The sequence below is a fragment of the Neopsephotus bourkii genome, unplaced genomic scaffold, assembly GCF_033783945.1.
Source record: "Neopsephotus bourkii isolate Nb327-2 ecotype Australia unplaced genomic scaffold, CSIRO-AGI_Nbou_v1 NB_1474, whole genome shotgun sequence".
In the NCBI taxonomy this organism is placed as follows: Eukaryota; Metazoa; Chordata; class Aves; order Psittaciformes; family Psittacidae; genus Neopsephotus; species Neopsephotus bourkii.
In genome coordinates this window covers 476,703-546,854 of record NW_026901950.1, presented here as the reverse complement: position 1 = coordinate 546,854, position 70,152 = coordinate 476,703, and the positions used below count along the sequence as shown (strand labels likewise).

The 70,152-nt window shown below is 44.6% G+C and overlaps 4 protein-coding genes and 2 non-coding genes across 9 annotated transcripts in view; 2 read left to right on the top strand and 4 right to left on the bottom strand.

Annotated features, from left to right (window-relative positions):
- Positions 1–8,341, bottom strand: part of LOC133220771 (uncharacterized) — an 11,972-nt gene extending 3,631 nt beyond the window's left edge. Inside the window, exon 1 of the mRNA XM_061369109.1 lies at positions 8,105–8,341. Within this exon, the coding sequence (XP_061225093.1) occupies positions 8,105–8,171 (67 nt within the window). The 5' untranslated portion in view covers positions 8,172–8,341. The remainder of the gene's footprint in view (positions 1–8,104) is intronic.
- A 9,398-nt stretch (positions 8,342–17,739) lies between these two features.
- TRNAL-CAG (transfer RNA leucine (anticodon CAG)) lies at positions 17,740–17,822 on the top strand. Its single transcript has one exon. It is a non-coding gene; the product is annotated as a tRNA-Leu (tRNA).
- Positions 17,823–17,961: 139 nt separating this feature from the next.
- Positions 17,962–18,044, bottom strand: TRNAL-CAG (transfer RNA leucine (anticodon CAG)). The gene has a single exon. It is a non-coding gene; the product is annotated as a tRNA-Leu (tRNA).
- Positions 18,045–18,859: 815 nt separating this feature from the next.
- On the top strand, positions 18,860–23,213 carry PLLP (plasmolipin). Its single transcript, XM_061369107.1, has 4 exons — positions 18,860–19,020; positions 21,807–21,980; positions 22,420–22,539; positions 22,618–23,213. Exons 1-4 carry the CDS (start codon positions 18,913–18,915, stop codon positions 22,729–22,731), a joined length of 516 nt encoding a protein of 171 aa, XP_061225091.1. The 5' UTR covers positions 18,860–18,912; the 3' UTR covers positions 22,732–23,213.
- Positions 23,214–23,843: 630 nt separating this feature from the next.
- On the bottom strand, positions 23,844–35,311 carry ARL2BP (ADP ribosylation factor like GTPase 2 binding protein). Its single transcript, XM_061369108.1, has 7 exons — positions 35,216–35,311; positions 34,455–34,568; positions 31,834–31,895; positions 27,942–28,048; positions 27,193–27,278; positions 25,911–26,007; positions 23,844–24,809 (listed from the first exon to the last, which is right to left on the bottom strand). The coding sequence occupies exons 2-7, from the start codon at positions 34,490–34,492 to the stop codon at positions 24,729–24,731; spliced, it is 471 nt and encodes a 156-aa protein (XP_061225092.1). The 5' UTR covers positions 34,493–34,568; positions 35,216–35,311; the 3' UTR covers positions 23,844–24,728.
- A 1,627-nt stretch (positions 35,312–36,938) lies between these two features.
- Positions 36,939–65,079, bottom strand: RSPRY1 (ring finger and SPRY domain containing 1). 4 transcript variants are annotated; one of them, XM_061369103.1, is made up of 16 exons: positions 64,465–64,639; positions 62,859–62,983; positions 61,883–62,372; positions 58,094–58,146; positions 56,183–56,295; positions 53,328–53,454; positions 51,292–51,350; positions 50,878–50,944; positions 50,070–50,201; positions 48,713–48,828; positions 47,442–47,585; positions 44,573–44,684; positions 43,488–43,590; positions 41,242–41,394; positions 39,497–39,601; positions 36,939–38,479 (listed from the first exon to the last, which is right to left on the bottom strand). In XM_061369103.1, exons 3-16 carry the CDS (start codon positions 62,227–62,229, stop codon positions 38,383–38,385), a joined length of 1,728 nt encoding a protein of 575 aa, XP_061225087.1. In that variant the 5' UTR covers positions 62,230–62,372; positions 62,859–62,983; positions 64,465–64,639; the 3' UTR covers positions 36,939–38,382. The 4 variants fall into 4 exon arrangements, with proteins under 4 accessions (XP_061225087.1, XP_061225088.1, XP_061225089.1 ...); XM_061369104.1 differs by lacking the exon at positions 62,859–62,983; XM_061369105.1 differs by lacking the exons at positions 36,939–38,479; positions 39,497–39,601 and adding an exon at positions 43,316–43,410 and having other exon boundaries at positions 41,259–41,394; positions 64,465–64,651.
- Positions 65,080–70,152: the final 5,073 nt, after the last annotated feature.

The window sequence follows — 70,152 nt, the reverse complement described above, 5'->3', positions numbered from 1 at the left end:
AATGTTGTCTCAGTTTCCCAAATGGATTTGGTGAATTTGATGCAGTTCATTTGGGAATGATCCAGCCACCAGGACCAAGAATGAACATCACAACGGGAACAACCTCAGCTCTTTTGATCTATTTACTGAGGTAACCCATTGCAAAGAAATCACAAGCAAATCCCTCATGGCCCTTTTACAGAAGCACATTTCAATCTCTGTAATGCTAAAGCAAAGCGATCTGTTCACACAATAATGTGTTTTCTGGCACTGTAGGGTCAAGAATACCTGTTCAGGGGAGACCAGTTTCCCAATTAACTCTCTATAGCCAGAGGACACACTGCTGGTGTCCCCCACTTTCAGAAGCACTGTTCAACAAAACAGGCACAGCAACAAGAGAGCCAGAGCCATCCCTGTGGATGGAGGTGCATGGCAGGGAGTGGCTAGGGACTGCTTCCAAAGGCCCTTCTCCTCTGATAACCATTAACTGATTTTCCAGTTATGGGCACCGATGCAAATGGTCTGCAATTAGCTGAATTCCTGGTGTGTTTTTCCCTAAGATGAGGAGCTTGGAAAGCCCCTTCCAAGGACAAAGCAGTGTTAGAGGGAGCATGGAGCCAACCCTAGTTGTCCCCCTCCTCCTGGGGCACACAACCCTGCTTCTCAGTCTTTGCCAAAGGGACCTCAGGGACACCTGAGAGATTTTCCATCCAGAGCCACTGCTGCTCAGAGGCACCACTCATGAGAGCCACTGGTACTTGCTTTTCAGCATGGTTTCTCAAGAGATCCCAGCCAGAAAGCACCACCAGCCTTTCTTTATTCTGAGCCCATCTGATTCCATCACTTCAGAGGAGATGGACACTTGGCCACAGGGCAGCAGAGCTAGGCAGTGCCAAAGCAGGCAGCGGATTCCAAAGGCAGGGTAAGCTGCCTGATGTCCCAGTGCCCAGTTTACTCACACCAGACCTGGAGAGCCTGAACAGAGGTATGAGGAAAGGAAGAAGATCCTTCCCCAGCTGCCTTTGCTGTCTGTCTTCCTCTGGACTGGTGGCAGCAGGGCACAGATCCTAAGGGCTTTTTGCCACTTTCCCTTCTCTTGGTGAGAACAGATCATCCCTATTGATTCAGAGAAAACTTCAGGAACTCGCCAACAAAGTTTTAAGTTGACAAGCAGGTATTCTTTATTGCAGCGCCAGAAAACATGGGGAATAGCTCCTCCAAGTGTGTCTCATCTTAGCATCAACCAGGCTGTGATTATATTGTCCTTAGACATACGTATTCATTAGATTACATACATTACATCATACTTCTTAGACAATGCCTCCTGTATGCATACAAAAATGTGGTAGTGGGCTTTCGGACCCCAGTGGTTATTTCCTCATCACTTTGTTTTAGGATCGTTGTCATATCAGTAATCACCAGGTGGTTCTGGCAAAGCTTATCTTAGTAATTTTTGTTTTCTCTATAGTTGCTAACAAAGCCCAACATTCTTGAGGTTACTTATTTACAACCCTATTCTTCAATCAACCCCAATTTTCAATCCCCCATATTTCTTGTTCTATTGCAAATTCTTTTGCAACTGAGTTATTTCATTTTTATTTAAACTTTCCTGAAGTATTTCCCTGTTTCTATTTGACGCTTAATTTTGTTTCTCTTCCATTCATCATAGTTCATCATGGTTTGTTTGCAACACCAAAACGAGCATTGGACCGTTATGCATGTAATTACAACCATTCCAATTATTACAAATATAGTAAAAAAACCCATTTGTCTCAACCAGGAGAGATTGGGTACCCATGATGTTAATTTTTCCCAAATTTCCTCAAGTCCCCATGAGGTGTTGTCCTGAGCCACCTTATGAAATATTTTAACTTGTTTCCACATTTCCTTTAGATCAGTAGTAACTCTTCCACTTTGATCTATATAGGAACAATCTATTCGAATTTGTCTTAAAGGGGATAGGGAGGCTAATTAAAGGAATACCCAGTCTCTCCCCTGATTTAGGTAGCTGAGTACAGATCCAACAATCACTCGTTTAAGACATTAGCAACATTTTGTATCAATCTCAGATACAGATTTTGATTCCATGCTTCTACACCAATTATTATACAAGTCCAGATTATGATCGATGTAATCTCATATGTGTGGGTAACATGCCATACTTTTCTCTGTTCTGATGTGTTTCTGGTTCTTGAATAATGTTGGTTGTTCCTTTATCTTCACTGCTGTAAAGGTGATCAATGTTATCTGGTATGGTCCGCTCCATTTCTCCTGTAGAGAATCTTCTGAAAAATTCTTAACATGAACTCAGTCTCTGGATCTAAAAGGGTGAGTTGGATAACCCAAACCTCTCACTCTTGTCCCCAGTGTTCTCTTATTTCTTCTGTTTTCCCAGATTGATCAGAAACTCTAGGAGATAACCTTCTCCCACTTCCAGAAGACTTTCTCCTTCAAACTGGGACTGATATGGTCTTCCATATAAAATTTTACATGGTCTAGCCTCTTCTTTCGACTGAGGTTTAGCTCAAATTCTTAATAGAGCCAGTGATAAACCTTGGTACCAATATTAATTATTTTCCTGACATATTTTACCAGGCTGTTGTTTGATCAAATGAACCATCTTTTCTACTTGCCCACTGGCCTGAGGCCTGTATGGAACATGTAGTTGCCAATCAATTTCTAATTTTTTGAAAATTTCTTGTAACGATTTTGCTCTAAGGTGCGAGCCTTGGTCGGAAGAAATTGCCTCTGGTACTCCAAAACGAGGTATTATATCGTTTAATAATGTTTTAATTACCTGTCTTGCATTATTTATTCCACAAGGGAATGCTTCTGGCCACCCTGAAAAAGTATCGGTTAATACCAACAAATATCAATAACCTCATTTTCTAGGTAATTCAGAAAAATCTATTTGGCACTGTTGTCCCAGATAATTCACTTTTCCAGTTGTCCCTACCTGATTCCTGTTTTCAGTCTTAGGGTTATTTTTTCAGACATAGTTGACATTGTTTTGTCACTTACTGCACTATGGTACAGTTATGATCTGTTTGTTTAAATGTTTATACAAGGCATTACTTCCCTAGTGTATTTTGTTATGTTCTTCTTATATCAACTTCAATATCAATTATAGGGGATCACTACTTGCCCATCAGGTACTTTTATCCAACCTTTTTAATTTTCCTGTCCTTCCAAGTCTTCAGTTAGTTTCATATCTTCTTCAGAGTACCTAGGTTTATTTTGCTCAATTACCAGTTTACAGTCAGGGATTAAGGAGATCACCTCAACTCTTTCTGCTGCCCATTTAGCCTCACGACCAACCAAATTATTTCCAGTCTCTTGATCCAGAGTTACGTCTTTGCTGTCCTTTACAGTGTACGATAGCAACTTCATTGGGTAATTGTACAGCTTCTAACAATCATAGAATTTCTGCTGCATGTTTAATTTGTCTTCCATGGGTATTTAAAAAGTCCTTGTTCTTTCCAAATTGCTCCATGTGCATGAGCTACACCAAAGGCATATTTGGAATCAGTCCATATGTTTATCTGCTTGTCCTTTGCCAACTCCAAGGTTCTAGTCAAGGCTATTACTTCTGCCTTTTGTGCTGAGGTGTTAGAGGGTAAAGGTTTAGCATCTATTACCTTTGAAGTTGTAGTTATGGCATAGTTTACCATCTTTAACAAAGCTGCTGTCATCGGTGAACCAGGAATCTGCACCCTCCAAAGGTTCCTCCTTCAGATCTGGTCAGCTCAAATATACTGTCTCTATAGTGGCCAAGCAATCATGAGTCAACGGTTTGGTAGGGATTTCCTGAAGGAAAGATGCTGGATTCACAGCATTATTGATCACACTTCAAGAAACATGATGGCAATAGCCAATGTGTACATTTTTGTACTGCATGTGATACTAACACGGTGATCTTTTGTCCCAGTGTAAATTTTCAGGCCTCTTGGATGTTTTAAGATAACTGCTGCCACTGCTGTCAAGCATCCAGGGCAGTCTTTACTTGGTCCATCCAGTTGTTTTGAAAAATAGGCCACTGCTATTGCAAGATCCCAATTTTTGAGCCAAAACCCCCAAGGCTATTCGCTGTTTCTCATAGAAATATAGCCAAAAGTGTTTAGTTATGTCCAGGAGCCCCAGAGCTGGAGCTCGCATGAGTTCTGTCTTTAAACTTTGAAACACTTCTTCAGCTCGATCTGTCCATTTTAGAAAGACTGGATTTTCTTTTAGCAGCTCATACAAGGGTCTTACCAGAACACCATAATCATGGATCCAGAGTTGACACCATCCAGTCATTCCCAGAAACATCTGGATATCTTTAACTGTGGATGGTCACGGTGTTTGGCAGATTGCTTCCTTCTTAGCTGCTCCAGGTTCTGGCTGTCCTTCTGTTATTTTGCATCCTAAATAAGATACTTGAGTTCGAATTAGTTGAGCCTTCAGTTTAGATACCTGGTATCAATTTAGCCCCAGAAAGTTTAACAATTCTACAGTCCATTGAACACATTCTGTCTCAGTTTTGGTAGCAATTAACAGGTCGTCCACATACTGTAGTAAAGTTCCTGTCTGCGTGGGTGCTTCCCAGAACTCTAATTCTAGTGCCAGCTGATTTCCAAAAATGGTCGGATTGTTTTTAAATCCCTGAGGTAACACCCTCCGAGTGAGCTGTGTCCTTCTTCCTGTTTCAGGGTTTTCCTATTCAAAAGCAAATAAATTTTTACTTTCTTTGGCCAGGGCTAGACAGAAAAATGCATCCTTCAATTCCAGAACGGTAAACCACTCCTGATTAGTATTCAATTTAGTCAATAAGGTATACAGATTAGCTACTGCTGAATGAATGTCCTCCACAATTTTGTTGATTGCTCTGAGATCTTGAAATAATCTGTAACTTTTCCCATCGGATTTCTTTAATGGCAAGATAGGAGTATTATATTCTAATTCACATTCAATTAATAATCCATATTTTTTTTTATTATTTCTTTGTTTCCCTTTTGATCCTTCAATTTTAAGGGAAATTGTTCTATTTTAATTGGGCAGCCCCCCCTTTTATTTCTACTTTTAACAGGCAAAGCATTTTTTTTGCCTTACCTGGAATTTCAGATGCCCATACTCCCAGATATACCTGGATTAAGGATTTATTCTATTTCAGGGAGGTCTTCCTGTTTGCTTTTCTGTTGAATTAAAGATAAACTCAAAACTGCAATTAATTGATCATTTTTTACTTTTAATACCATTTTGCCTTCTGTAAATGTTGCTTCTCACCCTAATAAAGATTTTTGGGGGATTTGGCATGTATAAAAATTTATGCATTCCTATTTGTTTTCCCAATTTGTACTCTAAAGGTTTCAGGAAGAATGCTTTTCTTTGTTTTTGTTTCCTTTTTTTTTTCCTTGGTGGCCAGTAGCTCCCACATCTGTAACAAATTCTTTTCCTCTGATTTAATGTCAAATAAGTTGCTCCTGTATCCACTTAAAAATTCCACTTTATTTCCTCTAATTCCTCATTTTAATTTAATCAGTGGATCTGCTAGGGTAGATTCCCCAGGTCCCTGTCAGTGTAGTTCCAATTCGGTCACCGGAGCCACCCCATGGCACTCCCCCCAGGGCAGTCTCATTTCCAACATCCAAACTCCTTACACTATGCACACTGATCCCATCCCACAAGAGAATTCAGTTTCTCTCCTCTGCCTGTCATTCCTCCTCTACCTCTGCCTTGTCCTCTCACATTAATCCCTCCACCAGTTTCTACTTGTCCCAAAGCAGCCACTGTAGCCGTGCCTATAGCACGATTCAGCCCTTTCTTCTCTACATGTTTCCAATTCTGATACACTCTCCACACTTCTTTAACATTCTCAAGTCCTTCTGCTCTGTTGCCAGCGACAGCAACCTCTTCCTCCTTATCAATAACATATAGGGCATACGCCGAGAGTGCTCCTCTCAGAGGTACCTGTGCTACATAATCCCCCAACCTATCTTCCTGACTACTCTGTTTGGTTTTGTTGTGGATTTGTTTTGTTTTTGGTTTTGGTTTTGGTTTTTTTTAACTTTAAACATCATTCCCCCAATATCCCAGGCCGAACAACATCTCTCCAGCTTAGCTTTCTGTTTTTCCCTGCCCTTTTCCAAAGCCAAAATTAGGGATCTGGCAGAGCTATATTAATTTCACATTCTGCCTGCCGCTCCAGGTGGTTTCTTAAAGTTAAAAACATATCTGCATACATTACTTCATCCCATTTTTCTTTGCCACCTCAAAAACAACATTAATTGTAACAATGCATTATAATTCAGAGTTCCATTTTTAGGCCATTTCTCCTGATCTCCCAGAGTATACAACGGCCAGCGTTGGTTATGATATTTCACCAACGTTTTCTTATTTACTGAGCCCCCAGGAAACCCTCCCAGTTCTTTCCAGTGTGCCAAAATGCACCCTAAAGGACTCTTGCAAGATCTCTCCACAATGCCGATTTGTCATTATTAACCTTGCATTCACACACACACACACACACACACACACACACACACACACACACACTCCACACAGTTACAACACTTGAGACAGAGACAAAAACTGTATCAAAGGAGCAACAATTAATAACACAGTTATAACAGTCTGTCACCAATACCAAAATCACAAGACCAAAATCATAACTATAACAAGCCACAGCATAAGTCAAACACCAGTAAAAATCCAAAACCTTTTCTACAAGACACCCACTGCGTCTTGCAGGACCCAAACCACAAGATGCCCCCTGCTTCTTGTGACTGTATACCAAGCGAACGCTAGCAGCCAGGTGTATGCCTTTACCCATGAGGTTTCCTATCTTGATTTACAGAAGGCTTCCAAACCTTGCGTACGCTTACCAAAGCAGTTTACCAAACAGATGCCCCGTGCATCTTGCAGACTATATAAAAGAAAAGAATAACTTTTATGAGCTGGTCCTTGTCTGCTCCCGCAGTGATGTGAATGAGTCGAGGGGTCCCCCTGGGAAAAACTCCCGAGGTCCCTAGGGAGCCCTGTCCTGCAGCCGAGCAGGGAGGGTCCTATCTGGGGTGCCAAATGATACAGAGAAAACTCCAGGAACTCGCCAACAAAGTTTAAGTTGACAAGCAGGTATTCTTTATTGTGGCACCGGGAGACACGGGCGATAGCTCCTCCAAGTGTGTCTCTACCAGGCATCAACCAGGCTGTGTTTATATTGTCCTTAAACGTACGTATTCATTAGATTACATACATTACATCATACTTCTTAGACAATGCCTCCTGTATGCATACAAGAATGTGGTAGTGGGCTTTTAGACCCCCGGTGGTTATTTCTTCATCACTTTGTTTTAGGATCATTGTTATATCAGTAACCACCAGGTGGTTCTGGCAAAGCTCATCTTAGTAATTTTGTTTTCTCTATAGTTGCTAACAAAGCCTAACATTCTTGAGGTTACTTATTTACAACCTTATTTTTCAATCAACCCCATTCTTCAATCCACCCTGTTCTTCAATCAACCCCAGTCTTCAATATGTCCTGGGCAAAGTCCAACTTTGCCTGTGCTGCTGAGAAGCTTTCTGACAGCCTGGCAGCAATGCACCCTGCTTAATTGCTACCTGGGGCAGAAATTACTGATCTGTGCCACAGATCTTAAACCAAGACCAGCCTAGGGAGTGGTGTGCCCACCTCTTCCCCATCCTCCAGCCCACCCCAGAGCAGAGTGCCCTGTGCCTTGCAGTGATGGGAGCACAGCATCCTGTGCAGACAGACATCCAGCCCTGGACAGGCTGTGGTCTATCCCTTGGGGACATGGAAAAAGGGGAAAAGAAGTGCATTATACTTCTTTTCTAATGAGGATGATCAGAAAGTCCCTCTGACACTCTTCCCACCTACCCTCAGAGGTGCTAGAAGCCATCTCAGGCTGCTTGGAGGTCACTGCTGCCAGGGTAACTGCTGTAGGCTCCCTCTGCCCCTTTTCAAACCCAGCCTGATCCTGTCATGAGATCTCCCACAGCCCATGAAGGTCTCCTGATGCCCATTGCCCGATCCAGCGCTGCTTCTCCTCCCCCCGAGCACTTCACCTCCCCTTTAGTGAATGTGGCTGCTCCACTGGGGAGCCCGCAGGGACGCAGAGCCGCCACTCACCTCCAGCCCGGGCCACCAGGCACAGGACCCTCAGCACAAACAGGACCTGGAGAGAAACAACCTTCATGTTCCCGTGGTCTGCAGCAGGAAGGGCATGCAGGGAAGGATTACTAGCAGTATTTCCTGCTCCCGACTGCTTATTGTGTCCTTCGGAGCAGCACAGTTGCTGCAGTTCATTCCAGGATTATGAAGGCCTGAGGTGGGAGTTTCAACTGTTATTTAGCTCCCACAGACACATCCCAGATGCAGGGAATGTCGCCTGCTCCAGATACAGACAGCTCCTGGAATTCCCCGCCTGCATTTGCATTAGCTTTCCTTAGCGCTTGTAGATCAGCTGCAGCTCCTTGGTGACTCATTCAGGCAGGGATGGACTTCCAGGAGTCACCTCCTCCATCCTCCTCTCCCACTGGGAGAGGCACCACTGTCCTCAGGCTTATAAAGCTCTCCCCACCTCCAACCCCCAGCTGTCTGGTGCACTAAGCTCATTCTTTGCCTCAAATGTGAAAGCAGCTATTCCTTTCCTTTTTGGTGGTCATTTTATAACAGCAGCATAAGTCGTTAGGCTAAAAGAGGCAGAATGTGTTAATCGGGATTACAAGTTCATCAGCTGGACTGGTGAGCCCAAGTTCGGCTGCCTCTTGGGAGCATCACCAAAGCCAGGGGTGAGCAGGGACCCAGTGGCCTCCCCAGGCAGCTCCATGCTCACTGAGAACGCTGTCTGTGAAGCATGCTTGTCACCACAGCAATGACTTTGGGTATACATTATGGTCTCAGCCCTTGGGGTGTTGCTGATGCTGAGGGCATGAGTACAAGGCACCCAGATCTCCAAGCAACTGGGCTGGCCAGGTTGCTTCCTGAAGCAGCATGAAGTAGACACACAGACACAGCAGTCATATCCTGCACCTTTACTTTCTCTTTCATCTCAGATCCCAGCAGAGTACATGGCAATTTCCCCTGCCAACTCCCACAGCTGAAAGGTGAAGATAAGATCAAATCTGAGACAGTGTGGCTGCCCCTGAAATATTTGTTTTCCCAGAGTTTTCTTAGGGCTGATGGAAACCGGGCTTCTCTGTGGGGGGGGGAAATTCCAACAGTTCCAGTTAGAATTTTATTCCTAAAGACTGAAATCCCCTAGGTTTCCATAGGATATATTTTTAGAAACTTAGAGCCTGTAACTTCAGCCTTTGCTTATATTGTAATAGGAGATAAAAACCCATTTCAAGGAAATTAAAGTAAGAATTAAGACCTTGAAATGGTCTGTTTGATCCAGTCAGAACAGAACACGCTGCATCTGTTGGGCCTTTTTCAGGCCTCTTCCACAGATGGTGTTTTCTCAGGCTCAGCAGAGCCTTACAGGAAACTTGCACCCAGGAGCTGGCGTTGCCTGGGGCTGTTGGTGTTCTGGCTGCTGGAAGTGCTAGCATGGCCCAAGCATGCTCACGTCTGCCCTGAAGAAATGGGTTCTGCTCCACCTGCAAAGGGCTTACTGCCAGTGATGGGTAAAACTGATGGAAGGGCTTCAAGTGTGCATACAGTGGGAGGGTGAGTATTCTGTTTGCTAAAGGCACGGCTTGCCACAGGCGTTGTTTTAAGGCTGGAAGAGCTCAATGCAGCTGCTTTTCCTGTGCACCTAGGGCTCATGGCAGTCCTGGTAGGGAACTCTGCAGGACACCCTTAAAAGACTTCCAGTTGCTCCCAGTGAGGTTGGCAGCTGGGTTTGGAGGTGGCATATGTACGAGGGTGGAGGACAGCAGCACCTCAGCACAGCTCTGTGGGTCATGGCAAGCCAAGTGCTGGCAGCGGTGTGGGCCTAAGGCAAACCTTGCAGCTCCTTCCTGAGAGCAGGACACAGAGGAACATCGACTGACTCCAATGGGAGCAGGCAAAAAACGTGGCCTGCAGCTGACAGAAAAGTGGAACCACTGCTCCCAATCCACTTCCTACACCACCCTCCCTGTCCCCCTGCACATCTGCTCACTGCACTGAAAACCCCAAAGTCAGAGGACCTGCTGTAGCCCAGGAGATATTTCTGTTGTACATCTCAATAAAGCATAGGTGTTGTATCAATCTGACAGTGAACAGTCTCAGGACAAGGACAGGTTGGATGGGGCTTGTAGCAACCTGCTCTAGCGGAAGGTGTCCTGGCCTGTGGCAGGGGTTGGAACTGGATGAGCTTTAAGGTCCCACCTAACACAAATCAGGCTGGGATTCTGTGATTCTCTGGGCTTGTCTTGGCTTCAGCTGATTTTAGCTTCTTTAGTTATGATAGAAATTTTCCAGGCAATTGCTGCTGTCAATTTGATTTGGCTTTGCTTTAGTTTTTAGGAATAGCAAGTAGTTAGTTATCCAGCATGGGTATGGGACTGTATATATATAATATATATTACATATATATTATGTATTATATATTAAATTGTGATGTGGATGAGGGCAGGCAGGGAATGACACCAGCAATCCCAGTCCATGAACATGAATCACAGCACCTGAGCAATGGAGTCTGCAACCCTGCAAGTCAGGGGCATCCGGCTGTCAGGAAACAAAGTGCAGAAAAAATTAATTACTGGGAACCAGGGAACACAGGCTGTGCTAAGCAAATGTAGGAAATGAAACCAAGCAGACCACAACTGAGGAGGAAGAAAGCCTATCATGAATGTCATATCCTTCCAGTGACCACTGTGAGCTGGAACAGCTTCTCACAACCATACCCCATTCTTCCACAGAAGGATGAGAAGAAGGCTTCTTAAGGTTACTCTTAGCACCCAAAGGCTCTCTGAAGGGGCGGTACAACACTGACAAAAAGCAGTAGATACTGGGAAGAGGTCTGGAATTTTGCTCCTATAACTTTTAACTGCATATGAATGAGGAAGGACATTAGGTTGATCTGAAACATGGAAAGGAAAAAAACATAAGCAAATCTACGTCTGAGGGAACTGGGGGTGTTTAGACTGGAAAAGAGAAGGCTCAGGGGGACCTTATCACTCTCTGCAACTACCTGGCAGGAGGATGGAGCCAGGAGGTGGCTGGTCTCTGCTCCCCAGGAACAAGGGATAGGACAAGGAAAAATGCCCTCAAGCTGCACTAGGGAAGATTTAGACTGGAGATTAGGGACAGTGTCTTCCCCAAAGGGTGCTCAGGCATTGAAACAGGCTGCCCAGGGCAGTGGTGGAGTCACCGTCCCTGGAAGTGTTCACACACCGTGTAGATGAGGCCCTCAGTGCCATGGTTCAGTGGTGGCCTTGGCAGTGCTGGGGAACGGTTGGACTTGAAGATCTTAAAGGTCTTTTCCAGGTTTTAAGGCTGATTCTACAACCTGTGCACACGCTACCAAGTGTGGGTAGAGGGACCATGCACAGGCCACTTGCTACTGCTAGAGCTGCAGACCCTGGGCCACCTAACACAGCTCCAGGATTGATCCTCAGCACCCACAGAAGCACTTCGTGGCTCAAGCCAGGAAGTTCAGTGTCAAGGCTGGAGTCTGGGCTCCCTAGCTTCAGTTCCTGCCCTGCTCTAAGGGCAGTTTCATATCAGGATGGATGTCCTGCTACTTAGGTCTTGATCTTGGTCTTGGTCTGCTGTGGAGAAAGTTAGAATAAGGTCTGGGGTGCCCTGAATGTTGGTGACAGCACAAGGCACACTCAGAAGCCCTAACCTTTGGTTGTTCACTGGCAACCATTAGCCAGAGAGCTTATTGCTCTGAATGACAGATAGCACAGGTCAAAGGGCCAGATCCCATCTTCCCCAGTAGTAGTTCCAGCATTTTCCACCCACTGCAGCTTTGCCGGGATTGTTTGCAGGCAAGCTCTTCAGGTCTGCTCAGAGTCAAGGACCTCACAGGTGGAAGGAACATATGACTAGTGCTGGGGAATTGCTCTTGAAGGCAAGAAGGAACTTAGCCCTGAAAAGACAATATGCGAAAAGATATGCAAAGGGAACAAGGCCTGTGTGCCAGACAAAAAGGAAACAGCCCCAGAACATGGCATCCTCCAGGGTGTTTCCATGCTGGAAATGTTTGTTACGGTAGGTTTGTCTTCCTGGAAATCACGTGGTGACTGGGAAAAAAAGGTCAGTGAGATCTTAGGAAGCTGTATGACCTGGAAGAGAGATGCCAGAGCTGATCCAAAGAAATGATGAAGATTTCCACTGTATGGTGTGTTCAGGAGCTCCCAAGACCTCAGGAGTCAGTTTTTGTGGACCAAGGAAGCCCAGCACCCCCAGCAGTAGGTATTAACAGCACCCTTTGCTGCCCTCTGTCCCAGAGGCTTGCTGGAAAGAGGCAGCAGGAACATTTAGCTTTTGGGAAGACCCAGCTGGGCTTGATGCTACTGAGAAGACAGGCTGACACAGGACTCCAGCTCTGGGTGTATGATGAGATTTTCCTTTCCCAACTAAGCCTGCCTTGTTGCAGCTCATCTTTGCACTACCCCCACCCCTCCCCAGTGGCAGCTCAGCCATTGCTGTTATACAATCCCCCTTTTACTGCAGCCCAAGAGCATTAGACTCAAGGGAGCTGAAGCACCTCCCCTGCAGTACAGCTTCCATGCTCGCTAGTACTCGGCTCCTCCAGTTCTCTCAAGGAGTATATATGCAGCAAAGTCTGTGAGCCAGGACATGGGAGGCTGGTGGTGCACAGATTACACATGAGGTCAGTTGGTCCTTGATGTGTAGGACCGGATTTCCAGGCTTCAATCTGGAGAAACTCCCAATGGCTTTTCCAGTGGCATGGCACTGGTTGGTATGGAACAGAGCAGTCCAGGTCGGCCCAACAACCTCCCCTCTCCTTGCCAAGGCAACCAGTGACACATTCAGGCAATGGTTCCTTGGAGCTACAGGGGCCTCCCATACTGTAGATGCTCTCAACCTGTGCTTAACGTAGATCTCTTTGAGCCATTACTATTATAATGGAGAAAATTAAATTTTGGGATCCATTAAATCTGTTTGGCACTGCACAGTTTTGAGTTGCCCACATTCAAGAAAAGGGCAGGAAATGGGAATCAGTCTGGGGCTGTCTGCAGCCAGTGCCTCCACAGGAGATGGAACAACTCTTACTTGGGAAGTATCGACCATAGCAGGGCTTGTGTTTTTAGGAAACTGCCTCACTTAGAAAACATTTCCAAAACCAGCAGATGACATCACGCAGGCTCTCAGTTCTCTGAACAGATTTTCCCTTGTAAATAAGAGCAAATCAGGTCATTAGCACAAAGTGCAAAATGCTGATACTCTGTTTTCCCACAGCGAGGCAGCCCACAGCCCAGTCAGCATCCTGAGCCAGCCAGGCTGTGGGACATGGCTCTTCCCTCTGGCAGCACCACAGCTGAGCTGCAGGCTGACGGCTGATCCCAATGGGACATACATGGAAAGGTGCATACCTGCAGTGGGGACTGGTGCCCTTCTTCTGCAGCCAGAGCTGACAGAACAGAGGATAACTCGTTCTGCAGCTGTCCCACGGAGACTGCCAAGGCTTGCAACAGCTGCTGCAATAAACAAGATTTAATTTTGTTGAAAATACTAAGTGCAAACAAACAAACACAGGGCTGCTTAGTCTGCAACACACTTAAGCTTTCCCTAAACAGACAGGAGTCACTTGCCCCCCACAGAGCAAGGCAGCCATTGGGTGCAACTCTTCCCTGGGACAGGAAACAAGCAAGGCTCTTGTGAAGAGATGTGCCTGGGTGACATAGAAGAAATCAGGGCAGCTTTTCAGGTGAGGTGAAGGAGTTCTGCTCCTCTAGAACAGGCTTGCCTGAGCACAGGGGGCCCCTGGGTCCTGCCAAGTCCCTGCAGAGCCAGAGGGACACCTTGATATTACACAGCTTTTGCATAACTGCAGGTCCTGAAGACAGCATTTCCATGGAGCCGGTGTGATGAAGGCGAGCCAGATGATCCCTGAAAGGGACATCTCTCATCACTGCACTGCGGAGAAGAGAGGAGAGAGGTCAGGATGGGCATGACAGAAACCTCCATGCACCACAGGAGGCCATGGCTGTTGCGGGAGCTGTAGTTAGGCTTTCCCTTGATGTGGCTGTGCTCTGCCTCACCCCGGGGTGGTACCCAGGGTCTCTCCTCCTTCACGTAATGGGAAAGGGCCCTAGCAGGGCCACTGTGGAACAGGCAGAAGGCTGGGAGCAGCTAAATGCCACAGCTCTGCTCTTTCAGCTCTGCCAGAGCCAAGGGCCAGGCTACTGCCTCCTGCCATGGCTGTGGGAGAGGACAAGGCAAGTGCCCCAGTTACTGCCTCCTTCCTTCTTGTGACAGCAGGAGCAGCAAGCATCTGTGTCAGCAATCCCCTGTCCTGGAGGGGCCTTTCTCTGGGAATTGCTAGGTCCTGACCCCAGCCCTTTGCTCAGGGACAGAGGGAGCTCCTGCCTACCACAGACACAACCCTTTGGTCCCATCCAACAATATGCATGGGCCACCACCTTCATCACTTCTCCACATCCCCACTTCTCACTTCTCCATCCAACATGTTTGCGCATGAATGTTGCCAGTCCCCAAGAAAGAATCTTACCAGAAGTGGCTCTTTTTATTGCCTTTTTGGAAAGGCTCACCTTTTCCTGTCTCCACAGAACATCCAACAGTGGCCGCGGAAGCAGTTTGACATGAGTTAAGTCATGATGGTGCATGGAGAGATGCAGAAAACTCTTCTCTAATGTTACTGCTGGGGCTTACCCCCAACTGTGTCTCCAGAGGAGCTGGTGGCAACCTGTGGGCCAGCACCAAAGGGCTAAAAGAGCTGCCACATGCGGTGCTATGACGCACTAGATGTGTCTCCACTGTGGCCATCTGCACCCCAAAGTCTGAGCTAAGCCCTCCCATCCTGCAAGGTTTCAAATCCCAGCCAGTCTCCTGTAGGAATGGGACATCAGAGGTCTCCAAACCAGAGCTGCTACACAGCTCATTTAGGTGGAGCTCTCTGCCAAGCCTCAGCCATGGGTATGTGCCAATCTCCCCACCAGTGCCCATTGACACACACAGGCAGCAACAAACAGCCCCAGGAGCCCACAGGGCTTCCAACACCAACAAGCCTTTACAGCACTAACACAATAAACATACTTGGGCTGGGCAGGGAAACAGTCCTGAACATGCATTTCCCTGCCTGAGCTCTTAACCCTTTTCAAGCATCGCTGGCTCAACAAAGAGAGCAGGGAGTGACCAGACCCCTTCCCTCTCCCACCCCAGCTTTGCTGCACCCCACATTGTAAGAACAGGGTGTCTCCTTCTCTGCTTCTGCCCAGAGCCCGCACGCTCAGTGTGGGTTTCAGCTGTCACCCAACCAGTGACCTGCTCCCTCACCAGTGTATTTAGATGACCAGTCAGCTTGGTCCCAACGTTTTTGCCTTCCTCTGATTTTCTTTCTGGGATCATGACAGCATTACACCTACCCCACCATCTGCTGCAAAAGCTCCTCGTGCTCTCCTGACCAGTTCTGGTGGCTGTGAGGTGTGTTTTTAGGGTCAGTGTAGCTGTCTTGTTTCCTAAAAGAAACAGACTACAGATGCTTGTCCTTAGCACTTTGGTGTTGCTAGGGGATAGCTAAAAAAGGGGTTGCTGGGGGTAAGGATATGGGATATTACCCCCCTGGGCTTTGATTCCTCCTATCAACTCAGGAGGCAGCAAAGGAGAACTAAGAAAAGCAGAGGTGAGGCATGTTTAGGATTCAAAACTGTATCTGGGAAACAAATCCTCCCCCCAGGACAGAGCCAGTCTCAAAACAGGGACTGTGAGGGAAGACAAGTCTGGCTCATGCCTGCTTGCCAAAACAAAACAAGCCCTCTGCTGCATGAGCCCTTCTCCTTGAGCTGGCTCCACATCCCGCCCCAGGCTCCGAAAACCACCGGTTCACCCGCTTCAGGCCAGCAGGGTGAAATCTAGCTAACAACCCGCTGCAGAGCTGTGACAGAAGGGATGGGGTGGCGGTGCAGCACGCCCCCTTGAGACCCCGGCCGCCACCGACAGGCATCCGCCGAGAGGAAAGACCCCATCAGCACGGGATGTGCCGCTTCCCCTGGGCACCCACCGGATGGCTGATATAGGACAAACCCACTCAGTGTGACCCCAGCTACTGGCCCTGCCAGCCCCAAGGTGACAGGGGCCACGAAGGGGAGATGGGAAGGATCCCGTAGAGTTTCCTGGGCAGGACTGGCCTCTGCCTCTTGCTGCAGCAGACAACGCCATCGTGCGGTGGTTATTGCCTGCTTGGCTGAAGCATTCACTCTTAAGAATCGCTGCTTCTGCCCTGAGTTAATTAGCACCGCCTCTGCCCTGCTGACATGATTCCATACCACAGGAGATCCCCTAGGTGGGTGCTGGTAACTCAGAGCCGGTATGGGTGGACCAGCGCTCCCAAACACCTTCTCGTGAGTGCTGGACAGGCTTCTCGGGACGCGCAGGAACAGAAGCCCAGCCCGTGGAGGTACCAGGCTCCCGCAGATTCTGTACCTCGAGGGGCCATGCGGAGGAGATGATTTCAGCGCTGCTGTATCATTTTCTGCTTGTTGAGATGCAGCACGTGGATGGATGCAGATAAACAGCTCCACTCTGCGGCTGCTGGGACTTTCACCGCAGGACAATGGGCTGTCTGAACTGCTCAAAAAATAGCTTTCTCTGCTGGCTGTTTATGTGGCTTTTCCCCTTCTGACCCCTGTTCACTCCTCCCCTGCCTGGCTGCTCTCCCACCTTTCTTTCATAGCAACAGCACATACAAACAACTCCTCTGAGCTGTATTCGTGGGCAGGAAGGGGTAGGAGGCTGCAGTCCAGTCAGTACAGAGCAGTCTCCAAATTGCTAGGACTGAACTCCGCTGCTCCAAACAAGCTGTCATGTAAGCACTGCCCCATCACCCAAACCCCCAATTCAGCATCACCCTGTCAGCCCATGTGCTTGCTTTGGAGCAAGGAGCAGTCTGGAACAGAGCAAATGCTGGAATTTATTTGAAGGGTGAGTGTTTTAGGCTTTTAGGTTTTCCCCCCCCCCCCCATTTAAAGACCAGCAGCCTTCAAGTGAGATCATGGACTTACACACAGAGTGAGGTGGGGATAAATAGATGGGGAGAGGACTAACAGATGTACTTGTTGGCAGAATGGAGCATTGGCATCATAGAACATGGTGCAGGCACAACTGCTCCGATTAATATTAAATACTTTGGAGAAGTAGCAGGAGCTGCCAAAAGGTGCTAAGAGGGTTTGTGTTTTTCTGTAGTGAAGACCGAACAGTGACATCCCTGCAACTGGCTCGCACAGTGAAGAGCTGGCCTCTGTCAAAGCCTCTGAGGGACATTGCTGGCTGTGTGTCCAGAGAAGCTGTGGCTGCCCCATCCCTGGCAGTGTTCAAGGCCAGGTTGGACAGGGCTTGAAGCAACCTAGTCTAGTGAAAGGTGTCCCTGACCATGACAGTGGGTTGGAACTGGATGAGCTTTAAAGTCCCTTCCAGTCCACATAATTCTATGACTCCCGGGGTGGGTGAGAGGCTGGCTGGCCCGTAGCTCTTCGGCGGCCCCTTGGCAGTGGGGGTGACACCCGCTGTTTCTCGGGCACCTCTTCCTTGCTCACACCATCATCACTCCAGGACTATCACGATTGAATGCGCGGTGACTCCGGGCGAGTAACAGAGGAAGATCACTAGAATGCTTTCCAGCAGAGGTCAGGATGGCCGAGCGGTCTAAGGCGCTGCGTTCAGGTCGCAGTCTCCCCTGGAGGCGTGGGTTCGAATCCCACTTCTGACAGCTATGTTTTGCACCGCCTCGTGACAACATTTTGCTTGAAGAGGAGGACATAAGGATGCCCCAGCCCGACTGAACAGGGTTAGCCAATTAACTTTAATTAAAGGTACAGGTGAGATCACATCTCAAAAGAGTTGCCTCTTGTCAGAAGTGGGATTCGAACCCACGCCTCCAGGGGAGACTGCGACCTGAACGCAGCGCCTTAGACCGCTCGGCCATCCTGACAGCTACATGCTGTGTTACCTCCCCCCCCCACTCCCCCTTCCCTGCTCTATAGGACCCGCGACCGCCGCTGTACTGCAGCCGCTGCTCACGACCCGCGGGGCACCGGGCAGAGCCGGTGGGGTCCCACCTCCCAGCAGAACCACTCGGGGAAGGGGCCGCAGGGGCAGGGGATGGGGTGAACGGGAGCAGGCCACGGGCCAGCCACCCGGTATCACAAAGCGTGAGGCAGTATAACGTGCTGGGCCATCCTCAGGTGCATGACAGGGGTCTGAGGAAACACTGAACACTTCACACTGCATGTATCTACTCATATCATAGAATCACAGAACGGATTGGGTTGGAAAGGACTTTAAAGCTCATCCAGTTCCTACAAGGATGTAGCTACAAGGCTACAAGAAACCTGGAGAGGAGCTTTGGACAAGGATCTGTAGGGACAGACAAGAGGAATGGTTTTAACCTGACAGAGGGGAGATTGAGATTAGATCCTGGCACAGGGTGCCCAGAGAAGCTGTGGCTGCCCCATCCCTGGCACTGTTCAAGGCCAGGTTGGATGGGGCTTGGAGCAGCCTGCTCTAGTGGAAGATGTCCCTGTCCATGGAGGGGGTTGGAACTGGGTGAGTTTTAACGTCCCTTCCAACACAAACCAGTCTGGGATGCAAAAGGGAGACGTGCCCGGAGCAACAGCCCCCGGCACCGGGGCACGCTGTGCCACAGAAAGGCCACAGAAGGGAGTGCAGGGAAGACCCGCGGTGTCCCGGGCCAGCAGCCGCCTTCACAGGGGTGGCAGCGCGGCGTGGAGCGTGACGGGGTGCTCCGCCCGGGGAGGGGCGGAGGAGCCCCGGGGCCGCGCGCAGGCAGTGCCCGCGGCATGGCAGGGCTGTCCCGCAGCGGGTCCCCCAGCGCCGCCGCCGCCCTGCCAGCCCTGGACGGCGCCTTCGTGCTCTCTCCGCTCGGGGGGCTGATGTGCGCCCAGGCCGTGAGTACCGCGGGGCACCGGGGAGGGTGCGCGCACGCAGCACGCGCGTGGCGGATGATGCTTTTCTTTGTCGCCCGGGGTGGGTACTGCTCGGTTTTCCTCCGGCTGCCATCTCTACCCTGTGCTCGCTCGCTAACCCCGATTAACCTCTGACCCTCAGACACCGCCACCCCCCCCCCTCTCCTCCGTCCCTCTCCAAAGCCAGAGGAAAATTCAGCTCCTTGCTCGCATACGAGTTGGAGCTCTGCTCAGCGCCGGGCAGGTCCCAGCACCCAGCACGGTTGGTCTGAGTGGACATCCTGGCGGGGCGAAAGCCAGAGGAGCCGGAGGCCTTAGGGAGCAGGGTGCCACTGCTGAGGTGGGGTGCTGTGTGTGCTCCCAGAGTGCCCTATGGCTCTCATTCTCCCTGGGCCCTCCCAGGCCTCCGGTTGCCCTCCCCTGTGTCAGGCTTTGGTGGCTTCTGTAAAAAAGCAGAAGGGTCTTTGTACCGTCAGACTGAGCAGCAGCAGTGTCACCTTCCTATAGCTTCACCATTGGAGGCAGCTGCAGAATAAACTCCTACTGCTGCTCCATCCTGGGACTTTTGGGTGCCCCGTGTGCACAGGAGTGGGTACTCAGCTGCACAGGGGTCCTGGTGTGAGCTGCCTTGCTGCGGTTGAGGTCACATTTACGCGTCCCCTCTCCCTGGGGCACTGAGTGTGCATGGTGCACAGCAGCTGGCACAGAGCTGGCTCCCTGACTCCAGAGTTCCACCTTGGGCATGGGCGTGATTGTGACGGAAGAACAAATGCTCAAGGAGGGGCATGGGAAGGACACTGTCAGGGGGTATCTTGCAGGAGCATCAGGAAAGAGAGATGGAATCAGTATCAGCAGAAGGGACCCTCCAACCCCACACCTGATCCCATTACTAGGGCCATACCATTAAACATGCTTACCCAGCTCAAATCTGCTGAACCTCACTGCTCCCCAGAACCTATTCATAAGGGCTCCTGATTTCCACTCCCCTTACAGCCGGGGGATATACGCATATTTTGTGATCACACGCATTAGAAATGGATGTGCCAGACAAGGCAGCATTGTCACAGCAGTGAGCACCAGGGCAGTGCACTGTGGCAGGACAAAGCCTCTTGTGTTTCTCCCCTGACAATAAGCCATGTGAGCTTGTGCAGGCAGTTCTGGCAGCTTCACCTGGCTCTGTCCAGCAAGATCCCAGGCTGAGAGAGCTGGGCTTGTTCAGCCTGGAGAAGAGAAGGCTCTGGGGAAACCTTAGAGCAGCTCCAGTACCTAAAGGGGCTACAAGAAACCTGGAGACGGGCTTTGGACAAGGGCCTGTAGGGACAGGACAAGGGGCAATGGCTTTAACCTGACAGAGGGGAGACTGAGCTGAGCTCTTAGGCAGAAGTTCTTCCCTGTGAGGGTGCTGAGGCGCTGGCACAGGGTGCCCAGAGAAGCTGTGGCTGCCCCATCCCTGGCAGTGTTCAAGGCCAGGTTGGACAGGGCTTGGAGCAGCCTGGTCTAGTGAAAGGTGTCCCTGCCCATGGCAGAGCGTTGGAGCTGGATGAGCTTTATGGGCCCTTCCAACCCAAACCATTCTTTGAGTCTGTGATCCCAACCCCAGCTGGGAACCAGAATACATCGTGACTGCATCTATGGCACATTCTTACCCTGGCCTTGCCATGGGCATCTCTCTGGGATGTTCAGTCGTGCTGGAAAACATGAAGGGTGCAGGGCTGGAGCCTCACATCTCCCCAGGAGGTGTGTGTGAAGGGACCCTGCTTTGCTCTGGTGCAGCCAGGAGGTGATGAAGGAGGGTGAAGCTGGGCCCACCAGCACCCCTCTGGGTGCCAGAGCCCTAGTTCTGCATCCCGGTGCGCAGGCTGTGGTCGAGACTGCAGAAATCACAGAAAGTGCCAGTTGCTTTGCTACAGCCTTTCCTTTCTAGGGCCCACTACTGTGTGCTGCTGTCTCATCCTTTGCTTGCTCCATCACGGGTTAAAGGCTTTATAAATAAAAAAATACACATAAACTTGCTGCTTCAGGGAGCTTCTTGGGAAGGGGATGGTGGAGAAGGCAGCGGGGGGTAAAGCAGGTCAGCATTTCCTCCTGAACCCAAGGATCAGGGGTGGACACAGCACAGGGCTGGGCTCTTCTATCCCTGCCAGCCAAGGGCAGAGATCTGCTCCCTGTCCCACCAGCTGTGGCTCTGCAAGGCAGTAACAGACTCGCCTACCTGGGGTTTTGTTGTGGATCACTCTGCAGGCCGACGATGCTGCAACTGTTATGCAGTTAAACCTGCTGAACAGTGAAAGCTGAGGCCCAGGAGCAGTGTACATGGGAGGTGCAAACCAGATCAGACTAGACCAAGCAGTGGGAGAAAGTCCAGAAGTTTGCTGCACCTGGGAGAGCTGAAGGCTGAGCCCTCACACATCCAGCTCTCATCCAGCCCATGAGATGTCTCTAACACTGAACCAGCCCCTGCAGAGACTGGCCCTGTGCATGGGGGCTTCTTGGTGGAGCAGGGGCCTTTGGTGTTGAGGTTACTCATGTTTCACCCCTCCTGCCTTGCAGGACATCCCTGTGCAGCTCCTGAGGCAGCAGTACCAACCATGAGCTCACCCGTGAGCGAGGAGGGTCCCAGGTGAGCTCCCTGCCCTGAGCTGTCCCTCAGTCCAGTCCTGCTGTGCTGACTGTGGGGACCCAGCTGCCAGAGGTGCAGGTGAGCCAGGGCTCCTGGGCGATGCTCTGCAGGAACCATCACCTGAACTCTTCCCTCTTTCACCCCGCAGGTGCTGGGTTTACTGGTGTGGACTCTCATCGCTGACACGACTTACTATCTCCACGCTGCCTACAGCTGGGTGATGTTTGTGTCCATCTTCTTCTGGATAGTAACAGTCCTTTTCTTCATTATTTACCTTCTACAGCTTCAGCTCAAGTTCTACGTGGTCCCCTGGTCCCTCGTGGTGCGTAGTCAAGAGGAAGCGAGTGCAGTTCCTAAATGGAAAACATACTGGGGAGATGCTGAGAGAGGAGCAAGGGCTTCACACTCTTCTGGGCTGGTGGAACAAAGTCCCCTGCACTTTGCACAATGATATTGTTTCATTCTGCCCCTCGATTGCTTAGAAAATGTTCAAAACAGGGAAGCCTGAATCAATCCAGAAAGTTACAGCCACCATGTTGCTGCTGCAGGCATGAAGTCAACCAGAAATCTCTCAGCACAGCCCAGGGTGCATGTAGTGAGATGTTACCTTGGTTTGTTCCCACTGTGAGGGGCTGAACCCTTTTCTTCAGCTTCTCCTGGGGATGAGGGAGGAATGTGAAACTGAGCCTTTTGACTGTCCCTCATCCCAGCACACGTAAGTCTGAGCCCAGACCTCACGACCTCCTCTTTGCCTTCCCCAGCTGATGATCTTCAACACTGTGGCAACTGTCCTGTACATCACCGCCTTCGTAACGTGCGCGGCTGCAGTTCAACCGACATCCTGGCGGCAATGGGATTACAACCGAAGAGCTGCGGCATCCGTAAGTAGCAGTGGGCAGGGGAAGGCCGCAGGGCCAGGCAGCTGCTGCGCTCACCCGTAGCCTCTGCTCCTCTTCCAGTTCTTCGCCTGCCTCACTATGGTTGCCTATGGGGCGAGTACCTTCTTCAGCTTCCGTGCCTGGAAAGGGCTTGGCAGCAATGCAGCCACCAGCCAAGTGACTGACCACGCATAAGGAGGACAGCAAAGCCCAGCCATGGGCCACTCTGGCTTGTGCCAGGCTTGGAGCTTCACATGCCAATAGGTCTCGCTCTTGGAGCAGCCACGGTCAGTACCAGGCCATGTGGATGCTGCTCTGTGGTCTCTGATGATGCTTCCTGCTGATGCACCCATATCAGAAACCCACCGGTGCTGTCACTGACAGCCTTACTGGGAAAACATGGACTTGCTAGAGGCTGAAGCTCCTGCTTGTCCTTGGAGTTCATCCTCACTGGAGCAGCTCCATGGAGGGGTCATTCCCATACTAAAATTCACTAAATCAAGCTCTGGTTCCCAGCTACAGTGTAAGTGATTACAACTAATGTGGTACATGAACAGTGGCAGAGCTGGAAGATGAAGCCTAAGCAAAGGAAGAAGTCTGAACTTTCTTGTATTGATTTCTAACAATTTGAAGCACAAATTATATATAAATCTTTAACAAAGAAATCCGCTAAATAAAAAAAACCTGCTAAATAAAAAATTCTTTAAAATCTACTTAAATAAAAAAGTATCTTTAAATAAAACCATCTCTAAATCCAGCACTGGAGTCTCTCAGGACAGTATTTTCTTGTAAGGTGGCAGGTACAGCATGGCATGGAGCGGGCAGCAGGAACGTCAGTGCAAGAGGGGACTGCCCCTTCCTATAGCCCAGCCCTAGGGGAGGAGGAGGAAGGCCCATGTGGTTCACCTTGCTTTGCTTCACATCCATGCACACACACATGTAGTGGGCATACAAGATCACAAAAACGTGGAAGAGGTGCCAAGGGCTTGGATGCACTCCTTCATCTAGGCTCAGCACCAATCACACCCCTGAAGCTCACAGGACCACCTATGAACCAGGAAGTCAGTTTTGCCCCTTGGTGCAGGTGGTCTTCAAATATAAAAACCATGTCTGCAGCTGCTCTGGGAACATACCCCGGATCAGTGCTTGAGAGAATTCGGAGCCACACTGTTCCCCTGCACTGCAGATCACAAATTCACCTTTCGCTTTCTGGGGACACGGGCTGGTGTTTGTCAGAACTAGGAGTGATGCCCAGCCAAATACAGCAGCTCTTCCCTTCACACCCTCCTTGTACGGGCTAATAAAAATAGATGAAACAAGTTCAATTTATTTCCAGATCTTGCTACACAGGGAAGCTGGAGCACAGTGAGCCACACTGCAAAATGCACTGCATGCACCACACAGGAGAAGGTCTAACAGCTCCTGAACAGAGGTAGGCTCAGAAAACGTAGTTGCATTAATGGAAGGTGTGAACCGAAAAGGAACTGGACAAACTGCAGCAGTCCCTGACACACCAGTCTCTGCTTGGTTTTCAGTGAGTGAAATGAAGGGTCATGTTTCCACAAATATATATATACATATATATATATATTGGTAACAGTAAGAAAATTAGCCTTTGCATGCATTGTTATGACAACATTAAAACTCTTAAACATGAAGCCAGGCTTGTACACAGGTAGTTCATTATATAGAGACATTTAATCTCTCTTAAAAAGCCCCTCTGCCTGATTGAAAACACACTGAAACAGGGATGAGTAATAGGAGTGTGACAGAGGGACAAGTTATCCTGGGGACAGAGGCCCATAGAAACACAGACAGGAGAAAGCAGCACAGAGGCAGGCAGGTCTTGCAGGGATCACCAAGATACAATTCCCCATCAAAAGAACAACTGACCCCCAGCATGCCTTGTGGCCTCTGGATTAACAAGAGGCCTTGTTTAAAATACAGCAGAACTCCTAACAGAATGTAACTGCCGAGGTACTTACTCATACTGCCATTGACTGAAGTAATTAACTGAAACAACTGCAACAGGAAAAGAATGAAAATGTACTTCAATAAAAACAATGACAGGATATTTTCAATTTTAGCTGCAAACCATTACTTTAGCTCTACAATTACAAAATACATCAACAGGATTCCTTTAAAGTTCCAGGATTCTTCATCTGCAGAAGCAAAGTCTTGCATAAACTGGTCTAGGAGGAAGACATTGATGACTTGTTTAGTGAAGTCACCACTAGCCCACTGCTTAAATCCACACTTCGGCCTTCCTTTTCCTAGAAACATGGGAGAAAAAGAAATCTGTGACTCAATGCTGTTTTGGAATAAGCAGTTCAAAAACTAAAACGGGCAATACACACTCTGTTGGCTGCACCAAATCAGTATAAAATTACACATTACCTGAGCATCTGAGATTGAATGTGAATCTAAACTTCAAGAAGAGGTTCTGCAGGAAACCCTGCAGTAAGCGCACCATTGCTCTGCTGGCCAGGGCAGAGCAGATTCTTGCTCACATCAGTCAAGAACACCCAGGCAGCACTCAGGGAACAAGGGAGATCTTGCTTCTGTGGTCTGTCTCTCAGGAGAGGTGCAAACCCCAGCTGAAGCTACACCTGCTGCCGAGACATGCACTACCTCTTCCTCCTCAATCTGCCCTTGTTTTCAGAACACTTTAAGGGGTGTGGGAGGCGTCAGAAGGCTTAACTCTGACAGCAATTTTGACTCTTTTGCTCCTTTGTCAAATGTGACTTGACATGTAGTGTGACTGGAGAGCCTTTTCATGTATTGCATTTCCCTAGGAAAAAGCTTATCCCAAAATCTTAATACTTTTGTTTTGTTTGTTTCTCCAGCCTGGACAGAAGGGAAGAGAAATACAAATGGAATAAGCTTAAAAAGCTAAGTTTGGATGAGTGGGGAGTGGGAAGGAGAGAAAAAAGTATAGAACCACAGGATGGTCAAGGTGAGATGGGAGCTCTTGAGGTCACCTGGTCCAAACCCTCTGTTTAAGCAGGGCCACTCCGAGAACAGAGACTCCACAGTCTGACTTGGGCAACCTCTGTCAGTGCTCGGTCACCCTCACAGTGAAAAAGTGTCTCCTGAAATTCAGTTGGAAATCAATGTTCAAAGATGTACAAAGAGTGTGTTTCTGAAGAACTGCTCCACATACCAGCTTCATTCATGTTTTCTAGAAATCATTAAAAGTGTGGTTTGTGTTTAAACGGCCACTCAGTGAAGTTTTTTTCCTTCTGACCCTGATACAGCCTTTGAATAAATGCTGCTGCCTACTGTAGTAAACACGACCTTTGGTACTCTCAGACAGAGCTACACAAAACCAACGGCCATTATACCAATGAAAATAAACAACGTGACATACTTACAGCTCTGTAATCCAGAAACATTTCTTTGAAAGCCAGAAAGTCAATAAATGTGAGAAGCATATCAAATATGTCACCTGCAATTTCATCTTTGTGCTGTCTATAGAGAGAAGAATTTGGGGAATTAGAAAACTGTGTGAGAAATAGTTATTTTAAAATGGCTTGAGGATAAAAGGGGATACTGGGAAGAGGAGAGCAATATCAAAATTTAAACAAGAATGTCTAAAATAAAGCAAAACTTTAGCCAAGTATTATCTTGCACTTCTGATGAAAACATTTAGAAGAAAGTACTTGTGCTCCCTTCTCAGCCTGTCACAGAATCCCAGACTGGTTTGTGTTGGAGGGGACCTTAAAGCTCGTCCAGCTGCTCCAAGTCCCATCCAGCCTGGCCTTGAACACTGCCAGGGATGGGGCAGCCATAGCTTCTCTGGGCACCCTGTGCCAGCGCCTCAGCACCCTCACAGGGAAGAACTTCTGCCTAAGAGCTCATCTCAGTCTCCCATCTGCCAGGTTAAAGCCATTGCCCCTTGTCCTGTCCCTACAGGCCCTTGCAAATATTTCAACAAGACTTTCTTAATAGTTTAAGGCTGGTTTTGTTTTATTGTTGTTTTGTTGTTGTTCTTTTAAAATATTTTATTAAATTTAATTAATTTCTTTAAAAGGAGCTTTAACTTAAACAGTCTAAGTGAGTTCATAGTAATTTCCTAATGTCCTATTACAAGAAAAAAAAAATCTAATATTTTAAGATATTCAGTTCCCACCTATATTTGATTCTCTTATTCAAGGGGAAAACCAGTGGTCTTACAGAAGTGATCTCTTCATGAAGCTGGTTAAACTGAAGTGACCAAATGCAATGATTAAGACAAACCAAAGTCTTCTCTGAATATTTTGTACACAAAATATTTCAGTAAAAGCATTTCAGCACATGCTTTTTAAAAGACTATCAGGCTATTTAAGTGTCCCACACCATACCTGTGATAAACAAGATAAACTGGATTCAAAGTGACAGTGATTATGAAAAGCCTCCAGTGTTCTCATTCTGATTTCTCTTCCTACCCCTTAAAATCTGATATATTTCAGCATAACAGTTCAGAAATTCAGAGTAGCAGGACATGCTAAAGGCAAGAAAAGTGGTCAGTCATTGCCTGCATGAATACTTATGTTTTTAATTCATGACGAACATCTTTCTAAAAGGGAAAACTTCGAAACCACAGCTTTAATGTAGATAAAAAGAATTAAGAGTCTCATAAGTCATCCCCCAATCAAAAGCAAAGCAGACACTTACTGCAGTGACATTATGAAAGCAGTCATATTGAAACCAGGAATCCGTTCAAGCAACTTTTCTTCAATGTATTTCTCTACTAAATGGATCTGAAAAAAACCCAAACAAACCACCTCTGTAACATCACATAACAAATTTCGGGAGCAGATTCCAAAACAGCACATCTTCCTTACAAAGAGACCTTATTGGCACTTTGTATTATCCTCACTAGGCAAACAACTGGAGATTCCTTGGCTGGGAATTGCGAGACCACCACTGAGACAGAGCTGAACATTTTTGCTGGTAATGTTGTTGAGAACAAATGCTATTTGTACCTAGCAACAAATCATTTTTAACTCATTGGATAGCACTGACTAGTAGGCTGGTAGAATTTCATAATTATGCTTGCCATGAAGAATGCAACTGAAGTGTCCAGTACATTAAATACTACTACTGGAAAAGAACAAACTTTGTTATGCACACATTAAACACATTATATACTACAGCAACAGCCTAGATTTCTATTCAGGACAGTTATATAACTTCTAAAACATATATAGAAATTTTCAGGTGAAAAAAAGGGCAAGGAATCAGGCCTCCAGAAAACATCTTGTTCATAGATCATGACTGTGTCAGAAGGAGAGAGCAGGCAGCATGTTGGCTCTGCTCCATATAAAACCAGTAGTTCATAAAGGAGGGAATATAGGAACTGACACTGGCCTCAAGAAAGGTAAAAAATAATACATGCAAAACATAGGAAAATGGTATCTTACATATTCATTAAAAATACAAGTATAGATGAGCTTGTTTTCTTCTGAGTCATCAAATGCCTGGTAGTGCTTCTCCATAAAAGTCCTCTGCATTAGCTGGAAATCATCATCTGGGCCACAACAAAAATGCATCACACAGTTAGGAGTTCAATCATTCTTTCTGAACACAAACCCCATATTCACTAGTCCTCTGCTCCCTTGTTGTACCCACAGAGCCCAGTGCACGTGCGGAATCCGTCACACCAGTCCCACAGCTGCTACTGAGCCACCACTGCTGACCCATCTGTGACAAGACACGAGACTGCTGGTGGACAGCTCTGCTGCTCCAGCCAGAGAGTGGCGTCAACAGGACAACAGCACATCTGTTTGTGTTCTGGCAGCATTCAGAATAGAATGGGACCAACACATCAACCTAACAAGGTCTATAATTACTTCTCAGAAGTTTCACTTACACTTAGTATTAGCAAAGAAGTGCTCCTGCTCTATGCTTCATTAATAAGGTTATTCATTCTGAACACCTTCTTATTCAAGTGCTCAAGTCAGCAAAACATATGTATTTTTTAATAAAATTACTAAAATTCTTCACTACAAGATTTCAGATTTTTTTTTCTTGAATTAAAAAATACTTGTGAAATTCCCAGATTCATTTTCAATTGCTAGGTAATTCTCTTCCAGTTGCAGAAGGAAGCAAGAATAAAAATTAATGTTGCAGGTGACCACCAAATTCAACAGAACAGATGTAAGTGTAAAGTTCATTTACGGAATCATACAACGGTTAGGGTTAGAAAGGATCATCCAGTTCCAACCCCCCTGCCATGGGCAGGGACACCTCACACTAAACCATACCACTCAACACTCCATCCAGCCTGGCCCTTAATATTGCCAGGGATGGAGCATTCACAACTTCTTTGGGCAACCCATTTCAGTGTCTCACCACATTCACAGTAAAGAACTTCCTCCTTATATCTAAGCTGAACATCTCCTTTAAGTTTTAACCCATTACCCCTTGTCCTATCACTACAGTCCCTGATGAAGAGTCCCTCCCCAGCATCCCTATAGGCCCCCTTCAGATACTGGAAGGCTGCTATGAGGTCTCCACGCAGCCTTCTCTTCTCCAGGCTGAACAGCCCCAACTTTCTCAGCCTGTCTTCATATAGGAGGTGCTCCAGCCCTTGATCATACTCATGGCCCTCCTCTGGACTTGTTCCAACAGTTCCATGTCCTTTTTATGTTGAGGACACCAGAACTGCACACAATACTCCAAGTGAGGTCTCACAAGAGCAGAGTAGAGGGGCAGGATCACCTCCTCCAACCTGCTGGTCATGTTCCTATGATGCAGCCCAGGATGCAGTTGGCTTTCTGGGCTGTGAGTACTCACTGGAGATGGCTCATGTTCATTTTCTCATCGACCAGCACCCCCAAGTCCTTCTCTGCAGAGCTGCTCTGAATCTCTTCTCTGCCCAGCCTTTAGCTGTCCCTGAGATCACCCCAACCCAGGTGTAGGACCTTGCACTTGGCATGGTTAAACTTCATGAGGCTGGCATCAGCCCACCTCACAAGCGTGTCAAGGTCCCTCTGGATGGCATTCCTTCCCTCCAGCGGATCAACCAAACCACACAGCTTGGTGTCATCGGCAAACTTGCTGAGGGCGCACTCAATCCCACTGTCCATGTCAGCGACGAAGATGTTGAACAAGACCGGTCCCAACACCGATCCCTGAGGGACACCACACGTTACTGGTCTCCAGCCGGACATTGAGCTGCTGTCCACAACTCTTTGTGTGCGGCCATCCAGCCAGTTCTTTATCTACCGAGTGGTCCATTCATCAAATTGATGTCTCTCCAATTTAGAGACAAGGATGCAGCGTGGGACAGTGTTGAACGCTCTGCTCAAGTCCGGGTAGATGATGTCAACTGCTCTATCCCTGTCCACCAGTTCTGTAGCCCCACCACAGAAGGCCACCAAACCCATCAGGCAGGATTTCCCCTTAGTGAAGCCATGCTGGCTGTCACCAAGCACCTTGTCATTTTTCATGTACCTTAGCATGCCTTCCAGGAGAATCTGCTCCAAGATTTTGCCAGGCACGGAGCTGAGACTGACTGGTTTGTAATTCCCTGGGTCATCCATTTTCCCCTTCTTGAAAATGGGGGTTATATTTCCCTTTTTCCAGTCATCGGGAACTTCACCTGACTGCCATGATTTTTCAAATATGAGGGACAGTGGCTTAGCAACTTCATTTGCCAGCTCCTTCAGGACCCGTGGATGGATTTCATCAGGTCCCATGCACTTGTGTACATTCAGTTTCTTAAGATGGTCCCTGCGTCTGCCTTCCAAGACTTGGGTGGTGTGGTCAGAGCATTTGCCAGTGAAGACCAAGGCAAAGAAGTCATTAAGAACCTCAGCCTTCTCCAAATCCAGGGTAGCCAGTTCTGCTGATAGCTTCTGGAGACGGCCCACGTTGTCCCTAGTCTGTCTTTTATTTGCTACATACCTACAGAATCCATTCCTGTTATCTTTCACATCCCTTGCCAGATTTAATTCTAACTGGGCCTTCGGTTTCCTGACCGGGTCCCTAGCTTCCCGGATAACGTCCCTGTATTCCTCCCAGGCCGCCTGTCCTTGCTTCCACCTTTTATAAGCTTCTTTATTCCCCTCTATGTTTCTTCAGCAGCTCCTTATCCATCCATGGAGGTCTCCTGGCCGTCCTGCTGCCATTTCCTTCTAGTCAGGATGCAACGCTCCTGAGCTTGTAGCAGGTGATCCTTGAGTATCAACCAGCAGTCTTGGGCCCCCCTGCCCTCTAGGGCTGTTTCCCATGGAACCTTACTAAGCAGGTTCCTGAAGAGGCCAAAGTCCGCTCTCTGTAAGTCCAGGGCAGTGAGCTTACTGCTTTAACACAGTGTTAAAACACAGCAGTCTCATCTTTCTAAACCTTTGTGCATTCAAAATCAGTTTGTTAGCATTTTTCCAGATTCAGCTACATCACTAGGCAATTGAGGCTGCAGAATCTACCTCTCTCTGGGAAGGATGTGGTTGGAAAGTTAACGTGCTATTCTCATGAAGCAGTTAGTGGCTGACTGGCACAAATTGTGTCTTGGTATCTTGTACCTCCATGCAGACTGATTTCTCAGGTAACATCACGGTTCTGAGAATTTAGCACCTAAAACTGCCTAAGCTCATATGATGAGACTAGCAGAATTCCATGTCCCTGCTGTGAACAGGTCCTGCCACCTTATGACTGTGTGCATGCATATAAGTTACAGGCAACACAATCAACTTGGAAGAACAGTCTCAAAAAGAGGAAAGTGACAAGATGTGATGACACCCATCTCCAGCTATGCACAGGTGCTGCAAAAACAGAGAAAATAAACTGCTCCCAACGTTCAGCAGAGAAAGAACAAGGAACATGTTAAAACTGCAGGACAGGCACTTTATATTCCAGATTACAGCAGCACCAGCTAGGCATGACAGCAAATTGTCTGGACAAACTGTGGCAGCTTTTAAGCCTATCCCAACAAACAAGGTAGGAAGAGCTGAGGAAGGGAACATTGCATCTGAGCCTCCGCCATCCCCTTCAGAAGAGGGTATAAAAATCCCTGGAAACTTCTATGTAAGATTTACAAGTATCTTTACTGCTTATTTAGAAGCAGCATACTGTAGTTGTGCAGAGAATAGTTTTCAAGATTAATAAGCGCACCGTTGTGCAAACAACACACAAAAGACTTTTGCATATATTTTTCCTACTCTACCAAGTTAGGGGTCATAGGAACAAAGGAATAAAAGCACTCAGGAAGCAGGAAGGGGCTATTTTAGTTCTGTATGTCTGCTAACAGAAGAGCAGCTTGAAATATGTGAAGCACACATCTTGTTGTCTACAACTACTTGCAGAACTTACCCATTACAATATCCTCCAGATTCCCAACAACTGCATCAAACTCTGCATCAGAGAAGGAGGAGCTGAAAGCAATGAAAGACCATACTGCATAAAGCTGTATTTCTAGCACAGCAGAAATAAAAGTTTAAAAGTTATAATTAAAAACTGTTAACAAAAGCCTAAGCACAAATCAGCCTAGTAATTACAAAATTACTGAATAATTCCCTGGTTTCAACCTACAAAATAATCCATGGCACTGATGATCAGACTGCTTCATAGGATTCTCATTAGGACTCTACTCTATTTCACCCAGTTAGGTGCCTAATTGAAAAAAAAACAAACCCATGTTGTTTCACTGGCATTACTACCAAGGTAATTCCAGTTCTGGTGCAGAAGGATATAAAGAGTGCAATTAGAAGAGAAATTAAGTGTTTTCCAGCCCACAGTTCCCAGCTGCTACCACAAGCTTTCCTTCTGCTCTCTTCGACATGTAAACTCTGAAAGGTGATCAGAGAACTCTGGACATCCTAGAGAATATTTTGAAATACTTAATCTTGTGGAACCACTTCAATTCAACAGATACACAAATACCACACAACAGAAGCAATTTAAATATTCTTCTTATGCAAGAAACATCCCTACACACTACAAGTAAATGGCATAATCTCCTATGCTCATTCTATAGTGAGTAAATTTAAAAATTAAACCCCATTATGGATCTGAAGTAATCCGGGGAAGAAACCTTTGGTACCAGCATTGCAGGACTCTGGATCCCTCTGCTAAATCTATTACTGCACAGCTTGTTCAGTCACAGTAAATAATCCACAGGATCTCCTTCGCATTCACAGTTCATCTTTAGTGGGGGATGAACTCTTCCTATATTCTCCAGGAGATAAAAGTCAGGGGTTTTTTTCTTACATGAGGGAAACAAGACTCATAGGACATTTGTCTTTAAGAAGAAAAACAGCTTTGATCAGCGAAAGCACCATTTAAATTAAATTAAAAGCCTCTCTCTTTCGGATTTCTCTTTAGAGCAGAACACTCTTTCAGGATAGCTTTTAAAAAACTCATTGCAGTTACTTTTCTAGTGAAATTAATTCAATAACATTTTAACCAACTATAATGAGCCATAGGGCTCATTCTGACCAGAAAAAAAACAAAAAATCTATTTGACTTAAAAAGGCATTTGATTACCAAGCGAAGCACCATTCCTGATCTGTTGTCTTGGGAGATGAGCAAAGCCAAGGCAAGGGACTGGAAAAGGCTCTTTTTCCACCAGGGGGCACAACACCATCAGGAGAGGTGCTGGCACAGACCAGTCGAAACATAAGATGCCGCGATCAAGTTAAGGATTAAGACAAAAGGGCTCATCCCCTCTAGCTTACATTCAAGAAAAGCACTTTGCTACAGGTAATTTCCACTCTTTTCCCTACTCCAAATAAAAGCTACTACTAGTTACAGAGCTTAATTTAACAGCAACAGAAAATTTAAAGTATGAATTTAAAGCTTGTAAGACAAATAATGGAGTTTTATCTGGTTCAAAACAGCAGCATTTCCACCTCTCTACACAACACATGTGCATCTGCATACCTGAAGAAACACAGGCTCACGAATCTTCTGGTTTAAGCCTCTATTGCCTTATTGTGCACAACTAGGCCACCACAATGTGGGCTGCTCCCGCAGCCCCAGCATGTGGCCATTTATGACAGTCTGTACACCGAAAGAACAAAAAACTAGAGAGACCAAGGCACAGTCACACATCCTTTTTCCACAAGCTTCAGGAAAAGAGTATGCCAGACAAATGTGGGGCAAAGCAGTGTAAAATTTTATCAAACTTGGTTCAGGTCATAGAATCCCAGACTGGTTTGAGTTGGAAGGCACCTTAAAGTTCATCCAGTTCCAACCCCTGCCACGGGAAGGGACACCTTCTACTAGACCAGGTTGCTCCAAGCTTCATCCACTGCCAGGGATGGGGCAGCCACAGCTTCTCTGGGCAACCTGTGTCAGGGCCTCAGCACCCTCACAGGGAAGAACTTCTGCCTCAGATCTTAACTCAATCTCCCCTCTGTCAGCTTAAAGCCATTCCCCCTTGTCCTGTCCTTACAGGTCCTTTTCCAAAGCCCCTCTCCAGGTTTCTTGTAGCCCCTTTAGGCACTGGAAGCTGCTCTAAGGTCTTCCTGGAGCCTTCTCTTCTACAGGCCAAACCCAGCTCCCTCAACTTGTCTCCAGAGCAGAGGTCAGCTGCAAATGGTCTCAAATGTCTAGAAGGAGTATATTTAAACACAGAGGAATAGTTTCTTCTTAGAATCTATGGCATAAGACAACATATGCTCTTGAAAAGGAGACAGAAATTTCAAAGTGAACATAAAAAAAAGTAGTTCAGCCTTACAATACTTATTTTGATCACTCAGCCAGAAAGACCTAGTGCTATGTCCATTGCAGTTACTTTTAGTTTCACTTAACTAAACCCTGAACTGACGAGATTCCCTCCTGCAGCTTTACATTCTGCGCCCTTATTCTCCTAGAGGAAGAATCTGCAAACCAGTGGGGTGTAAATTCATTTGTGTAATTATATCCCTATGGAGAGTTTTTAACTAGTAATAAGCTTACTGAAAGTCTGACGCAGATCATAGCATACTCACATGGCTACATCAAAGGTTTCTTCATCAGAATCCTCCATTGCTCCTGCATAGCCAGGGTGGGGGAGAGACAATCTTTCTGCTGTTACCAGTTATTTCTTCTTTTCAGACAAAATGCTAAGAAACAACGTATGACTTGTCATTAATACAAATTAAATTGTTAAGTTACCAAATGCTTCTCAAAAAGTGGAATTGCAGAGGCATAAATTTTAGAGGTAGGGCATGTTCTTCCAAAGTTACTGCTACTTCTTTTCTGTAATAACCCGAGTTCTCAAGGAACTGTCTCTGCTTCCCCAGACAACAGGCTCAGAACTGCACACACCTGGAGTTAGTCTCCATAAAGGGGCTTCAGGTGACCTTTACACATTTTCTCCTGAAGCACCTGTGACTATTATATAGACAAGGAGACGAAGGCAGGTAAGATGCTACTCTGATCCGGTGGGTCCTGGGGAGCTCGCAGACCAGATCTGGCCAGCGAGGGGCTATGCCCGGGCCAGACCCTCGGCCCGTGGCTGGGAGCAGCCGCTGACCCCTCACACAGGCAGGACAGGGCACACGGCTCCCCACGACCACTGCAGACCGGCGGGCTGGCGCGGGGATACCCGCGTTCTCCCCCTCCCCGCCGGTGGGTGACCCATCGCCGAGGGCGGGAGCCAGCTCTACGGCATCACTCCATGGGACAGGAGAAAGAAAGAGCGCGGTACTCTCCTCCCCCTTCTCAGTCCTGGCTTTAGTGCAGCCCCAGCCCTGTCCTCCCAGCCTACCTCACCGTTCCTCAAGAAGGCCTCGGGGGCCGGGCCTTCCCCTTCCGTCTTGAAACGACTCCCATATGACCCGTTCCGGTCAGCTCCCCTCTCCCCACTCCTCCGTCACCTCCCGCCTGCCCCGAGTGTGGCCTGTGGCCCGTGACCCAGCCCTGCTCGCACCTCCCGCTGCCGCGGCACCGCCGTCGCCCAGCCCGGCCGTCTCCACAGAAACACTTCCTTCCGCCCCGCCCTCAGCCAATCGAAGAGCGGAGGCGGCCGCGGAGGGCCCACCCACACCGGGGGAAGCGGTGCCCGCCTCAATGGGGGCCGTGTGTTGTCAAGAGGTGTCGTGGCGGCGGGAGTGCCCTGGGAATGAAAGGAGCACACAGACAGCGTGCTTCTTTATGGTGCGCTCAGCTCACCCGCCGGTATTAACGCGGGTTTTCTCCTCGCAAAGCATGGGCCTGAGGGCAGCACTCTGAAGCCGAGGGTTCAGTGTATCTTGGGCCACCTGGCAGAAGGCTGTGCCCCACCACTTCCCTGCCCTGCACGGGCCTCGCCCTTCGGCCTGAGAGACAGTTTCTTGTGCAAGGGCTGCCTGCATCACCCCCCAGCACCATAGCGGTTGGAAGCCCGGCACTTAACCAGCAGCAAAGAATTAAAGAACAGCAAATGGCTTTCACGACTTTATTGTTGAATGGACGACTTCACTACAACTTCTTCCCCTTCCTGAGCGCCTGCAGAGCCACCACCTCCCCTCCCAGTCCCAGAGCCCTTGGAGCACACAGGGACCGAGGGAGAGAGTGCAGTAGTGGTGGAGGATCGAGCTTTACAAAGACACTCCCATGGTGAATTCCAGCAGAAAGCCAACCGAGTGGTGCAGTCTTTCCATTTGTGAAATGAACAGAACAGTTCTCTGGGACACAGCTCCCTCCTCCATCTCCACTGGCTTCCATACCCAGCACCAGCTACATGGAAGACGATCTGGGGCAAAATTTTCGAAGCATTCACATCTTTCCAACAAAGGACGCAGGCACTTAGTCCCATGTCCACAGAGGCAGCGAAGCTCTTCAGTCACCTCCATTTCAAGGGGACACCAGACATCTAAGCCATTGTGGACCTGGGCCTTAAATGCTTAATGTCATGCAGCAGTTGATCGGAATGTGGAGTCCTAGGCACTTCTGTGCTTCTGAAAACTTTACCTCAGTTAATCCTGGCCAGGGAAACCAAAGCCCTGAAGTTCCTAAAATCAGTTAAGGCAGAGTTCAAAATGGGTCTGGCCCACTTCTTCCCTAAAGCATGGTTTGTATCTTCGTACCTTAGGCGTAAACACCTATCATTGCATTTGGAAGCATTGAAAAACTTCAAGTGGTTCTGAAATCCTAACATCCTCATGGCAGTGATGGTGTTCACATTTGCGCATTGAGCAGCGAGGAGGGAGGTACTCAGCCCTGACCGGCAAGACGGATTACAGCAAACCCTTGTAAAGTACTGTCAGCTAGGAAATAAGGTCCCTGCAGCACAGATCTGCCAGTCTGACTAATCAAAGCAGGCATTTCTAGGCAGAATTGAATTATCATTTTAGCAAAAAGACTAACCAACACTCCAGTTTTGGATTCAGTCTATATTTGGAAAAAAGTCAACAAGAAAAAATGATGGACAGAACTGTCCTAATTCACACATCGTACTCCAGAGGTTCAAGAGAAACAAACAGAAACACTTTTTTCCTTCCCCCCGCCCCCCTCTTCCTAATGTGTATCTCTGGATGAAATTCAGCACCTTTGCATTAGCAAAGGCAGCAGGTGAAACAGAGAGCTTGACTGGTACCTGCATGCAGACCTCTTTGCTCTTATTAAAGTTAGTAGGAAGCAAAAGTGCTCAAGAGGAAGAAGCAGCCTCAGCTCTGCTGTGTTACTACTTGACAGTAAAGGTAAGTGATTTTAAAGAGAAGATACATCGCAGCGTAAGAATTCACTGCCACATACTCTGCTGTTGAATCACTGCCAAGAAGCGTAACTCTACCAGGTTTTGTGCTACTTCACTGACACCAGCTGTGAACCCCATTTCCTTCTAGGAACCTAGTAAGACACATACGTGCTGCCTGCTGAAATGCATTCTTAACATATGAACATCACAAGTGTGTAACTGAACTGGAGCAGAGATTCCCAGTGGGTGATCCCTACCAAAACATGAAGTGTGGCCGCAAAAGTGCTCAGAGCAGGGCTGACATGTGGCAAGCAAGGTGCATTTTTAGAGTTAGAGAGTAAGACTCAACTTCCTGTCCAAATAACATTTTTTTAAATAAACTGGCCCCAAATTCTCCTCTAATCTTTTAAGATAGCTCAGTATTTCCAAAGTGAATATAACTTTATAAATCAACACTGATTAAAAAAAGATGTTTGATGATATCTTAAAAAATACCCAGAATATCAAATTAATTCCAGTCCAATGTTACAATTAGTTAAGAATACCTCCTGAAAATTATATCCTTACAAAAAAATGTGGGTACTGAAGTTAAAAGCATCATAAACCTGAAAATACCAACAATCTTTTAATGTTTAAAGACAAATCAGAACATTCTTTGGAATCACCAGGTTATTATAGTGTGAGTTTCTCTCTGGTCTCCACACTGTCTTTTCAAATCACTCTGTGTATGGATTAAGTCTTTGAGCAGTTTAATATCCCCTGTAGGAAAATACAGTCTCTGACCAGCAGGAGGCTACATTGAACAGGAAAACATTGGCATTCTCTTTTTAGTACTGACTTCTGCCAAAAATAAGAGATTTTTGAGCACAAGACAGAACAGCACTGGTTTAGGAGATAATTATTTGCTCTTCTTTTCTAAAATGCATTGTATGTGTACTTCCAGTGCAAATTTTTCCAGCACTTGTGACAGGCAAGAAGGAAAGGGGGAAGAAGAGAGACACTCTCCTATGGTCTTGCTTGGAGGAACCAACAGCCATAGCACACTGACCTACCAGCTCTCCTTATTCTTGAAATCAGTTCCCATTGCTGGCAACTTGGAATATAAAGATTTCATTTTTAAGATTAACAGATAACAGGTTAGCATGAAATCTGGCCGTGGCTATGGTTTTATGCATGTAAAGATTGGTCAGAGATTCTTTCCCCTTTCAGCATTGGTTTGAGTTAATTGGAAACAAGTCTGTAGTATTTCTCCACGTGTGTCATGATATGTGAGAGATCTGTCTGACTCGGGTTTGTATCTCCTGTCGACACAAGGGGCAGGTCTCCAGCTGCAAGGCACACTCCATACACAGGTCACTGCAGGAGAAGACAAATCAGTTAAAGCCTGCATTTACAGTGTAAAAAACTCAGCAAAACAAGACAAAACCCAAGCACTAAGCAGTTCAGTTAGCCTCCTAGAAACACATTCAAGATAAGTCTTTCAGACTGGAGATTAGGAATTGCAAGTCAGGTGTTGTGATCTACAGGCTTTGAGAGGAGCTCCTGTTGCTCAGCATCTTAAAGACCCAGTGCCACTGGTTGGGATTACACTTTGTTCATCTGGAGAACAGTTGGTCCCAGTGCCTTGCTGGGGCTTGTTGCCACTTCTTGTGGACACACACAGGGCACCCCTCATTTTAACTTTCCAGCATCCAGATGCATGGCAAGACTGCTTTCATCCACAAGTGCTCTAAAAACACTAAGGAACTGGACTTAGCTAAATTAATTTCCTAGTAGGCTCCTTAAAGGCAGGAAAATGCTATTATCATATTACTCACACTGCTGTCCCATTTTTATGTCTTAGAGAAATCTGTTACTTCAAACAATCCATTCGTTGAACATTTAATGAGTATTTGGGCATATAATGAATTTTCTGCTCTCCTCATGTGATCTGGATTTCACAGCACCAGTACTACACACATACTAAGCAGGCACTGATCTAGTGGAAGGTGTCCCTGTCCGTGGCAGGGGGGCTGGAAGTAGATGACCTTTAAGGTCCCTTCCAACCCAAGCCATTCTAGGTTTCTAAATAAACCTTTTGATATCAGGGAATATAGACTCACAAGCCCAGGGGTAGCATATGTACATTGCTGCAGTACTTCCCCACCCCCAGACACATGTAATTAGAGATTATATCTCAGGTGTATAGAGAGGGAAATAGTGGGGATGATATGCTAAACCTCTGTCTGTCACATCTGGAAGAAAAGGGGTTATTTCCTTTACTCTTGGGAGTCAATCAAGATAAGCAGGGACTGCATCTGGTTTCACCTAAGCTGAATGTCAAACACACATTTTTCCTGTTTCTTTGGTTTTGGTTTGTTTTTAAGGTTTTACCTGTGTCCACATGGCCTGAGTTCTGTGTCTGCTACCTCATCACAGCAAAGCGTGCAGCAGTTCTCTCGGATACTCACTTGCTTCAACAAAGCCAGACGCCTGTGTCTGAAGGAGACACACACACACACCCCACACCCCCCCCATTAGTTTGACTCAAAACAATAAATCCACACTTATTCTGACTGTGCTACTAAACACTACTGCTGATAAACATCAATTGTAACTTTCCCCCAGAAAAGCTTTATACACCCAGAGATGTTCGAAACAGTCTTCAACTCCCTATTCTGGTGTGTCAGAAGGGGACAAAGAGAGCTGAACACTTAAAATAAATTGTTCTTTGGCATCTGTGTACTTTTAAGAGTTAAGGAAAAAACCCACAAATTAACCACACAAACCAAAATACCAACAAAATTCAGAAACCCTACAATGATGTAAGAGTTTAAAAGAATAGAAATTGAAAAGAAAACTAACAGCCCAGGGTTGCTTAAATGGGAAAAAAATATTGATGAATGGGAAATGGGAAATGGGAAAAAATATTGATGAAATAAGACATTTCAGATGTGAAACACACACATTGCACAATCAGAACTGTTCAATGGCAAGGTGAGTCTCTAACCCAGACTATACCCCAACACTGGACACATTAAATTCTGCACAAGTCTACATGAGTTTAAGTCCTGTGATGGGTAATTTGGGTCCACTCAGGCCCTTGATTTTTATTTTTTTTATTCCCTATCACTTTTAAGATCAATGCTATATTTTAATTTAGGATTGGTTTATAGTTTCCAACCAGTTCAGGTTGTAGGGCAGCAATGATCTTTGTGTAAACAAAGAATAAGTGTCCCACCTTGAAGGGAGTCTTTCAGTGCTATCACATAATAAACAGGCTTTCTCACAGGAGGCCAAGTTTATTTATGAGGCATCAACACGAAATCAGTTTTTCCTGGTTTCTCTCCAGGGGGTTGGGAACTGGATGAAATGTTGTTACACTTCCTTAATTGTAACAATAGATCTATTTTTTTTTAACTGCAAACCTCAGCACCACTCTAGAGGTGATGCTTTAATCCAAGTGGCAAATCTGGGGTACACTGTATGCCAAATTACACTATCTACTGTGGTACACTGCTTGAGTTCCAGTAAGTTATTTCATTACTAATGACCTAAACCAGAAAAGCCATTAGATTTCATTCCTGCCAGAAATTTGGTACGTTAAGGAAGAATATATCCAAACCTGTTTTTATCTACCTTGATTTATGGTTAGGGAAAGTACTTCTAAATTTGAATAACCTTTGTCAGCGCTGTCATTCACAGAGACATTTTCATCTGGATCAGAAAAGGACAACCTAGAGACTTCCAGTCATTCAGTATCTCTATGCTGCCAACATCATGAATTAGGTCAATTTTAAATAAGGCATCTTTTTTTAATTAGGACTATACCTCCTTGACCAACCTAATAGTTCTTTAGACAGCAAGAAGCACTTTCACTAAGAAGTTTACTATATAGTACTAGATCACTTGAATTTAGCTTTTTTTTTGTGTGTGTGTAATTTAATGGATTTTGGCTGTGTATCTCCTACCCTTCTCATGAAGTTGCAGTGGAGCCTTTTCTAAAGGAGACCTATGGAGGTGTGATGCTGTAAGATTAATGTTGCCAACTACAACATAAAGACTATGCAACTTGGAATTATAAAGACTATGCATTTTATTTCTCCAGATGCAAACACACTCAAACTAGACAGGATTACCTGGGCAAAATGATCTTCTCTTCTGCTGTCAGAAAGGCATAATCATTAAAGGTACTAAACTTCATTGATGGTGGGTACTTGAAAGGTTTTGCCCCGAAGTTGAACTCGCATTGTTGATAGGACATGAAACTAGCTGCGGCAAAAAAGCCAGATCTGCAATATGAGGAACAGACATTTTAGAATAACAAACAGTAAGAGAGCTTTCCAGACATGTTACTACTATTACCAGACAAAAAATATACCATGAAACAAAGTATCCTGGGTTCAGCAGCAGCATTTTTCTCCTTCTTAGTAGCTGATGCAGTGCTGTGTTTCTGACTTTCAGCCTGGGACCAACGCTGGTAACACCTGCGTTTTCAGTTGTTGCTCAGTAATGTTTACTCTGATCAAGGACTTTTTGAGTCTCATGCTCTGCCAGGTAGGAGGGGAAGCCAGGAGGGAGCAGAAAGAGGACACCTGACCAAAACTAGCCAAAGGGGTATTCCATACCACAGCATGTCATGCCCCGTATATAAACCAGGGGGAGTTACCTGGAAGGGCTAGATCGCTGCTCAGGTCGTGTTGGGTATCAGTCAGCAGGTGGTGAGCAGTTGTATTCTGTTCCCTTGTTATTTCCCTTATCTTTATTATTATTGGTGGTAGCAGTATTGATTTGATGTTATACATCAGTTACTGGACTGTTCTTACTTCACCCATGGGAGTTACATTCTTTCCATTCTCCCCTCCATCCCTTTGGGAGCAGGGGGAGAAAGAAGGGCAGGCAGTGAGCGAGCAGCTGCGTGGTTCTGAATTACTGGCTGGGCTTGAACCATGACAAAGACACAAGTTCCTTCAACAGGCAGTGCTACAGCTAATTGCCAGAAAAGCCTCTAACATACCCAGTTACAGCTGCACATGTTCACTTTATTTAGTTCTCAGCTTCTGAATTTACTATCAGAGTTTAGCTGAATTTACTCTGAGTCAGCCAGTAAAGGCTGCTTACTCTACAGTTAGCATTAGTCACACTAAGAGCAGACACATCCATTTGAACAGCCTGCAACCCGATCCTCTTTACACTGATCAGCTCAGATATTTCCTCCAGCACTGGACAGAAGTAGTTTTCTTCCAAACAACTGCTGTTTAGCAGAGCTGTGAGGAGCAGTACCAGCTGCAAGGGACACCTCCATATCCACCACTCCCTCTGCTTTATCTGAGTGGGCAGGAACCTGGAGAGCTCGGAACGCTCACACACTTGTGTGCGACTTGCACAGGATGAATCCAGGTCTGACCACTCTTAGCACAATGCCCATATGGTCCTCCTTGTCCTTGAAGGATTACCTCAGGACAGCCATCTTTTCTTCACAGCCACCTTGTAAAACACCACAACTATCACCTCTTTCAGTTTTATTTACTGAAAGGGCCCAAGTTCAGTAATACCTTAAGTTCTAATCAAGTAACAGAATCTGTTGAGTGTATAAATGACATAATCCACATGAAGAACTGCAAGCTGAATAGATAGATATTCTGCAACTCTTTAAGCCGAACTATTCTTTGCTTGCGTCTCGTACTTAATTTTAGGGAGAAAACATGAATGAAATTATTAGCTCAGTGGTATTACTTTACGTAGTACTGTAATGCTTATTTAAGCTACACAAGAAGCTTCTTTCTCAAGTATTACACCAACTTATCTTTTCAGAACTAAAAGGCTGAACTTTTCCATGAGTGTCAGGAGTTGGCCATGTGTTAATTTTAACAGAGCTGTCAAAATAAGCCTAACACCTTTCTGTAATGATACCAACAGACATCTTCCTATGAATATTCAATATGTTACTGCAGGAACTGGTCTCAGTGAGCAGCAGTAAGTAAACAGACATTCTTCAGCACTTGCAGGACTGAGGCTTTTTATATATAAAAAATATATATATATATATATTTTTTTTTAAGATAAAAAATTCCTCAAGGACTACTAGAAATACACTCATCTTTGCTACAACTACATTCTATTTCAGTGCTGTGCTAGCTTGACAGTAGAAAACATCAAGTTGAGCCTACCTTTGGAAAGTTCAAAGTATTTACTTTGGACCCTGAAACCCACCTGTAAAATTATATCCTTCTCACTGATTTCTAAGCAACTTTCAATTGGGAAACTTGTTTAATGATGGCTTCAAGTAAGCAAATATGAATGTACATCTGAAATGGGAAACACTTCATGTAATTAAAACAATTATTGTGCAGGTCACTGTCCTTCCAAGTGAGCATATACTTACATAGCAGATGAAAATACTTGCTTCTCAGCAGGAAGTTGGTTTCCATTTAAATAGAAGATCATTTGCTTTTCGTGCAAGTCTAGTAGAAATCCTATTGTGTCTCCTTACATGCAAAGCAAAGAAAGATTTCAGTTGTTAAATGCCAACAGCTGGAACAGTTATTAAGTATCACATATCTCACTATGAGTTATCTTACTTAAAAGGAATTGTTTGCAAAAGTATATGGGAAGAAACACTGACAGAAGAAGATAGATAGATAAAACCAGGAGAAAATAATAAAAAAATGAACATATTTTAGTCTGCCTGAGCATTGATACTACACAGTTGTAGAAGTATTGCAGGGTATTTGCCAAAGCTGGAAAAAAGCTGCACTCTGTCTCTCCCTGGCTGTTTACACCTGTTGAAAATATCCTCGTAACACCTTCTTGTCAAAATCTAAGTTTCTAATATGCTTGTGCTATTTAAGAGGTGTTTTAATTTGGCTATCCTTGGGAGAAGTTTTTAATAGGAGGCAGCACAGTTCACACAAGCATGGCATGCAGACTCCTACCAAGATATTAAAGCTGAGATCAAGAACAGAACTTTGCTGTCCAAGTAGTTATCCAAGAATTTAAAGTAAGCAAGACAGTGCAACACCTCCTTAAAACAAACAAAAGTCTAATTCCGAGATAAGGATTTGGGGTTTTTTTTTTCCCTTCTTTAAAATAACCCTTTCAACCCAGAAAGGAAGATTTCAACCCTATTTTGTAGGACTACAAACATCTGGACAGAAGCCTTATCATTAAATGTCCATTCAGCAATGTCAGTTGGTGCTATGATTTGTACTCTGCCCATAAAAAAAAACCCAAAACATTTAACCAACAGGTTCTATTTAAACAGACTGTGGAGCAAGAGCGTGGTGCCTACTTTGTACATTTAAACAACTGCAAATACTAGTAGAGGCACAATAATTATTAAGCTTTTGGTATCATCAGGATTAGGCAGTAACTGCTCTGTTTGCACCTATTAACAAACTGCTTTTTAGACACCTGCACATCCTGTGCAGCAATCCAGCTAGGATCTACAGCAGAATATGGACTGAATACCTTCTTTCCAACAGGGATGGGAATGTGGTTTACTTCTGGCATTATACCAAATCAGCTGCCGGCAGCCATCGTAGGCACAGGAGTATTCATCGTCCCCAATGCCATAACCTTCCTTCAGAAAAAAAGTAAAGCATTTCAATCTGCAGGCAGTCCTCACACAGAAGGGGTTAAGTGTATTTTTATTTAGCTACACTACTCATCCAGAGCAGGAAGGATTCTCCCACCTACATAAAGACAATTCTTTCCACCTAGTCTTAAGCTTCATTTTCACATCAAAAGGAACTTGTTGGGGTGAGGAGCAGGGAGGAAGGGGGCATTGTCTCCTAAGTGTTTTTCATTATCTGAGCTCAAATCAGTCATGTTTATTAAAATATTTAGAAATCGGAAGACTAGTACCCAAATAGCTAGGTTCGCTTTTTGCATCTTAAAAACTCAAACAGAACCGTAACCACACTCTTAACCTTGAAATCCCACTACCAGACCTGTATTACCTTCCTGCCCAAGATACTCCAGTGCCACCAGAATGTACAGCACACAGAGAACAAACCCACTGTCCCTTCACTGATCTGTTGCGTATTGTGTGTAGCTCTTTCAGTGCCAGCCTCCCTCATTTTGTGGAGAAGTTATCGAGTAATAGTGCCAAAGTCTGAGACAAATGCAGAACTAAAAGTTTCAGAGTGGGAGAAGAATCTGTCATGTAGGAAAACCCAAACATGCAACCCAAAACCACTATGGAAGATAATTTCCTCGTGCTCAGCATGGTTTGTCTGGAGCGCAAATATTAGAAAGTTTACACAAGCCTCCAATGTCCCAAATTAAAGCTAAGCCTAGCTAATGGGTGTTTACTGTCATATTTAGGACTAGTCTTTTTGTTACACATGCTGTAAAGAAAGAGCATATGGCTAGTCTGATGACTGTATGTACAACATACCCAGAAGATAATATCCTGTATTTCAGGTAGACACCAAATGAGTTTAAACAACAGCATTTAGCCAACAAGCTGTAGCAAGAGAAAAATCCTGCTAAGATTGACACTTTCTGTTTTCATACCCTGTACAGGAAGCACAGACAGAAAAATGCATCTACAGCAAGCTCCTTACCAGTAAGTGGGAAAAATCTTTTAAGCCTCTTAGCAGTCTAAAGCAAACACATAGCCTTTTATTTCAGTTTCCATTACACTGAACATCTACAATGCCTGTGCTCAGGGCAGGTTCGTATGAAGCTGCTAGGAATGCAGGACTGGATTGTGGATGTGATGTACATGTCATACACCAGTAGAGAACAATGCTATTTACATGAATAACTAGGAGAGATGGAGCAAGACAACTGAACTCACAGTAAGACTGAAGTTAAATGGTGAGAAAAGCTACTCTATCATTCCTTGGGTTTCTTCCCACTGGTGTTTGTTTCATGTCCATGATGCATTTCTCTTATATACCCCCACCATCAGTATTTACTCACATGTATCTTTTAGCCTATCTTCATATTAGCCATATTAGCATTTGACCCAGCTATATAGAATGACTTTTGCTATAATAACCAGACATGAGCAGTTATTAACTGCTTATCTCTACATTAAATATATAATTCTTCTCCTAAATTAAATTCCACATAGGAATAGAAAGCCATGCAACTACAACAATAAAGGGCCACAGGTACATTTCTTACTCAAGCTCAGCCAGTAGTAATGCCAACTTAAAGTCCCAGCACTGTATTTCCACTGTGCTCAGTGGTGGCAGACTGGCCATACTCACTTTCTGTACTACAATTCTACCTTGCACTTGATTGAACTTCCATTAAAGTTCGGAAGGCTGATCATAGGGGAAGTCCTCCCTAAGCTGAAGCAGAAAAGTTTTTTGGGTAGCAGTCATTACACTTTCTTAGTATTACAGAAATACTGAAATAAATTATGCTACAGCATACTGAGTTTACAACAGGCATACAGAGTTACCACGAAGACTTAAGAAAAAAGTCCTAGTTACATCTCTACTAACAGTTAAGATTATTCTTTGACTACAGGCTTGGACTTTCATGTGCACATAGCACATTTTGCTTTAATGCTAGTAAGTACTTGATTTTAGAAGTCAGTAAAATAAGTAAAATAGTAAGTAATAGCAAAATAAATAATAAAATAAAAGTAAGTAAATAAAGTAAATAAATAAATGTAAAATAGCAGTAAGTAAAATAGTAGGAAGAATACTTAGAATAAGATACTAAGTTATCTGGATGAGAGGAAGACGAAAGCAAACTATAAATATTGTGTACTTATGCTGTATTATCAGAATAAAAGCAAGAAGGGTTTCATCTTTTCTTAATCCTTATTTTCTTAAAAAAAAAAAAAAAAAAAAGAAAAAAGCTGTCACAGCCAAACCGTACCATATTGCTGTAACCAACAGATCCAATGATACCATGCACTGAAATCATGATTTCCCTTGTGTTAAAGAGGGTAATCAAATGGCTGCTTGGTGACCTGTGTAAGGCAAAGCATGTGGTAATCTGCTGTTTCCGCGTCAGTAATGGTTTACTTCCAAAGACAAAGGACAGCAACAACCACTTATCTAAAGACTTTCCAAGAGACTAAGCCACAAGAAATAATTTTCCTGAAGCTTCCAGACAACAGCAAGTAACATGTTGCCACTGCTAGCAGCTATGTGCGACTTGCATGAACAGTTTCAGTCTGTCAGTGAAAACATAGCCTTCTCTTATACCGCTGTGTTCAGCAAAAGAAAGCTTCATAAAAGTACAAAAATATCAAAGGAAATGCACAAATGCTCCGTACTGCCACAGAATAACCATAGCTATGCTCCTAAGTGTAAATAGAAAAATACAGAAGTTATATCATCAGCTAGACAACATTATGTGTACTCACATGATTGAGAAATTTGCTGTCTCTGGTAGCCCATCCTATCTGCATCACTCCTGAAGTGATAACTGTAACTTCATAGTACCAAACTCCAGAATCGACGCAGAATGTACATCTAACGCTTTCAAAGGATGAGGCATCACATCGAGCCTACCAAAACCAAACCAAAAAATTAAGTTTCTACAAAATTAGCATTCAAACAAGCCCCTTTCTCTCTGGAATAGGTTTCTTGCATATAAAAATACATCAACATAATCTTAGAGGCATTTCAGACAGAAGGCGATCTCTCTTTATAGCAATCATTGTCACAAATTCATGAATAGGCAAAACTGAAAATTGTTCAGTGGTAAACCACAAAGGAAATAAAAAAATAAAATAAAAAAAAAAGTAGAAAGTTGACAGAGTCCATTTAAAGACTAAGCCAGGACAGGAAGACCCAGTTCACTGGTTGTTAGCTGACTGCTGGTATGAAAGACAAAGAGGTATTGAATGTTAATGCACGAAGATCCACGTGTAAGTAGTCAAACAAGTTCTTAGAAAAAGGTGGGGGCAGGTGGAAGGAAAACACCGACTTGTGGCTGAGACAAAACTCCTGCTGCTATGGGCTTTTCAAGACTAAACAGGACAAACAACAGGAACTGTATTTTATGAATAATTTTAATCAAAATGCATGAAAAGCCAGCTGTCTCTTCAGCATCCTTGGAGAGGGACTTTGTACAAGGGCCTCTACTGACAGGACAACGGGGAATAACTTTAACCTGATAGAGGGGAGACTGAGGACAGATCTTAGGAAGAAGTTCTTCCCTGTGAGGGTGCTGAGGCCCTGGCACAGATTGCCCAGAGAAGCCATGGCTGCCCCATCCCTGGCAGTTTTCAAGGCCAGGTTGAATAGGGCTTGGAGCAACCTGGTCTAGCAGAAGGTGTCCCTGCCAACGGCAGGGAACTGGGTGAGCATTAAGCTCCCTTGCAACCGAAACCAGTCTGGGATTCTAGGATCGTCCTCACTCTTACAAAGTTTTGGGGCACGGATACAGGTGTTACTTTAGTGCGAACATTTCTCCAGCTGAGATCAGTGTAGCAATGTTAGGACCATCTGACAAAGCAAAGGTTCTAAACAAAGCAAAGGTTCTAAACAAAGCAAAGGTTCTAAACAAAGCTAGCAGTGAATTTTAATTCATTCCAGAAAATAACAGGAGCAAATAGCAATCAAAAAGAGTTCAAAACTGCCTTTTTCTTCAGGCTCCTTTTTAGCTTGGAATCATGAAAATATATCCTACCTCTAATCCATGTGGAGAGATCTTCAGGTATTCACTGACATCATTACTGTTCAGCATAGCCCTAATGCTGGTCAAGTCAACTTTCTCATACGTAAACTGCCTGCCTTCTTTTAAAACTGCAAAAGAAGGCTTGTTTTAATCACAGCTGCAGCAATCCTTTATTTCAATTATTTCACATGTGGGCAATCAATCTCTCTAGGATCCAGTTAATTTTTAGCATATCTGAATGAGATATTGACATTTTGCCAACATGAAAACAGCATCGCTTCCAAAAAACTGCATGCTAAATATCCTCTAAACATGAGTGTACGACCTAGACCTCTGACTAGAGTTCCTACTGTCAGGGAACACACAGGCAGCTGTAAGGCATCAAAGTTCGTACCAAGGAGCCACTGCTTTAGGATTTATAATTGTATTTGTATATTCAGCCAGAGTTCAGGCACAGTTCTTCTGATTCACCACAGCAGACAAGATTTTGGCCATGAGGAAGGACAGGAAAGGGAAAACAAGAAACCTGAACTGAGCCAAATCAGCTCTTTCTCCCTGTATACCCTTTTCACATGGAAGTATCAGGAAGTATTTATCTTGCCAGGTGTCAAGTTCCTGACACAGGCACAGTAAGATCTCAGGTTTGTAAACTAAGACACTTCAGATGTCCCAAGCTTGCTACACACTTAACACTGGTATTTACTAAATACAGCTGACGCTGGCCTTCTATAAGTTAGCTAAAGACCAGCAAGACTTTTTACTCAAATTTACCCAAAAGGCATTAGAACCTACAAGGTCTAACAGAGTTGCACCCCACAAATTACAACTAAACAAACAAATATGATCATTATTCGTCATCCTAAAGGGCAGATCTCATCAAGTGCTTTCTCAAACACTTTTTCACTTTTGATCACAAGACTGTATCTTTACTTTAAGTCTTTAATAATTCTTTGAGACTGCACTGCTGGGGTGTGATCACACTAGTGACAGTCACCAGGACATCAGTAATCCTGCCATTCCAGAGAGAGAGCTGCACTACTTAGCTATTCAGCACATCTGCTGACGCATGGGTTACAGAAAATATGGTGCAAAGAAGAATTTTCATTGCAGCTTCAACCTGCAGAGTTCAAACCACTTCCTTACACGAAAATTTTCCTTGCTAAAATTTCCTTTCTATGCAATTACACTGGATTTATTTGCCCACCTCCCTACCCCCTTTCTTTTTTTTTCCCTTTTGAAGGAGAGTGGTTACAAATGCAATCAGGTGTATTTACAGTAAGTGCTTATACAGAACAAACACAAAAGTAATCCTCCATCTCTTTGGAGAAGTGATTAATATTAAATTAATCCATCCCTTTCTTATACTTACACAGATTGTCTAAACTCCACTGTGCACAGAACCCAACCTGGCGTTTTAAATAGTCTGGATTATCTGCCCATTTCTCAAGCAGGATCAGTTGGTCACTAATACAGGATTGAGAAACTGTCATTTTATTTTCACCTGCAATGACAGCAAAAAGAATAAATGCTATAAACTGGTGACAAGTTCAGTTAAAACCAGCAAAATTCTGCAAATGCAGTAGAACCCCCCCCTTTAAACCTCAGTATTATAAACATCATGCAGTTCTTTCACCAAGCAGACACAAATTAACTTTGCATTCAGATATACAACTCTTCAGCAGAGAGCTGCATCAAGAGACTATTATATCACAGCTGTTCTCCATCTCTCTGACATTTATTTCCTTTCAAATAACAAAGGTCTGATGTCCTAAGTCTTTATGCAGCAATTTCTAAGCTGAGAATGACTGAGTTTCCACAAATCTCTTAATGGTTTGTGGATGGGGTGTCATTAAAGCAGTAAGTATTTTTTCATGCCTACAAGTACCTGTTCTCCACCTGTAATAGATTTATTTCAGTGACAAAGGCCTCATGGCCTAAGTCCTTCTATAGCAACTTCCAACTGGAAAGTATTGCACTGAGTTTCAGCAAATATCTCAAGAGTCTGCATAGGTAGAGGGATGTCACTAAAGCAATCACTATTTCTTGTCTGTAAAGGGACAAACATTTCTCTTCCATGTTTGTGTTCACACCAACCCAGCCTCTCATGCTCCCAAGTGACAATTACACAGTAGAAGCCATAGTATGGCTGTTATGAGCAGTTTCAGGCTAATACTTACTTGTTTGTGCAAACTTCTCCAGTGCTATTAGTGCAAAAAGCATCACTGTCGGATGGGACTGGAAGTTCTAAACATGGGCAGGAAGAAAAGTTATTTAATAAATACCCAGCACAGATGGGTAGGAGAACCTGTTAGTCTGTCACAGAATGCTTTAGGTTGAATGGGAGCTCCACAGCTCCTTTGGTTCAGCCTCCGGTGGAGAGCTGGTTTGAGATCAGGCTGCTCAGTACCTTGTCCTGTTAAATTCTAATTATCTCCAAGGCTGGAGATCCTAGGGACTCTCTGGAATCTCAACTTCCTGTAACATATATAACCAGTATTTACTACATATGACCCTAACTTTTCACAATAACAACAACAAAATGCATTATAATTGCTATGTAGGATACATACAGAAAGATGGAAGACGCTTACCAGGCTCTGAAGTAAATATTCCAATATGCCTGGGCTGAGTAAGCCTATGCTCGCAGGACCTACAAGAACATTAAAAGTTAAACACATCCATGGGAACTACTCTTCATGGAGCAGATCTTTTAAACATAAGACAAAAATTAAAGAACTTTTCACCAAAGCAGAACTATAATGTAGCATCATTGAATGGCTTGTGTTAGAACAGACCTTAAAGCTCATCCAATTCCAACATCCAAGGTGTCCAAGGCAGGGACACCTTCCACTAGACCAAATTGCTCCAAGCCCTGTCCAACCTGGCCTCGAACACTGCCAGGGATGGGGCAGTCACAGCTTCTCTGGGCAACCTTGCCCAGCACCTCACCATCCTCACCTCCTGCTGTCTAATCTCCATCTCCCCTCTCTCAGGTTAAAGCCATTGTCCCTCATCCTGTCCCTAAAAGTCTAAAGTCCCTCTCCGGGTTTCTTGTAGCCCCTTTAGGCACTGGAGTTGCTCTAAGGTCTCCTTGGAGCCTTATCTTCTCCGGGCTGAACAAGCCCAGCTCTCAGCCTGTCTCCAGAGGAGAGATGCTTCAGCCCTCGCAGCATTCTTGTGGCCTTCTCTGGACTCACTTGAGCAGGTCCAAGTCCCGGTGTAGAACAATCATCATTGTTTCCAGTCAAATATTTGGTATACATTTAATTACACAGCTACTGGCAAATTACAAACATATTCAGTTTACCTGCTGTAAATGGGCAGAGTTCTATCCATACTTCTGAGATTTTAAATAAAGACTCCACCAGCCTCTGCTTAGTATTTTCATGCTCATTACTTTTCAAAAAAGACTGGCTCCCTTTTACTTCCAGAATCAACATATAAAGACCAGCTCTGTTGATCAGTAGTCCAAAATAAGTAAAACCGAGCATCTAATGTAGCGTACCTGACAGTTAACTTGCAGCAGCACCATAGCAAACAACCAATTAAAAAAAGAAAAAACCCAACCCTGAAATACTGTCTGCTTTATCAAGAGAAGTACAAGGGAATCCAACTCTGATATCTATGAATTCAAACAAACTGCAGTGGGTTCCAACACAGCATTAACTGATTTGCTGCCTGAGCTGATACATAAAGATCTCTGTCCACTAAGATGAAAGTAGAGACAGTATCTCATTTTGATTTAGTACAGGGTAGAAATATTATTGTACTTTTTGACTTAGTATAGGGTAGAAGTATTATTGTACTATTTGACTTAGTGTAGGGTAGAAGTTTTATTGTACGAAAAAGCTTCCTGCCCAATTTCTTTACTTTTTTTTGACAGAAATACTGTATTTTTCTAATAACCAGTAGGTAATACCAGAAAACCACTTCTGCTCCTTTTCCTGTCAACTTTCAGAAAAGAAGCAAAAAACTAGACAGAAACCCAACCATCAGTGGGAAGGAAACTTAATCATTAGTTTCCAGCAGGGTACTAGAAATGGCAGGGAATAAAACTTTTTTCTATACAAGGAGACACCTTTAAATAGAATACCAGCAATTTTCTTTCAAGTAACATAGATGAGAAAATCTTTACTGTGACCTACAATAGAGCAATACATATTTAGCAGGAAAAAAAAAACAAAACCAACAAAACAAAGAAAAACAATTGTATTTTTTGTTTCTCTATAGCTTAGAAGTCTACTAATTTGATACTTCTGTCTACTGGCAAAACAACTACTTGTCCTCAGTAATTCATGCACAGCCAGAGTATCTACACAGAAGAGACTGGTAACCAGCGCTGAAGCAATATACCATAAATAAACACCAATCCACCATTACTAACTATGCATCAGAACAATTTGAGCTTTTTAAGCATGTGGGATTGTGAATAGCTCATTCAAACCCAAGCTAGGGAGCACTCAGTGTTTTAATCACACAGCAGATTGTCACATGAGGTCTCCCCTCAATGTAAAACATTATTCAGTTCTAAGCCAACGTTTCTGAACTCGTTTGCAGCATGGGTGCTACAGCAGACAGTGCCTCTGTAAGCTAAGTGCAAGTTTCCTGAAGAATCCCACTGCTTTACCTGCTAACTTCTCTGCTAAGCAGCCCAGCACGGCCGTTGTATTCCGGTGTCTGGCAGGTTGACAAGCATCCTGGGAAGCAGCAGCTCCACTTAAGTTTAATATTTCAGTTAACCTCTGTAATGCATCCTGAAAAAGAAAAATCAGAACTCTCATCATCACTGACAAATAGAGCTTTCCTCCCAACTCAATACAGTACAACCAATTATTCTTATACTGTATTACTAAAGTCAGCATCACATCACGGACAGCATAGGATGGTTATCTTTAAACATAAGAAAATAATAAAGACCGAATGGGAAGAAAGGTTCAACATAACTTTACAGTCACTACCAGGTTGGTAGTCAGTGTGATCAACAGTTCTGGACACTCTGGACATAGACAACTGACCTACCTATATCAAGAACTAGACTAGTAGACAAAGGCAAACTATCAACCAGCACATGTGGCACACCATCTATTGTTTCCAGTGCCCTAAAACTCACACCCTTTCCAAGCTAAAACAGCAGTTTTAGACTACAGAATTCAGGACTGAAGATACAATCTCCCCACAAAAGAGCCCACAATCCCCATCATAAATTTAGGAAGCTGTCAGCTTTGCAGGATGTCATAAATGGTATTCTTGAGAGCATAAATGGCTTTCTGCAGTCACACTGATTTAGTAAGTCACCACTGAGGGTAATAAATCTAAAACACCATGCTTTGACTTGCTTAATTCAGGCAGTATGGTATGGATAAGGTTCAAGATACAGATCTATAAAATACCCTGTTTTCAGAGTAATTAGGGGTTAATCTAGAGCCAGAACAAGTTCTCCACAGGGAGAACCCCCACCCCCAAAGTTACAAATGCCTCTCAACTTTCCAGACTTCATGAAAGTTTCAGCTAATTCAGACTGAAATTGCATAATCTGAGGCTAAGATCTAATTAAAATAGAATAACTGCTCATATTGAAGTCATCAGCAGGCCATTTGGAGAAAAATGAGTACTGCTCAAGTTGAATATGTATGCGGTTTTTGAATTGTGTGCTGAGCCACACTCAAATCAGTTTTCTGTGTTAGGGCCTGAAGTTTGTAGAGAGATTACATTGAAAAGCAGTTCTGTTTCCAAAGGAAAAGACACAAATCCAGAACTGATGAACAGGACTGACACTACATGGAAGGAACAGAGAAAGGACGACTGAGCCACAAGCCTGGGATGGAAAAGCCTCACTAAAATTAGATTCTCAACATACTGATACTGCTTTTAGCCACTACTAGAAATGTCACAGAGAGCAACTCCTTTGAGTTAAACAAAGACTTTATAGAATAAACAGTTTACTACACTGCCATTTTAACTTTATGGACTTCATAGCCTACAATAACAGAAAATTAAATACAACTTGCTCCTGCTCTGCAACTGTCACAGAAATGGAGCACTGACTTAAAACCCTTAAGAACAAAATATTTAACTTAACCTGAACAGAAAGAAAACAATCAAACAATCAGCAGCAAACAGTTTACCAGGCTACCAGTGACCAGCAGATCCCACAACTTGTACCATGAAGAGATTCTACAGGAATAAAAAGTTCTGTGTGCCCTAGAAATGGGCAGCTTATTTCAATTGTCTTGTTAAGGTCAACTATTTAAAGGTCAACTCCTTAAAGTTAATAGAAGTCATGTGGCTTTCAAAAACTAAATCATTTGATCCCTAACTACATTGTACAGCTGAACAAAAAATACAAAGCCGCTCTTCATGTGGCACACTCAGTGTCTCCACTGCCTGACTTTTTCAAAGAAGGCAAAATTTCTAGTCATTGCTTTGTTTTCAAAGTCATTTTGCAGTTCATGTGACAGCCATCATACAACGCTTAACTTGATCAGAAGTTTCAGATGGCTCTAGGACATTTGCTAGAGAAAACAATCACTTGAGGTAGTAAAGAGCTTGACTAGCTCTCCAGCCACTCATGCGTTTATGCAAGACAAAGCTACCACCTTCTTATACCCCTAACAATGCCAACAAACTAGAATTGGCAGCATAAGTAGATCCTTAAATGAAAACTACAGTGAGGGCATCATCAGCTTCTGATGAAATTACATCATGACAAGCATACAGGTTCTCTGTATGATCGCCACATTTAAAGGTATTTAGGGACTTGAGCAACCTGGTCTAGTGGAAGGTGTCCCTGCCTATGGCAGGAACTGGACGAGCTTTAAGGTCGCTTCCAATCCAAACCGCTCTGTGACTGTATGATTCAACAGCAGTTAGTATCTTGAGGCCTCCGCTAAAACACCCACAAAAGCGCTGTAAGAACACATAGGGTCACACTCTCATCCAAAAAACAGATCAGTGGTCACTGAAAAAGTACTGAAATTTGCCAAAACTCTAACTAGATATTTCATAGTTAAAAACACCTCACGTGTTTAACTTAACACACACTGGTGTTGCTTTTCTTATGCACAGGGCAAGAACAAATTCAGTAGTGACTTGTAAATGTGCAGCTTTCAGAACTGGAGAACAAAAAGGCAGAACTTGGACTACTTTTATGGCATCTGCATAGCATGCATGCACCATGAGGCAGGAGATGACAGCAAGAAGAACAGCTAAAAACCAAAGGCCTCTTGTTCTTCTCCATGGGCCACATTTCCCCACCATCTTCCCCCCCCAGCCCCCACCCACTCCCCCTCCCAGGTTTCTAGCCTTAAGTGGCAATTATGAACCAAGTTGCCACAAAATACTCCAAATTGCAAGTCACAGCCACTTTCTGAACAGCCCACAGTCTCGCGTCACTGGTGAAACCCTCCCAGGAGCTGTCACGGGTATGACAACCACAAATAACTGAAATTTAGCCACAGATAAATACATCTGCTTTAGACTCACTTTTGTTGGCAGTGGACATTCATCAAGTAGCAGAGTTATAACAGCTGGTCCCAAGGGATCTTCTAATGGAATAACTCTAATTAAAGACTGGACCACTTCCAACCAGCCTTCATCTGTCAAACACAAAACAGAAGTAACACTCAGACTTAACACTGCAATCCTGAAGTGTTCAAAATAAATCTCTGAATATAAATTGAAGAACAACCCAACAGTTTTGGTTGTTTCTTCTTCCGTTGTTTAAACAGAAGTTTAAATTCAAGGCAAAGAGTTTTCAGCAGCTTGGCTACTAGTGAACCCCTCTCTTATTTGGAGAAAAATCTAGCCCAGGCCAGAGCACCTGTGAACTGCCACTGATATTAGGAAGGAACCAGTATGGACAAGCACTTTATTTCACTGCAATACTCAAGAGTTCAGTGTCCAATGTCAACTATTAAGTGTTATATGCTGCATTCCTGATGACAATGAGGAAGTATTTCTTCCAGCCAGAACTGGAGGACTCTTCCCAAGTTCCGTCAAGTGGGAAGACATGGGCCTCTGAGGAACTGCATTAGCTTGTCCCATGCCTGGTGGTCCAAAGAAAATGTGTTTTCCTACAGAACAACTCTCATTGCTTAATGAGTAGACAACAGCTTCTGTTTGCAAGTATACAATAATCCACATATAAGACATTAAACTAACAAAGTAAACATTTGGATTTACAAGAACGTAGTTCCCTTCAAAGTGTCTGCATGTAAGAGTAAGGTTAAAAAGACCTAGTGCTCCCTTCAACAGTGACAAGTAAATATGTGATACACTGGAGTTTTTGTTTGCACATTCCCCTGAAAAACATTTTTCTGAAATGCTGTAATATCTAATCAGGTTGATTAATTTATTATGATCTAGAAATATATTTCCTAAGACTAGTAGCAACTCTACCAAGAGACAAAAATTCACCTAAATCAGAAATTCAGTGGAGCTCTTGAGATGGGAGAACTTCTCCTACTGTGACAAAGTTGAAACAGCCCATGTTGACACAGCTCATACTGCCCGAGAACTTAGGGACAGGGTTGGAACAGCTACATCAATGAAGCAGAGGTAAGGACAGCAAAACCCCAAACAAAAAGTATGTACTATTTGCCTGTATGGGAGCACATGGGTTTAAACCATGTCTACCATATATATCTAGGTTGGCTCCACCTTGCTGCAGATGAAAATGCTTTGTGGCTTATGGTTTAATGCCATTACAAGAAGTTTGTGGACAACCACTGGCTGCTTCTGCAGAGTTCACATGGAAGGTTTAACAGAGTTCAAAGCTAAGGCAAATGCAATGAGCTCAGTGAAGCCTCTGAGGGTAGAACTAGTAGAACTGTATTTTGGATACCACCTCCCTAGAGCTACACCAAGTTTTAACTCACGCTGCTCACATGCATCCATCTTTGCAAAGAAAAGGAGTGTTGTGGCTTTGTTCTTTTGTGGGGTTCTTTGTTTTGGTTTGTTTTTATTTTGTTTGGGTTTTTTTGTTGGTTTGGGTTTTCTTTTTTTGTTTTGTTTGTTTGCTTTGGAATATATTTGGGCATATACGGATGCTGGGGAAGGACTCTTCATTAGGGACTGTAGTGACAGGACAAGGGGTAATGGGTTAAAACTTAAACAGGGGAAGTTTAGACTGGATATAAGGAGGAAATTCTTTCCTGTTAGGGCGGTGAGGCACTGGAATAGGCTGCCCAGGGAGGTTGTGAATGCTCCATCCCTGGCAGTGTTCAAGGCCAGGCTGGACAAGGCCTTGGGTAATATGGTTTAGAGCAAGTTGTCCCTGCCCATGGCAGGGGGGTTGGAACTTGATGAACTTAAGGTCCTTTCCAACCCTACCTATTCTATGATTCTATGATTCTATGAATCACAACTTAAATGCCCAACACAATGCCTTGATACCTGTTTCTGCCATTTCATGCAACGTGATCATTGAATAAGGAGGCTCCTGGTCACTGAAAGAGATATTATACAGGTCAAAATTTATGCACAATTATCAACATAATACACCAAATGATAATACACAGACAGAAAATTACTCCAGTATTTAACAAAAGAAAGTTACATAGGCTGCAGACTGCTAATACCACTTTCAGATCTGAAACACAGATGGGAATGGAGCCTTTATCTGGCTCAAAGTCAACATCTGCATATCTACAATAGCTGATGAATAAAATGGTGATCCATATTTGCATGTTGAAAAGCTGAACATAATCCTTAGGCTAAGTGCTGCTCAGCAGGGTTCCTCAGGGTATGAAGCAAGAAACTGTGTCAGAGGTTGTGAAGTGAGCCAAGAGCAGTGCACAAGGGACATAGCTTAAACATACTTTCCCCCAGAAATTCTCTGCTAAATATATAAATACTAAAAGGGAACAAAACAAAAACCACCCACAAAACTGAAAGGTGAGCCACTTGTGAGGATCACAGACTTCAAACTCAGTAACAAGCTGTAAGAAGTAAGGCAGTTGAATAGAAGCTATTTAACCCAGTCACCTTTCCAACATGAAAACCATAGAGTTCAAACTATATCAGTTCCTGAGGCTCAGTGCTGGACCAAGGACAAGAAGCTATGGCCAGGTCTGTCCATCTGAACATGCACTGCTGCTGGGAGTACCTAAAGCAAGATCTCAAAATCCTATTTAGTACGCGGCAGAGAAATCAGACACTGCAGCATGTCCTAAATGCCTTATTTGGGCACTGCAGATTAACCCCAGGCTTAGAATGATACCTGCCACACTCAATTTCTATCACACAGGCCTGAAATTAAATTGGAAATGTGAAATACAGAATTTTAGAAACTTTCAACACAGATTAATCATGCAGATAATAAAACTACCTACTTTGGAGAGATTAATTAGCAGAGAAAAATCTGTCGTGACTAAAGAGATTCACTGTAAGCACATGTTTTCTGTACCAAGCAAATTAAGACAATCTTGACTATTTCCACAAGACAAGGCTAAAAAGAAGTTTCATAGAATCCCAGACTGGTTTGGATTGGAAGGGACCTTAAAGCTCATCCAGTTCCAACCCCTGCCACAGGCAGGAACACCTTCCACTAGACCAGGTTGCTCCAAGCCCTGTCCAACCTGGCCTTGAACACTGCCAGGGATGGGGCAGCCACAGCTTCTGTGGGCAACCTGCGCCAGTGTCCCACCACCCTTATAGGGAAGAGTTTTGTCCAGATGAGCTCCCTGATTTAGAAACAAAGCAGTCATTCTTGTAATTTCTTAATTTGCAAAGCAGCACTTCATATAAACGCCAAAAATTAGCACTTATCCTTCTGAGGCTAGGAAATTAAACTTCTTTCCTTGTAGAAAACAGGTATCTCTAGACACAAGGGGAAAAATAGCACTTGTCAGAGATGGTTTAGGTCCAAACTTTGAGATTGAAATCTAACAATGAAACTGAAGCAAAGTGGTAACAACTTATTTACACTTCACTTCAGAGTTGTTTCCATGCATTAACTTTGAGTATAGATTTTGGAAAAGAATGTCAGAAGAACGGGTTTGATTTCTGTTCTTTGGACTGCTGCCCTCTGCTTTCCAAGGCTCTACTGTCACACTGAAGCCCGTATTTCCAACCTGCTATTATTTACATAGTTTCACATTAGCCTGGTTTTATTCTTGCACATTTTTTGACATGCAAAGAGATTTGTCAGCTTCCCTACCATTTCCTTCTATTGTAGTGCTTTCAAAACTGAAAACTTAGGTTCTAAGAGGAACAGGTGACAACAGAACATACTTATTCCTACGGTGTTGCACCTACACTGAAAACCAAGACTTCCAGATGTGACTTTTTTCCCCCCAGGCAAGCATTCCTATTAATCTAAGAGGGCTTATCATCAGCTTCAAGTCCAGCAGAACAGCTCCTTAATTTTTTTCACATTTAGAGAGTTTGCCTTATGAACAGACCCCTCCATTATTCATAGCCATAGCTTTCTGTCTTATCTGCAAGAGCTTGTAATACTTAGCTGCATTATAAAACCAGCTGGGGTTTACCAGCTGCCTTAATGCAAACCAAGTGAAACTCATTTTTGAGCTCCCTACATCCAGATATCACTACAAGGAAATGGGTCTAGCAGAGGACTTCTGAGATGGTTGGTGGCTAAAGAACGTGACACAGAAACATAAGCTATGAGAAATAGGTTTGTTCATCCTTAAGGGAGAGTAGTAGAAAGGAGAAGATATCATACTGCTGTCTGCAACTGTGCAATAGGAAAGAGCAGAGTCAGGCTTTTCAGAGTGCACACAGCAGGCATGTGTTAGAATATGCAAAATTCCAGCTTTTAAAACTATTTACTATTTAAGCCATGGGCATGGTCAAACACTAGAACCGGGACCCAAAGATATGGAGGATTCTCTGTATCCTGAAGATGTTCCAGCATTTGACTGGATAAAATGAGCCACCTGCTCCTGCTGCACCTGGGTTTTAAGTGGGAGGCTGGAGTGGATGAGCTTCATGAGGTCCCTTCCAACCCACATGGTTATGGGAGTCTGAAAGTATTTCACTGGAGCTTGTATTAACTAAGAAACACAGCTTCAGAAATTTGTCAGAAACAGGACTCAGGATCAGCAAAATAACTGCTTATTTTCCCTCAGTAGCATAGGAAAGCACTTACAAGATTACAAAACCGATTGCAAGATCCACAGCAACAGGATCAGCTATGCATGAAGTGTTGTGAAACAACTTAAGAAGCTGAACTGAGGGAAAAGCATGCAAGATTAGGGAAGGGCTTTCAAAACAGTTTTACCTTTATGATTTGAAGACAGACCACAAAATAAAACCTGGTTAAAAAACCCAAACCCCTCAGATTTAAATGTTCAGGAAAAAAATAAAATGCTGGTATTTCCATGTAAGGCATTTTACAGCAGGAAGGCAAACTCCTCCTCTGCAGGCACATTCCAAAGTAAAAAGCAGGTGTATGAATCAAGGCTAACATTCTTATCCTCACAGACCTTAAACTCAAACCCCAGCTGTGAAACTAGAACAGTTCTTTTCTTTTCTGCTTTGGCCTTGCAATTCCTAGCCTACACCTAACCCAAAAGATGATGAGCTAATTTATCCCATCATTTAAAAGGTCCTTTTAAAGCTTTGTAGAAAACAATGCAAAACAAACAAAATAGGACTAAACCATAAATATCCCCACACCCTTAACAGATGCTTTGAGCATGTAAAGAACGCTATAGTGGGATCAGGAGTTGAACAGTCACAACATGCAGTCACTTAAAACGAGAGAAAACCTCAGTCTGTTTATACAAGCCAACAAAGATCAAAGCTCTTAGTTTTGCTTAACCATTTTCAAAGAAGTAAATACAGCCTGAAAACAAAAATCTTGCACAACCACCAGTTTTTAGGGCAGAAGTTCCCAAACTCTGGAGTGTTTGTTGCTCCCTAAACTGTGTGTTATCTATGACACATTAGAAACACGGAACACATTCCTCATCCCACCTGGGTGCAGGGTCAGACAGGAACTGTGAGAAAGCTCTCAGCTCTCGGAATAGTCTGTACCTGTACACTTAGGAGCTACTTCTATTACCTAGAAAAGGTGCTCCTCTCCTAAGTCTCCAGATGGAAACACGCGACTGCTTCAGGGAGGGTCAGGTGTAGATCGGTGAGAGGATGGAGCCACAGTTTGAGAGGAGACAAGAACATTTTCATTCATGTTGGATTATTCCTTGAGGAGGTACTTACTTATCTACTAACGTCCGAATTACAGCCAGTGTGTCAAGTACTAGCCCGTCCACATTCTGTTTTTTCCTTCTTGGCTCATGTGGCCCTCGACCCCTCCTGGGTGGACGGACAGGGTCCCTTGGGTGGCTTCTTGCTTCAGGTACATGTACTCTACTGTTCTCCGTTTGCCAACTCCGAGATTCCACGTTGTCTTCTGCTCCACTGTCATCGCGGCAAACACACGAGTTTCCCATATTGCCAGCCCTCAGGGCTCCCAGTAAACAGGGAATGCGGTGCTCTAGAGTCAACAGTAAACCTTGGAAAAGGCTTCTGCTAGCATAGAACACAACCAAAGCAACTACAATCATCTAGAAAGCTTTAAGAGTAATGTTTGTGGGATCCTGAATCGTGATTTTTTTTGCATTATAAGTGTTGTTACCAGCTGGAATGAATGGGAAGTCGCAGACTGTTACAATCAGTTAAAATACACATTGGTCATCCAGAAGGAGGTCTGAAAAAGCAAATCCAAAACAAGAGTCAGTGTTTCTACTTCTAATGAATAGCAAAAGAATTCCTATTTTAGTCAACAGAATCATCCTTGGTGGATAAAGCACCTCAGAAACAAAGTTTGTACCTGAAATCTATTGCAGGGAGGGGGAAAGGAAGGAAAAGGAAGTGCCCTGGGTAAAGTAGCTCTTGCCCACACATTATTTCTTTCTATACTACCTATTATTTCCCATTTGTTCCATAGGTTTTGGATACAGAGGAACAACTTTGTCTAGCACAGTGCCTAGCACACTTTAAATCGAGCACACTGCTACCCTTCAAGTACTAAGTATTACCAAACCAATTTCATTTGTTCTTTATAAAGACATAATGCTTAGGCCACCCAAATAAAGGCTGAACTCTTAAGGGTCTCATTTCTTATCAGGATTATTCAGTATCATTTCCAGAAAGAATCTACAAAATAGCCAAAATTGTGAAGAGCTGCACTTACAGTAATGGCATATCTCAACGAACTGTAGATTTAACAGTGAACTGTTTAGTCCATCTGTGCATAAACATATCTTCTGGAATGTGCCTACATCAACTGGATCCTCAAAGAAGCACCAAGTACTGACCCTGAAATAAACAGGAATTATTGACAACATTTTAATGCCTACAGATCTAATTGGAATTTTGAAAGGGGTGTTTTCCATGCAGGTTTATGCTTGTTCAGATCTTGTGTCAAACCAATCTTCCCTTTTGGGGAACAAAACCTAATTCAATCATTCTTTTGTTCTTTATTCAACTGGTTTGGATCAAATACAGGACCACTAGCAACCAAGATTGTAGGGTCGTCTCTCCAAACCATACACTGAGAATGCTAGTAAGAGCAAGAAGATTCAGACCCCCATTTCATCAGAAGTGATTTTTCAAGCCATAGGGTGTATTTCTATAGATCATTAAAGTTTCACCTAAAATAAAGCCTTACAAAAGACATCATTTCACTACTTAAGCACTTCAGGCATACCAGAATAAATAAGTAACTTTAAGACTAAGCACATGTTATTCTTTTAAGAATCAAGTTTAACCCAATTTAAGGTAGAAGTCATGGTGAATATCCTGTAACAGGTTATTATTATGATACAATCATTAAATAATTCAACAGTACGCATGCGGCACCATAAAGTTAGAAAAAAGACAAAGACCTTTCAAACATGAAAGGCTGACACTGGGACAAGACCATAACAACATTACTTGGGAAGCCAGACACTGGTCATATAAGCAAGTCTCTGGATGTCTAGATGTCACTGGAGAGGACTGCAAGCAAGCTCTCAAGACTCTTCTCTAGTTTGAGGTATGTTATCTTCTTTTAGCACAGTGAAAGGTTCCATATTAAGAAATTAACTGAAGGCTAACCAGGGAAGAAAAAACCCCTCAAGGGATATTAATTGCAAAAAAAATTACAAGATCTGGACAACTTGTTCAAGAAATTCCTAAAGCATGGATCATTAGAAGGGTTCTGGCACCACAACGTGCTTGCCTTACTCTCTTAAACAGCTGGACTACAACAAGTGGTGGTACACAAGGCTCAGGAGTCCTTCCATCTGGGCCAACACAGCTACTGGCTTCATATTCAGCCACTCAAAAGTGCATGTGAGGGAGCCAATACAGATTGTATGGATCTTAAACAGAATTGTGCAAGATCACAACAGGTTCAGATGACTTTGAAAGGTTGGGGGGTACCTGAGAGAGTTATTTTTTAAAAAGGACTAGTTATATTAAACATGAAATATGTCTTCCCAAGCAAAATAATATGCATGGATCTATAAGTCTAGATCCTTTAAGGGCATTTTAGTAACATAATACTAAAATGTAAAACGGTTAGAGATTTAGAATCCAAATTAAGCTGTTCTGTAGCTTACAAAAAATATTAACATAGTGAATCTCTTCTCATCAAAATGAGAAAGGAAAAGCTGTATTTTATGGATTAGCAGTAAGAACCTACCTAAGGAACAAAAACAGACGTAAGACAAGATCAAAACCAGTAAGTGAAACCTAGTTTTTTCTGGTCAACAACTTAAAGCATGAATAAGAACAAGTGGTTCTGGACAACTCACCCTTAGGTTTGTTTGGCTCAGGAACAGATGGGCTTGCTCACACAGAGCTGTAACAGAAGTGGACTGTACTTCAGGGTGCAGATGCAGTTGTATCTGGAAGCAGCATTCTGTAAGCTTTTATGGGGAGCAGTGAGTCATTAGGGCTGACTCTGCTTTCACTTTTAGGAACTACGCTGAAGAGCCCCTGAAGACAGATGGAAAAGAACAAACAATTTACTTGGCAACTGCCTCTAAGGTAGATGTTTTCAACCTCCTCCCTACACCCCCCATGACATCAAGCCATGCTGTTATTTTCAGCTACATTCAGCCTTAGAGGATAAATGCTCCTGAGGCTTCAAAAAAGTTTGCCACCTACTAGCTTTAGGACTAGCCACAGCTACAGAAAAACATAATCTGTTTTTACAGCCTTGGTACTCCAGACACCACAGCACCAAGTGCACAGCAGTGACCAACTCCTCACCTCAAATTACTACTTACAAGAAGAAGAGGAGCAAAACAGTATCTGCTCCAGGTCACCCTCAAGCAGGGACAGCAGAACATAAAAGCAAGTAGACTATAAAAGCTGATTAGATGAAGGGGAAGAGAGAAACGACAGGATAAACTTCCCTTATTTAGTAGAAACTGAGCTTGACAGCACTCCCTTGGCTGGTGCTTACCATCATGTACAAGGAGTTAATTGTCAAGTGTCAGACAAACTGGGAGGCTCAGTAATCAGGAACAAAAGGTAGAAGGCTGAGAGAGCTGGGCTGGTTCAGCATGGAGAACAGAAGACTCCAAGAAGACCTTAAAGCAGCTTCCAGTGCCTAAAGAGGCTACAAGAAACCCGGAGGGCAGGTTTTGGACAAGGGCCTGTAGGGATAGGACAAGGGGGAATGGCTTCAACCTGACAGAGGGCAGACTGAGATGAGATCTTAGGCAGAAGTTCTTCCCTGTGAGGGTGCTGAGGCCCTGGCACAGGGTGCCCAGAGAAGCTGTGGCTGCCCCACCTCTGGCAGTGCTCAATGCCAGGTTGAACAGGGCTTGAAGGAACCTGGTCTGGTGGGAGGTATTCCTCCCAGTCTGTGATTCTATGAAGAAAAGACTGCTACAGATCTGCCTTGCAAACGAGCAACACAATACCAACGTGTGAGGAGAGGTTCCGAAGTGCAGAGGGAAAGCTTTCTAAGAGAAGGCTTTTAAAACAGTGATGTACTGGATTGCATTAGAGCTGTGGCATTTTTCCTGGGCAGCTTTACAGCGTAATGAACTTCAGCATTTGGCTGCCAGTGGCCATCCTGACTCCCTCACCCCAACTCCTGAAGAGAAGATGATGAATGCATCAAACTTCAGGTCAGCTGCAGGATGGAACAGAGGGGGAAATACAGTAGAGAGGGAGATGCAAGTGATGAGTGAACAATTCTGCTTCTGTCCAAGCTCAGAGACACTGCCAACACACAAAACCAAAACCATTTTGTACATCATGAAAGATGAAATATATTATTGTTTCAATATGATGTAACAATCTTTGCATACAGAGATGGAAAGAGATTTTAAAATTTAACTTCTAGCCTCATTTTTTAAAATCCCTCCTCTCAGTCAAATTTTGACACAAAAATGTTTTGTTTTGGCTTTTAATTCTAAAAATACTTCACAGTCCACTTGCAAATACTGTGGGAATAAAATATGAGGGTTTTTTTTAAGACATTGTCTAAAAGAAGAAAAAAAAATTTCAAGGAGAAAACAAAGAATGTTACAAAAGAAGCGTCAAGAGAAGCCAAGAAAAGCCTCCTATCCTACCCAGCAGCAGACACTTAAAGCCCGGCTTGACAGCAAGCACATGCTAACAGACAAACAGGCAGTTTCCTGGTGTTCAGCAGTTACACAGCTCAGTCTCTGCAGCTGCTCTGAAAAGTCAGCAGTCTTCCATGATAAGACCATGACCTACTGTTAACCAAAGAGTACCAGTTTCCTTATAAATCATGCTATTGGAGAATTTTGTGTGGCTTGCGACTTTTACCTTTTGTGTTTGAACATCCCCTCCAAAAACACTTTAACCCAAATGTTTTGAGCTGACAGCTATGATTCAACTAAGCAACAGCATCATTTTCTTAAAAAAACAAAAAAAAAAAAAAGAAGAAAAAAAAAAGAAGAAAGGACCCATGTTTTGAAGTGCAACACCAGTAAAGGTAGCAGCAGCCAGTGCCTGCTTTCCAACAGGGAGGGCCATCCATTCACCCTGAATTATGATCACCAGATGCTACTTGTGCTACCAGCCATTGCGATCATCCCTGCCACAACAAAGCAGCTGCTCTCCTGGAAGGCTCAAGCACATACACAGATGCATGAAGGAGCTGCAATCTGCACAGACTGATGAGCTTGCTACTGCAAAAAGCCCAAGTGGGCAAGATGAGTGCACCCTCCCGTGGAACAACTGCTGAGCAGATCTGCACCTGTGGGGCAGTGAGGATACCCAGCCAACCCAAAGTAGGCCTCCTGTGCACCAGGTCATGGAGCACACTGTCCTGGGTTCAGCAGTAGCAGTCATTTTTCTCTTTCTTGGTAGCTGGTGCAGTGCTGTGTTTTGACTTTCGGGCTGGGAACAGAGCTGAAAACAGTGATGTTTTGGTTTGGCCAAGGACTTTGTGAGCCTCATGCTCTGCCAAGAAGGAGGGAAGCTGGGAGGAAGCAGAGACAGGACACCTGGCCCAAACTGACCAAAGAGGTATTCCATACCACAGCACGTCATGCCCAGGATGTAACTGGGAGAGTGACCCGGAAGGGCTAGTGGACTGCAGGGTTGGATGAGGTATCGGTCGGTGCTTGGTCAGGCTGGGGGGGCAAGTTATCGGTCGCCTGGTGATGAGGTGTTGTATTCTCTTCCCTTGTTATTTCCTTTATCATTACTATTATTGGTGGTAGCAGTAGTGATTTGTGTTATACCTTAGTTACTAAACTGTTCTTATCTTAACCCGTGGGAGTTGCATTCTTTTTGATTCTCCTCTCCATCCCTCCAAGAATAGGGGAAGGGCAAGAAGGGGGGGGGTGAGTGAACAAGCTGTCTGGCTGGGGTTAAACCACAACACACATCCACGGAGAAGTCAGCTCCAAGTGGCATTAAGCTCCTTCTCTCTGCAATGCGCAGTTCAAGAGCCAGTGATTCATCCCCTCAAGTATTTGCTTAGAGCCAACCATAACACTGCCTCATGATGGAAAATACTTTGCCTTTCCATGAAATGGGAGTGTATTGCCAAGCAAACAAAAAGAACTTCACACATATAAATAAACAGAGAAGGTTTCAGCCACCAGAACCGCTTTTCCACCTTCTGCCACTGCTACAGGAATAAGACAAACAATTTCTCAAAAGCAAAGTTAACACAGGAGCTCAGTCAGCAAACCACATACTGAAGCTGACAGCTTTTCAAATGCAAGCCAGTTTTGGGCAGCAGCTTCCAATTAAAGAGATAAAATAATTAGAAATATTTCCTGAGGATTTCTTTCCCAAGGACACAATGCTCCTACAAGGGAAGAAATGAAAATACTTGTGATACTGGATGAAAAGTTCAAACACCAAGAAGGAAACACAGGTGATGAACTGCTGCAAGATAACAGTCTTCAACACAGGAACAAGAGGGGGAAGAAGCCTGCTTGCAAGTAGAAGCATTTAGAACAATGGAAGGGATATCAAGGTGGAAACGACTGGGGAGGTGATGAAAACCAAGATATTCCAAAAAATAAATACAATTACCATAGAACCATAGAATCCCAGATTGGCTTTAACTGGAAGGGGCCTTAAAGCTCATTCAGTTCCAACAGCCTGCCACAGGCAGGGACACCTTCCACTAGACCACGTTGCTCCAAGCCCCATCCAACCTGGCCTCGAACACTGCCATGAATGGGGCACCCACAGCTTCTCTGGGCACCCTGTGCCAGGGCCTCAGCACCCTCACAGGGAAGAAATTCTGCCTAAGAGCTCATCTCAATCTCCCCTCTGTCAGGTTAAAGCCATTCCACATTGTCCTTTCCCTACAGGCCCTTATCCAAAACCCCTCTCCAGATTTCTTGTAGCTCCTTTAGGCACTGAAGCTGCTCTAAGGTCTTCTAACAGAGCCTTCTGTTCTCTAGGCTGAACAAGCCCAGCTCTCTCAGCCTGTCTCCAGAGAAGAGAGGCCCCAGCACTCGCAGCATCTCCATGGCCTCCTCTGAACTCACTCCAAATGCTTCTTGTGTTGTTGCTCCAGAGTTGGACATGGCTACAAGGAGGGGTCTCCCCAGAAATAAGCAGATGGGCAGAACCCCATCCCTCGACCTCCTGCTCCCACTCTGGGGATGCAGCCCAGCACATGGGGGAGATTCAGGCTCAAGCTCACACTGAAGCCAGGTTATGGGAAGCTTCTCCCCACCCAACACCCCAAGTCCTTCTCCATCCAGTCTCTCCCCAGCCTGTGTTTGTGCTTGGGACTGCTCCAACTTAGGCACAGGACCTTGTAATTATAGTGTGAAACTGAGACTCTCTCAGAAGATCACATTGAGATCAGAGGTCAACCTTTCAATTGTAAGACTTGTGCAACTAAAGAGAAATAACTACTTGGCATCCAACATGGCTATCACACAGCACACGTGTACGTGGACAACAGCCTTCAGGAAGAGCAAGTAAATGCTGTGACAGTCCTTATGCATGCAGTAACCAAGCACTGGACTGTAATTGGAAGCAAATCCCTAATTCGGCAATTTCTTTTCAAATATCCTGGAGGGTTAGAGCCGGTATAAAAACTCAACAGGAGACAACATTTACTGGCCTGCAGTATGTCACCATCCGATGGACAAAGCCATTACCACAGTCATCTGTTCCCCTGCTGTCATCAGAGCACCCTAAACTGAAAGCAGACTGACTGACCATGCCTGTTTCACAAAAAGGTAAAGACACTGATCATATCTGGAAACTTTCCAGCTTCTGCCGAGGTATGTGTCAGTGAAACCCCAAAGGGGTGTGCAGGGCTTACTCTTAAATTGGGCTTCACTCCTGCAGTCTCCTCTAGGTGATTCTAGCATGGTCAGAAACACTGAGTAGCTGAAGGATCTGATCTCTCATATGGCTTAACAAAGGAGGAAGATGCAGTAGACACCAAGTACCACCACAGTAGTTTCTTCCCTGTGAGGGTGGTAAGGCACTGGCACAGGTTGCCCAGAGAAGCTGTGGCTGCCCCATTCCTAACAGTGTTCAAGGCCAGGCTGGACGGGGCTTGGAGCAATCTGGTTTAGTGGAACGTATCCCTCCCTTTGGCAGGAGGCTGGAACTGGATGAGCCTTAAGCTCTCTTCCAACCAAAACCAGTCTGGGATTCTGTGATTCTTTCTATGTAGACTCACTGTGAAAGTAAGAGTTTATTATCACCTGTACGCTGTACTATTTTGTCTTTTTACTTGCCTTAAATCTGTTTATTAAGCTGGTACGGAAATGCTAAAAATGCAACATGGATTTAAAGTCAACTTCACTTTCTCTCTTAAACTGGTATCTCCAAAGCAGGCCTAGTAAAGAGACTCCTGTCCTAGCTAGGTTTTCCCTTACCTCTGCGTACAGAGACACCCATGCTCAGTGCTCCTCAGGCACCAGAGACTGTTCATCTACAGCTCTTTCTGAAGAAGGAACTGAAGCAGTTAACACTTTCTGAGCTTCTCCATTTGAGAATCCTAATTTGTCTCCTTACAATTA

Coding starts and splice junctions, on each gene's coding strand:
- PLLP (XM_061369107.1), top strand. CDS start 18,913: ATGGCAGGGCTGTCCCGCAGCGGGTCCCCCAGCGCCGCCGCCGCCCTG. Junction 19,021..21,806: donor GGCTGATGTGCGCCCAGGCC/GTGAGTACCGCG, acceptor TTCACCCCGCAG/GTGCTGGGTTTACTGGTGTG. Junction 21,981..22,419: donor TGGTCCCCTGGTCCCTCGTG/GTGCGTAGTCAA, acceptor TGCCTTCCCCAG/CTGATGATCTTCAACACTGT.
- ARL2BP (XM_061369108.1), bottom strand. CDS start 34,492: ATGGAGGATTCTGATGAAGAAACCTTTGATGTAGCCAT. Junction 31,896..34,454: donor GAAACCTTTGATGTAGCCAT/GTGAGTATGCTA, acceptor CATTGCTTTCAG/CTCCTCCTTCTCTGATGCAG. Junction 28,049..31,833: donor TCTGGAGGATATTGTAATGG/GTAAGTTCTGCA, acceptor GTTGTGGCCCAG/ATGATGATTTCCAGCTAATG.
- RSPRY1 (XM_061369103.1), bottom strand. CDS start 62,229: ATGATTGTAGTTGCTTTGGTTGTGTTCTATGCTAGCAGAAGCCTTTTC. Junction 51,351..53,327: donor CTTAGCAGAGAAGTTAGCAG/GTAAAGCAGTGG, acceptor ATGTTCTTGTAG/GTCCTGCGAGCATAGGCTTA. Junction 39,602..41,241: donor GAGAAGATCATTTTGCCCAG/GTAATCCTGTCT, acceptor TGTCTCCTTCAG/ACACAGGCGTCTGGCTTTGT.